Raw genomic sequence first — 72,089 nt, 5'->3', positions numbered from 1 at the left:
TTGAATGATGTAATGCTTTATTCATGTATTGTGTGAAGTGGCGATTGTAAGCCATCTATGTATCTCTTTCCCTTATGTATTACATGAGTTGTGTGAAGATTACCTCACTTGCGACATTGCTTTCAATGCGGTTATGCCTCTAAGTCGTGCTTCGACACGTGGGAGATATAGCCGCATCAAGGGGGTTACACTGGCATGGGTGTCGGCCGCTGGCTGTGTGCCGGCGAGAAACCTATTCATTTCGGAGGTTGGTCGTGTTGCCGATGAAAAAACTATTCATTTTGTAGGCTGGCTCTATTGTCGGCCGATGGCTGTGTTGCCGACGAGGACGTGGAGACGGTTGTGTTGCCGGCGTGAACTAGGGCCGCTGGCATGAACTAGGACGTGGTTTATTCTAAAATTTAGGTTTAAAAAGGGAGACGGACAGAATGCGTCCATGCATTGGACGCACGGCCACCGCATCCCAGAAATGGTTCAGACACGACCTCATTGCCCGTCCCAAACGAATAGAATCCGAGTCAAACGGACGTCCGTTTGAGGTCGTGCGCTGGAGTTGCCCTTACTGCCTTTGCTCGGCTGTCTTGTGCCTGGCTGGCAGCCGGTAAAACACACACACACAAAAAAAAAAACAGGTCGGCAGCTATTGGCTGACGCTGTTGGAATTTTATCTATCCCAAGTGGCCGCTGCTTCCTGCCGCCTTGTGCTTGTGCTTGTGCGGCAGTAGGAGTTGTTGTGGTACACACGATGCTTGCCTTGACTGGTCAAAAACATTTGATACGGGCGCCGGGCGACAGCAGTGATGGAAGCAAGCTGCCTCTGTGTCAATCGCCTGTGATGCGGAGATAAGGCTGGGCGCCAAAAGAAGCTAACCGCCAATCCCCCTATGCTGCTGCACAAGCACCCACACTGTTCTGTTCTGCTCAATGCTTACGACGGTGGCATTTGGATTGCAACAGATCCCTGGTCAAAGTGGCAACTTCCAAAGAATCACGCTTCAGTGACAGTCACACCGGACAAGAAGAATGATTGAGATTTTCATCAAAAAATTTGGAGCTAAATTTCTGGCACTGGACGTCAAACAGGCACAAAGATGGCAAAAAGGAACAGATGTCTCAAGTACTTTAGGTTGGTGCAAGCTTATATCAAATGATGCATATACAATTTCAAGTTCCAACATAAACAACATGAAAAAATAACTATCAAGGGTCTATTAAAGCACTTTTGAAGAATCGAGCCCACAGTCTTGGCTCATCCTCTAAAGATCAAATGCAAAAGAAAAAGAAGGCCATAGATTCAATTCACCTAGATAAATAAAACGGATTAATAACAGCAGAAAGAAGAGTTTCTTATGCTCACCACAGCGCCCAAACTGCGTTGGCATCGCCGTCAGCCTGTAGTCCTACCACCTCACTTCAGTTCCTGACTGCAAATTAGCTGGCGTCTCCTACTGAGAACCCACCGGGAAGAGCTTGACTATCGCGGCGATGGGCATGCCTATGAAGCCGATGACAATGCAGGAGAACCACTCCCTGAGCGACAGAGGGGTGGTGTTCGCAAAGTCGCCAAGGAACTGTACTATGATGATCTGGAATACGACCGTGCTGCCGAGCACCGCGACAAACACGTTGTTGTCTAGAATGCCTTTGAATACATTTATCCTCTCCATCTCTCTGGAGCTCACCTCGTTGAACACCTGCATAACGAAAACTTCAGCTCATTTTCGTACACTGTCACCCAGAAAAACTAGTATGGTTCTTTTTTTCATTCAAAATTATTATTTGGTAATGAAGTCGTCAGACTTTGTTGCCTTGGTAAGTGTTCATAGTTTGCCATATTATGATAGTGACAGAGAAGCATTATAGTCCTATTAATAAGGATGCATCCATTGTATTTCTTGTATTTAGTATTTTTGCTGAAACCAGTGCCTGGTTGATAAATAAATGGCATTATTGGAGCGGGGAACAGTGAAATCCTAAAAGACTCTTTCGCAGAAATCAAATGAATGCAATAGAAACTTCGACTTACCTGGCAGAACACAAAGCAATTGAAGATGAGCGTGTTCAGGACTAGATCGGAATTATCACCCTTAAGTTCAAACAACGTCTTTCCTTCGGTCTGCAGATACCAAATTACAAAGAACTGGTAGATTGCCTGTCCCATGATGTTCCTCCACATAATGTTGCTAATGAAGTTTCCTTTCCTTCCAACGGGAGTCCTCTTCATCAGTTCATCGTTTGGAGGTTCTGTGGCCAATGCCAATGCTCCGAGTGTGTCCATGATCATATTGACCCACAGCAACTGAACAGCAGTGAGGGGAGCACTCCCTGAATTGACAAGTAGAAGTATGAAAAACAGTGAAGTGCACCTCACAAAATAAACTATGGAACTAAAAATTTGCTACATTAATATAGTTTCCAGGTGTAGCTTATCTTAATACTGTCTTAAAGGAATATTTGTATCACAATTTATGAGTTAAAAACTTGAAAAAAACATGTAGCAGTTAGTTCCATCAGGAGTTGGTTTATGATAATAATTGGAGCATGAACCAGCACTAAAGGTAACATACAAAATGACTGATTAGAATTCAACTGTAGAATGTTATTTTATTTTTTACAGAATCAAGCTGATGCGGTAAAACCCCTCCCTTTAATCAAATGAACTGATTTAGTGTTCAGTTCTTGAAGGTTATTCAATTTTTACAGAAATCAGCCTATGTTCTTTCTTTACAGGTTATTGCCAGCTTAAATGAGCGCATCAAAGTTTCAGGTATACCTGTCAAGCAGGCTGACGAGAAGTTCACAACGAGGGCAACCACGTTGACTGTCAGTTGAAACTGCACAAACTTCTGAATGTTGATGTACACAGATCGACCCCATTTGGCAACTGTGACTATGGTGGAGAAGTTGTCATCAAGAATGATGACATCGGCACTCTCTTTCGCAACCTTCAAACAGATAGCAAAATGAGGCATACTGGAACTAAATAAGGAATGGCTTGAGTGGACAAGTAATTGACTGTGCAAATCATGATGTACAAGGCCTTATAGATGCTGCAGTGGCATAATGATAGATCATAAACATGCTGACACACTACTAGGTAGTAGTAATTACATTGGAAGACACTCGATGAGTCATAGCTAGGCATGTCAAAGAATTTTATAGTATTTTATATATTAAATTGACATGACTATTTTTCCCCATACAAGAGATAATATTAATAATTTTTGCTCTGTGAAAATACCTCAGTTCCAGCAATGCCCATCGCAAGTCCAATATCAGCCTCATGAAGTGCAGGTGCATCATTTGTCCCGTCACCAGTCACCGCAACAACTTCTTCATGTGTAGTCCGGAGATTCTTCACTAAGGTGTGCTTGTCAAGTGGTGAAGACCTAGCCATTACCTGATATGATACATATAACAACAGTATGTTGACAAATGAAATCCAGAAATGATAGGCAAGATAAATGGCAACAGCAGTAAACATACCTGTATCTTTGGTATCAATTTGAACATTTCTTCTGCACTCTTAGTTCTAAAATCTGGGCCTTCAATGGCAAGACCACCTTCAGTCAGAATGCCACATTCCCGGGCAATTGCCTTTGCTGTGTTAATGTTGTCGCCTGTGACCATCCTGACAGTAATACCGGCTGACCTGCAGATGGCGACGGATTCCTTCACACCCGGGCGCACTGGGTCTTTAATCCCAACAATGCCAATGCATGTGTACCCCTCTTCAGGAATCGCATCATTAGCTGAGAACCCTTGTGCAACTTCAATGTAAGCAAGGCACAGAGTGCGAAGTGCCTCATTTGCAAAGCTCTCGATCGTGGCATTCAAGTGAGCAATAGTTGCACTGTCAAGGGGGACGGCATTGCCTTGATCATTCAGGTACTTGCTGCAAGATGCCAATATGATCTCTGATGCACCTTTGCAGTGAGCACGGAATGCGCCCCCTGGCAGCTGGATGACCACTCCCATTCTCTTCTTCGCTGAGTTAAATGGCTCGACTTTGAGGAGGGTGGTTGCTTTTCGCACTGCCTGGAAATCTCCACCGAGTGACAGGCCAAGCTCTAGAATTGCTGTCTCTGTTGGTGTGCCCAGTATTTCGCGTTTGCCATCCTGGTTGATGACAACATCGCCACCAGTGTTGTTAAATATGGACTGCGAGAGCATTGTCATGACAGAATCCGGTAGCTCAGAGAATAAGCTCTTGGTGTTTGAAGATTTATCCACTTCTTTAATTTTGCCACAGATGCAAGCCTTGACGACAGTCATGTGATTCGTTGTGAGTGTGCCAGTCTTGTCGCTGCAAATGGAGGTTGCTGAGCCCATGGTCTCACAGGCTGCCAGGTGTCGGACAAGTGCCTTGTCATTCATCATCTTCTTCATGGCAAAAGCAAGGCTCAAGGTCACGGCGAGCGGTAAGCCTTCAGGAACTGCTACGACAACAATGGTAACAGCAATAGCAAAGAACTCAAGCAGCTCCAGTGCATCATCTCCACTCCAACTCAAGTACGAGCCATCCATGATCTTGCGTCGGAACAGGCTTTCAGTGAGCACTGCAAATGTGACAACAGCAAAGACGAGGCCTATTTTGCCAATGATGGTTGCAACGCCGTTCAGCTTGACCTGCAATGGCGTCTCATCATCCCCTCCTTCACTGAGGGTGGCCATGAGTTTACCCCATTGAGTCCTCATGCCGACTGTTGTCACAAGCATCTTGCAAGAACCATCCTGCACTTTAGTTCCTGACAAAAGGAATGGGTTCTCGGCATTGACAGCAACTGGTTCACTCTCCCCAGTCAGGCTTGATTCATTAATCAGCAATGAGAATCCTGATACGAACAAACCGTCAGCTGGTACTTGATCACCAATGGAAAGGTGCACAATGTCACCAACGAGAAGCTCGTATATCGAGAGCTTCTGCCGGTACCCACTCCGGGTGACCTGCACCGTGATCTTCTTCTTCTCCTTGTCAAGGTCCTTGAACTGCAGGGATTGCCGGTAGTCGCTTGTCGCAGTGACAAACACAACCAGAAGAATACTAGCCACGATGCCGAGGCCATCATGCGCGCCCTTGGGCCACCCCTCGGTGGCAATGCCGACGACAAGCGAGAAGAAGGCACATGCAGCAAGGATCATGAGTGTCATGTCCTGGAGCGCCTCCCAGACAAAGACCCAGAAGCTGCGGGCCTCCGTCTCGGCGAATTTGTTGATGCCAAAGATCTCCTGCCGGGATGCAAGCTTGTCCTTGGATGTGCTGACGCCATCCGACTCTGAGGTAGACACCTTTGATAAGAGGCCCTCAGTGCCGCCATGTGCTTTCAACTTCTTGATGTCGTGGCTCTCGACAACAGAGCTCAGTTCCTCAGCACAGATGCCATAGCCTGCTGCCTTGACAGCAGCAGGGACTGTGTACTCGCTCTGGGGAGCGAGGCCTGTGAAATTGTGTTGGTGGTAAGATTGACTGGTTGAAATCCAGAAGGAAAGGGATAATTATTGTACGCTCTGGTATCATCATACCATGGATGAACTGAAGCGCAGCCTTTGAAACAAGCACAGCAACACGCAGCTTCTCCTGAAATAGGTATTAGTGTGGAGTCAGTCTCAAGAATAACAACTGTTCTCAGATTGCTTGAAGCTGAACATGGCATACAGATGTACTCCCTCCGTTTCTAATTATAAGATGTTTTAGATATTGCAATATGGACTACATACGGATTAAAATGAGTGAATAAACACACTAAAACGCTTCTAGATGCATGCGAATCTGAGAAAATAGATAGAGAAAAGCTAAAACATTTTATATCTAGGAACGGAGGGAGTAGTAAAAAGCACCAGAGAGAAATGACAGTTGCAGCAGCTATAACTAGAATCCACTTGTTTATTGAAGGGCAACTTTGTTGGTTTATAACTTTATATTCACAGGAGTTGCAGCAGCAAAAAAACAACTCCACCAGATCTTCTATATCTAAATAGCTAGCCCCACTAACATATTTCTCTCAACATGCAAGCATGCCACATCATCAAGCAACATGCATGGCAAAAGGCCCACCACAACATGCATTCATGCATATGAAAATGTCCACCTCAACATGTAAACATATATTAGATATTTTACAATACATTAATCAAACACAATAAAGCATATGGATTTGCAATTTTAGTTTTCGTAGTATCACCATTCACGTTCCATAGAAATCACATATCATCGAAATGTATTGCAAATATTCCCGCAACAACGTGCGGAGTATCATCTACTCCCTTCGTTCCTAAATATTTGTCTTTCTAGACATTTTAAATGACTACTACATACGGATGTATGTAGACATATTTTAGAGTGTAGATTCACTCATTTTGCTTCGTATGTAGTCACTTGTTGAAATGCCTAGAAAGACAAGTATTTAGGAACGGAGGGAGTAGTATTTAAAAAGACGACAACCCGTGGTCAGACCATCAGAGAAGACCAAAAATATAGGATTGTGTTCTTCTAGAATAAAATAATCCATAATGGAGATTCCCTTTTTTAACAAAAAAAGATCCGCTAGAAGCATCCACGTCACGCAATGCTGCGTTTTTCACAAGGCTCTAGGCCTACTTCATTCATCTGATAATTGTTCTAGCAAATGGCAAAAATCAACTATGGCAAGTTTGATACACTACATAGAAATCCAAAAGTATATAGTGCAGGAAAAGTAGTAACTTTTGGTTATATTTTACTACATACGGTATCTTGATTTTCTTAACAACAAGGCCTATTCTGAAACTTTTGACATACGTGCATTAATGACAGTGATATAATTTCACTCTAAACAACACAGAATAATAATTACAGACTCGCTCCAAACAGATGCGTCGAACAACTATAGGTGCATTGCAGATCAAGATCTGTGTATATTATTTGCCATTGCCCTCTCAGATGTCTAGTGTCATGGCCTAACTAATGTTTGCTTTTTGGGACGAACCTCTGCATCACAATTTTCTGATAAGAAGGTATATGCTCTACTACCAACTATGGCATGTGCAGCCTGCGCTTTCTATGCGTGCCAACCAAAGGTTGGGGGAAACGCCTGACAATGGCAGGCGCGAGCGACCGCGACAGAAAACAATACATGAGAGATGCAAAAGGGCGAATTAAATTGATTCTCTTCTAGAGTTCTTGGTTCTCCAACCAAAAATTAATTCTCCGTTCCAGAGTTCTTGGTTCTCCCTTTCGCAAATAAAAAGAAAGAGTTCTTGGTTCTCCGGCGAAATTACTACCGTAGATGGAAATCGAGGACGGGGAGGCGTATGTATGTGCGTGCGTGCGTACCTGGTTGGTCCGCTTCATGGCGGCGGCCTCGGAGCGCTTGCCGAGGTTGGCGGTGAAGCGGAAGCGGCGCTTGGGGTTCTTGACGACGCCGACGACCTTGCGCCATCGGCCCAGCGCCTCGTGGGACGAGTGCTTGGGCTTGACGCCCCCGAAGTTCTCGTTGAGGTAGCTCTCCATGGCGGGCGTCCCTGCTTGCTCTCCCTGTCAAACCAACCAAGGAAGCCCTCTCCGATCTCCCACCACCACCACCAGCTCCGCCGTGCCTATATATTAGCACGCGGCTCTTCGCACCGGCATTTTCCGGGAAGGAAGCGCGTGGGGGGCCGTCGTTGACGCGTCGTGGGTACGTGGGTCCGACTCCGATGCGATACTTTCATGGAAGTGGCGGTATTCTGTCCTTGGGGGTGGCCGATTTCATGGAAGGTGGCGAGATTTTTAGGTAGGAGCGGTGGTGGATCCGAGCGAGGGAGGAAGAGGGGAGGCGCGACGTGTGGGAGCGAGCGAGGGGAAGGGAATTAAGCGGGTGCTTTGCTCTGGTTTGGGGAAAGGAGCGTGGATTCAGGGGTCAAACGGAACGGGTCTCCGGGCCGATGAACGCTGCATGTCTGTCTCTCTGCGTCTGGCCCATGATTGTTGCGGGAAATTTACGGTGGGTTCGGCGAGTGGGACGGGAAAGCAGGGGAGACGGGGACAGTGCTGTCCACGCGCATGCTCTTCAAGTTCTGCTTTTCACCAAACAATTTAACAATTTCTTTTTTTTTGTTTGCGAGAAAATTTAACAACTCCTTGATTGTATTTTTTCTAGAAGCGTCCAGTCTATTTATCAAACATCGTGACAGTACAAAGAACATGAGATTAAAAAAAATCAAATCCATGTTCGTAAACTACCTGACAAGGGCAACAAGCGCTGGAGCGAGCCACAGAGCATAGATAGTGAGGAAGTAGTCGTGTCAAGACCCCAAAGGACCACACGAGAGCAACAACCGTCGTCGATGAAGAAAAGCATAGATCGAATGGGTCCAACCCGTGGACACATGAACGCAGACGAACGAAGATCGACAAGGATGAGTATGCAGATGAAATGGCGATAATGCAGGCGGTCCTTGGAGACCCGGAGCGTGCAGAAAGAGCATTTTCTTCAATTTCAAGGGATTGATCAATGGTCACCGAGTGTTGAATCGGAACAGGGCACAAGGGCATTTCATGTTAATGGGCGACTACTTTACCCATATGCCCTATTTGCACACAATTTTCGCCGACCCTTTCAGATTCGGGGAAATGTGTTTGATGGTCTTTGCAATGGTGTCCAGGCCTACCATGCTAATTCATCTTGAAGAAGGATGTCATAGGAAGAACCGGATTCTCTGGTGCACGGTTGCACTGCGGATGCTTGCATATGCCATGGCCACAAATTCATCGGTCGAGTACCTCCGGAAGTCTAAGAGCGTGTACGAAGACTCAATGGTCAGATTTGCTATTGCAGTCAGAGTGTCTGGACCTTGGTACTTGAGAGAACCAATTGTTACAGACACCGAAAGGCTCATGACACTCTCGGAAATAAGAGGATGGTCATCGGATCTCTTGATTGCATGCACTTCAGATGGAAGAACTGCCCATATGCTCTACAATGGCAACATCAGGGCCATGTTAAGAAGCTCACCATCATTCTTGAAGCTGTTGCATCACAGGACCTCTGGATTTGGCAATCTTTCTTTGGCATGTCTGTTTCTCGCAATGACATCAATATATTGCAGCGGTCTCCATTGTTTGCTAGGTTGACAGAAGGACAAACTCCTCCGTGCAAATATATTGTCAATGGGCATGACTAATACGTGGCTAGTACCTGGTTGACAGTATCTACCCTCTATGGGTGACTTTCGTCGAGACCATCTCTGTGTTAGTCGGTCAGGAAAAAGCTCACTTTGCCAAAGGACGAGAAGAAGCTAGAAATGATGTGGATAGGGCATTTCGAGTACCCCAAGTCTGTTTTGCAGTTGTTTGAGGAACTGCAAAAATATGGGATCCAGAGACCTTGTAGGAGGTGATGACATGTCGTGTTACCATGCACAACATGATCATGGAGGATGAGGGTGAAGATCCTATCGAGGGTCTGGAATTTGAGAACATGGGTGATCTTATCCAACTTCCACGTCAGAATTCAATCATATTTGATAGGTTTGTCCAATTAAATCAACAAATTCGGCATCGAGCAACTCATGAGCAGCTTAAGTTTTGGCGTTCAAGATGCCATGAGTGCGCGGGCTGGGACGGAAAAGGAGCGGAGACTCAAACAGTGCCTTCGGTGGCGTTTGTGGTCGCACAACACATGTGTTTTAGTTCCAAGTAAAAAAAACAAACTGGGGGTATCCTCAAAGTGGACCTTTAAATCGCCCGTATACATCTGGATTGCATTGTTCCGACGCAGTTTGCCATCCAACAGCGCCCCGCATCGGTCCATGGACCAATCCCCTTGTTCGTTTTCCCGAAAAAACGGAAGCAAGCTAAAGGGGCTTTGTGGGAGTATGGACCGTCATCACGTGGGACTCCGACACCCCAACCCACCAAAAACCACACATGGACCCCACGTCTCCATTTGTTCCCTCCTTCTCGACATCTTCTTCCTCCCTTGCCGACGTCGCCACTCTATCGCCCTAGCCCCCCGATAATCCATTTCCGGACCTCCACCGCCTCCGTCACTCCACTAGATAGCCACGCCACTGGTCCACACCTCTCGTTCGTCCACCGCAGGTACCATCCGCCCCTATGGGGGGTCACTATGCCTGACAAGTGTTTGGTAAAATGGCGGTGATAATATTTTTGTCCCTTCTGTGAAGCAATGGATTCGGGCATGGAGTACATGTACGAGCACTGTGTTGAGTTGTCCCACATGGAGAATTATGCGGATGAAAGGGCGATGATGCAGGCGGTCATTGTAGGCGCTAACGTAAGGAAGAGCATGCTCTTACTTTCAAGGGATCGACCAAGGTTCATCGAGTGCTGAATCGTAAGGCATTTGACAATGTGGACGACTACTTTGTCCCCAATGCCCTATTCGCGGACAATTTTTGTCAGCGCTTTCGGGCAAATAAATGTCTTCGATCACCTCTACAATTGCACCCTGTCCTACGATGGCTACTTCATCTTGAACAAGGATGTCGTAGAAAGGATTGGGTTCTTTGATTACTATAAGTGCACGACTGCATTTCAGATACTTGCATATGGCACGGCCGTAGATTCGTAGGACAAGTACCTCCAGATGTATGAGAGTACATGCAGAGACGCCATGGTTAGATTTGCTACTGCAATGGTCGAGGTGTTTGACCTTAGTACTTGAGGGAACCAACTGTCACAGACATCAAGAGTCTCTGGGCAATGCCCGAAGAAAGAGGGTGGCCAGATTTGCTCAGATATCATGTGATTCCATGCACTGAAAATGAAAGAACTGCCCCAAAGCTTTTTTTGGCATGCTCCGGTCTCATAATGACATCAATGTGCTGCAGTAGGCTACATTGTTTGCTAGGTTGACTGAAAAGTAAGCTCCTCCTTGCAACTATACTATCAATAGAAATCATTACAACGCATGGGCCACTATCTAGTTGACGGTATCTATCCTCCGTGGGCTACCTTCGTGATGACCGTCTCTGGGTCAGTTGGTCAGAAAGATCTCAGTTTGCCCAAAGGTAAGAAGGAACTAGAAACAATGTGGAGAGGGCATTTGAAGTGCTCCAAGCATGTTTAGGTGCTCGTGGATCCGCAAAACATTGAGATCCGAAGACCTTATGGGAGGTGATGACATGTTATATGATCATGCGCAACATGACCGTGGAGAATGAGGGTGAAGATGTTCCTAGAGTCTAGATGTTGCTAGAGTCTGAAATTTGAGTACATGAATGATCCTATACAATTTCTAGATCAGAATCCAGCCACGTTTGATGAGTTTGTTCAAATGCAGCAACAAATTCAACATCGAGCTACTCATGAGCAGCTGGAGGAATATTTGATTGAGCATCTGTGGGCGCTTAAAGGGGACGATTAGAACATATGTACGAGTTGAATTCAAGTTGACTATTTATTTTAAATTTTAGTCGGATTGTAATATTTGAATTAGAACTATTGGCGCATTTGAATATTTTCACTAATCAAATATTTTATATGCTATTATTTTGAGCTCGTGGACTTAGAAAAAATAGAGACGGACATTTAGGGGACAATTCGAACATATGTGCGACTTGAGTTTAAGTTGGACTATATATTTGAAAACTTAGTTAGATTGTAAAATTAGAGTTAGAATTACTGTCGCATTTGAATATTTTCACTAATCAAAGATTTGATACACTATTATTTTGAGCTCGCAGACTTATTTTTTTTTAGGAACAGACGTCTAGGAGACAAAGTTGGATGACCATCTCCCATAACACTGTACGCGGACCAGTCCAGACCAATCCATAAACAAATACAGTGTGTGTCGGAGATGCCCTAATTCCTAGCCTGAGAATGATGGCATAAACTTGTGAAGAATTTGTTTGATTTGCAACTTTGTGATACTTTCAAACGTACTAGACTCCGTCTGAACTTTCGGCATGCAAATTTTTACCCAATTCGTTGAGCTTTTCTGTCGACATATTTTGACTTGGAGAAATTATTATTACTCCCTCTGATCCAAATTAATTGATGCATGCTTACTACAACTTTGTAAAACCTAAATTATTATTATGTAAATTATCTCCATCTCGTGACCTGCTATCCTCTTGCGTCGCCCCCTCGAGGGCGACAATGGAGGCCTCAACCTCCGACGACAGCGACCCCCTCCCTCCGTAGCCGTCGGTGGTCGGCATCGGGCAAAGCCCGTTCGTGTGACTGCGGCGACTGAGGGCCTCTCCTCCCTCTCCCGAATCCACGGGCAGCATGGGCGCGGCCCTCCGGCCGGCGCTTGGTGTGCTGGTGGTGGGCTTCGATCAAAGGTAGGAGAGTGTGGCCGGACATGGCTAGTGGTGGCAGTGACGTTCATCCTAGATCCCGAGGCGGTGACGCTCGGTGAAGCTCAGGCGGTCCTTGACAGCATGGTGTGGTGGTGCCATGTCCAAGCGGAGTTGTACCAACGATCTTGTGGCTTTGGCTCCGGCTGGTTCGGATCATCGACTATGACGAGCAGGACCGGGATCCTTCTCGGCAATCTCGCGGTTTGGAGAGTTGGGGTGGCAGCCCGTCCTTAGGCTCCAGTAGTGGCGTTCGCCAACAATGGCCGGGATGTCAGGGATTCCGCGGTGGCAGTGCTGCTGTGGGTAGTCGTCGGATCTGTGCAGCAAGATCTGGGGCTTTGAAAGTGGTCTTAATCAGTGCACACGATGTCGGTTGGAATCTCGTGGGGCAGATCCGGGTGAAGACCTTGTCTTCAGCCGGTGGTCGGAGCCAGTGATGGCGACACCCTTGGCGTCGTTTCCTTCTTGAAGGCATCATCGAGGTGAAGCTCCCACTTCCTTGCTCTACCTCCAGGGGAAACCCATGACCAGTTCATCGGACTATGGCAGCGCTCATGTGTTGTTCCTCCCGTGGGGACATCATTCTTGGAGGTGTTCCTCAGCTTGAGGGACCAGTGGACGGTTTCATCGGTGGAACGACGTTGCTTGTGACGCCTAACATGGAGTCCCGGCGGCGTGACGTCACAGGGTCTCGATGATGAATGCGTGGTGATTGACGCACATAGGGAGGTGGCATTGTTTGGCATCATGGCGACGTCGACAACAGGCCTGGCAAGGTCAATACATTGATACTAGTTCTGAAGAGGGATCAAGGGAAGATGGTGGCGGCGGCCTGTGAAGTGTGCGCATGTGGTGCCCCTAAGAGTACACTGGACCGATTTGTGCTCTCGACCCACTGTTGAACGGCTTGGTTGGGGCCTCGGTTTTGATGTTCGGTGTTGGTGCAAGGTTAGGGCAGGCGACCCTAGTCATGTGCACCCCCTTTATCACTTCATAGGAGTAGCAACTGTTATTGTCAAAGAAGGTGACTTCAGATTTATCGATATATTCTATGTAAGGTCTATGTGAATAATTGATAAAATGGTTGTGTGCATCGCCCTGATGAACAGGCCGAGGGTCATCCTCCTTTTAGAATAAATGTAAATTTATTTGCACTGCATCTCATAAGAACTTCCCCATTAGGGCATTTCCAAGGCGGACCGGCAAACCGCCCGCATGCGTCCGGACCGCGCTGTCTGGACCATGGAAGCCATCCAACGCAGTCTTGTATTGGTCCGCGGCACAGTTCAGACGTGTTTTCTCCCGTAAATCGGAGACAAAAGTGAGGGAGCTTTGCGGGAGTCCGGACACCAGACACGTGGGATTCTGACACCCCTGGCCCACCCAAAACCCTTCCCGAACCCCATGCTTCCATCCTCCCCACTTTCTCTTTTGCCTTCGTCGCCGCTCCACCACCCCGGTCGCCACGCCACACCCCTGCCGGAACTCTACGTCCTCATCACCTCCAACGCTCTAGCAGGGCTCCACCCTGCTACTGCTCCGTGACCCCTATCCTCTGATGGCTCTGCCATGTACCATCCGCTACAGTTATACTCACCATGCTCGGCAACTATTGGATGAATCGCCGGAGCTAAAAGCAGTTTCCTTTCTTCTTTCTAGCAATGTATTCCGATTTGTAGTACATATACGAGCACTATGTTGAGTCGTCGGACGGTTCGTCGGACGAGGAGGAGTACTCTGATGGGATGGCGATGATGCAGGCGGTCCTTGAAGACGCGGAAAGTGCGGAGGAACATGTTCTCAATTTCAAGGGCTCGATCAAGGGTCATCGAGTGCTCAACCGCAACAGTGTGCATGGCCATTTGACATTGATGACCGACTACTTTGTCCCGGATGCACTGTTGCTGACCATTTCGCCGCGTTCTCGAATGCGCAAGACTATTTTCGATCATTTGTACCTGTTGGGGAATGTAGTAATTTCAAAAAAATTCCTAGGCACGCGCAAGATCATGGTGATGCATAGCAACGAGAGGGGAGAGTGTTGTCCACGTACCCTCATAGACCGAAAGCGGAAGCGTTAGCACAACGCGGTTGATGTAGTCGTACGTCTTCAAGATCCGACCGATCAAGTACCGAACGCACGGCACCTCCGAGTTCTGCACACGTTCAGCCTGATGACGTCCCTCGAACTCCGATCCAGTCGAGTGTTGAGGGAGAGTTTAGTCAGCATGACAGCGTGGTGACGATGATGATGTTCTACCAACGCAGGGCTTCGCCTAAGCACCGCTACAGTATTATCGAGGTGGACTATGATGGAGGGGGTACCGCACACGGCTAAAAGACCAACTGATCAATTGTTGTGTCTCTAGGGTGCCCCCCGGCCCCCGTATATAAAGGAGCAAGGGGGTGCGGCCGGCCAGGAGAGGGGGCGCGCCAGGAGGAGTCCTACTCCCACCGGGAGTAGGACTCCCCCCTTTCCTAGTTGGATTAGGACTTGGGAGGGGGAAAGAGAAGGGAGAGAGGAAGGAAGGGGGGCGCCACCCCCCTCTCCTTGTCCTATTCAGACTAGGGGAGGGGCGTGCGACCCAGCCGTGGCCGCCACTCCTCTTCACCGTAAAGGCCCACTAAGGCCCATTAACCTCCCGAGGGGTTCTGGTAACCTCCCGGTACTCCGGAAAAATCCCAATTTCACCCGGAACACTTCCGATATCCAAACATAGGCTTCCAATATATCAATATTCATGTCTCCACCATTTCGAGACTCCTCGTCATGTCTGTGATCACATCCGGGACTCCGAACAACCTTCGGTACATCAAAACATATAAACTCATACTATAACTGTCATCGAAATGTTAAGCGTGCGGACCCTACGGGTTCGAGAACTATGTAGACATGACCGAGACACGTCTCCGGTCAATAACCAATAGCGGAACCTGGATGCTCATATTGGCTCCCACATATTCTACGAAGATCTTTATCGGTCAGACCGCATAACTACATACGTTGTTCCCTTTGTCATCGGTATGTTACTTGCCCGAGATTCGATCGTCGGTATCTCAATACCTAGTTCAATCTCGTTATCGGTAAGTCTCTTTACTCGTTTTGTAATAGATCATTCCGCAACTAACTCATTAGTTGTAATGCTTGCAAGGCTTAAGTGATGTGCATTACCGAGAGGGCCCGGAGATACCTCTCCGACAATCGGAGTGACAAATCCTAATCTCGAAATACGCCAACCCAACAAGTACCTTCGAAGACACCTGTAGAGCACCTTTATAATCATCCAGTTACGTTGTGATGTTTGGTAGCACACAAAGTGTTCCTCCGGTAAACGGGAATTGCATAATCTCATAGTCATAGGAACATGTATAAGTCATGAAGAAAGCAATAGCAACAAACTAAACGATCAAGTGCTATGCTAACGGAATGGGTCAAGTCAATCACATCATTCTCCTAATGATGTGATTCTGTTAATCAAATGATAACTCATGTCTATGGTTAGGAAACATAACCATCTTTGATCAACGAGCTAGTCAAGTAGAGGCATACTAGTGACACTCTGTTTGTCTATATATTCACACATGTATTATGTTTCCGGTTAATACAATTCTAGCATGAATAATAAACATTTATCATGATATAAGGAAATAAATAATAACTTTATTATTGCCTCTAGGGCATATTTCCTTCAGTCTCCCACTTGCACTAGAGTCAATAATCTAGTTCACACCGCCATGTGATTTAATACCAATAGTTCACATCACCATGTGATTAACACCCATAGTTCACATGGACATGTGACCAACACCCAAAGGGTTTACTAGAGTCAATAATCTAGTTCACATCGCTATGTGATTAACACCCAAAGAGTACTAAGGTGTGATCATGTTTTGCTTGTGAGAGAAGTTTAGTCAACGGGTCTGCCACATTCATATCCGTAAGTATTTTGCAAATTTCTATGTCAACAATGCTCTGCACGGAGCTACTCTAACTAATTGCTCCCACTTTCAATATGTATCCAGATTGAGATTTAGAGTCATCTGGATCAGTGTCAAAATTTGCATCAATGTAACCCTTTACGACGAACCTTTTTGTCACCTCCATAATCGAGAAACATATCCTTATTCCACTAAGGATAATTTTGACCGCTGTCCAGTGATCTACTCCTAGATCACTATTGTACTCCCTTGCCAAATCAGTGGTAGGGCATACAATAGATCTAGTATACAGCATGGCATACTTTATAGAACCTATGACTGAGGCATAGGGAATGACTATGGCTTTGAGTCTTACGCAGTTTCACACCTTGTAACACAGGCAAGAACTCTTTCTTTGACTGTTCCATTTTGAACTATTTCAAAATCTTGTCAAGGTATGTACTCATTGAAAAACTTATCAAGCGTCTTGATCTATCTCTATAGATGTTGATGCTCAATATGTAAGCAGCTTCACCGAAGTCTTTCTTTGAAAAACTCCTTTCAAACACTCCTTTATGCTTTGCAGAATAATTCTACATTATCTCCGATCAACAATATGCCATTCACACATACTTATCAGAAATGTTGTAGTGCTCCCACTCACTTTCTTGTAAATACAGGCTTCACTGCAAGTCTGTATAAAACTATATGCTTTGATCAACTTATCAAAGCGTATATTCCAACTCCGAGATGCTTGCACCAGTCCATAGATGGATCGCTGGAGCTTGCATATTTTGTTAGCACCTTTAGGATTGACAAAACTTTCTTGTTGCATCATATACAACTCTTCTTTAATAAATCCATTAAGGAATGTAGTTTTGTTTATCCATTTGCCAGATTTCATAAAATGTGGCAATTGCTAACATGATTCGGACAGACTTAAGCATGGATACGAGTGAGAAACTCCCATCGTAGTCAACACCTTGAACTTGTCGAAAACCTTTTTTGACAATTCTTAGCTTTGTAGATAGTAACACTACTATCAGCGTCCGTCTTCCTCTTGAAGATCCATTTAATATCAATGGCTCACCGATCTTTGAGCAAGTCAATCAAAGTCCATACTTTGTTCTTATACATGGATCTCATCTCATATTTCATGGCCTCAAGCCATTTCGCGGAATCTGGGCTCATCATCGCTTCCTCATAGTTCGTAGGTTCGTCATGGTCAAGTAACATGACCTCCAGAACAGGATTACCGTACCACTCTGGTGCGGATCTCACTCTGGTTTACCTACGAGGTTTGGTAGTAACTTGATCTGAAGTTACATGATCATCATCATTAACTTCTTCACTAATTGGTGTAGTAGTCACAGGAACAGATTTCTGTGATGAACTACTTTCCAATAAGGGAGAAGGTACAGTTACCTCATCAAGTTCTACTTTCCTCCCACTCACTTCTTTCGAGAGAAACTCATTCTCTAGAAAGGATCCATTCTTAGCAATGAATATCTTGCCTTCGGATCTGTGATAGAAGGTGTACCCAACATTTTCTTTTGGGTATCCTATGAAGACGCACTTCTCCGATTTGGGTTTGAGCTTATCAGGTTGAAACTTTTTCACATAAGCATTGCAACCTCAAACTTTAAGAAACGATAGCTTAGGTTTCTTGTCAAACCATAGTACGTACGGTGTCGTCTCAACGGATTTAGATGGTGCCCTATTTAACGTGAATGTAGCTGTCTCTAATGCATAACCCCAGAACGATAGTGGTAAATTGGTAAGAGACATCATAGATCGCACCATATCTAATAAAGTATGGTTACGACTTTCGGACACACCATTACACTGTGGTGTTCCAGGTGGCGTGAGTAGTGAAACTATTTCACATTGTTTTAACTGAAGGCCAAACTCGTAACTCAAATATTTTACTTCTGCGATCATATCGTAGAAACTTTTATTTTTTGTTACGATGATTCTCCATTTCACTCTGAAATTCTTTGAACTTTTCAAATGTTTCAGACTTGTGTTTCATCAAGTAGATATACTCATATCTGCTCAAATCATCTGTGAAGATCAGAAAATAATGATACCTGCCGCGAGCCTCAATATTCATTGGACCACATACATCAGTATGCATGATTTCTAGAAAATCTGTTGCTCGCTCCATTGTTCTGGAGAACGGAGTCTTAGTCATCTTGCCCATGAGGCATGGTTCGCAAGCATCAACTGATTCATAATCAAGTGATTCCAAAAGCCCATCAGCATGGATTTTCTTCATGCGCTTTACACCAATATAACCTAAACGACAGTGCCACAAATAAGTTGCACTATCATTATTAACTTTGCATCTTTTGGCTTCAATATTATGAAAATGTGTATCACCACGATCGAGATCCAACAAACCATTTTCATTGGGTGTATGACCATAGAAGGTTTTATTCATGTAAACAGAACAACAATTATTCTCTAACTTACATGAATAACCGTATTGCAATAAACATGATCCAATCATATTCATGCTCAACGCAAACACTAAATAACATTTATTTTAGGTTTAACACTAATCCCGAAAGTATAGGGAGTGTGCGATGATGATCATATCAATCTTGGAACCATTTCCAATACACATCGTCACTTCACCCTTAACTAGTCTCTGTTCATTCTGCAACTCCCGTTTCGAGTTACTATTCTTAGCAACTAAACTAGTATCAAATACTGAGGGGTTGCTATAAACACTAGTAAAGTACACATCAATAACATGTATATCAAATATACCTATGTTCACTTTGTCATCCTGCTTATCTGCCAATTACTTGGGGTAGTTCCGCTTCGAGTGACCAGTCCCTTTGCAGTAGAAGCACTCAGTTTCAAGCTTAGGTCCAGACTTGGATTTTTTCATTTGAGCAGCAACTTGCTTGCCGTTCTTATTGAAGTTCCCCTTTCTTCCCTTTGTCCCTTTACTTGAAACTAGTGGGTTTTTACCATCAACACTTCATGCTTTTCTTGATTTCTACCTTCGTTTGATTTCAGCATCACGAAGAGCTTGGGAATCGTTTCCGTTATCCCTTGCATATTATAGTTCGTCACAAAGTTCTACTAACTTAGTGATGGTGACTAGAGAATTCTGTCAATCACTATTTTATCTGGAAGATTAACTCCCACTTGATTCAAGTGATTGTAGTACCCAGACAATCTGAGTGCATGCTCACTGCTTGAGCTATTCTCCTCCATCTTTTAGCTATAGAACTTGTTGGAGACTTCATATCTCTCAACTCGGGTATTTGCTTGAAATATTAACTTCAACTCCTGGAACATCTCATATGGTCCATGACGTTCAAAACGTCTTTGAAGTACCGATTCTAAGACGTTTTAGCATGGTGCACTAAACTATCAAGTAGTCATCGTATTGAGCTAGCCAAACGCTCATAACATCTACATCTGCTCCTGCAATAGGTTTGTCACCTAGCGGTGCATCAAGGACATAATTCTTCTGTGCAGCAATGAGGATAAACCTCAGATCACGGATCCAATCCGCATCATTGCTACTAACATCTTTCAACTTAGTTTTCTCTAGGAACATATAAAAAAATAAAACAGGGGAGCTAAATGCAAGCTATTGATCTACAACATAGATATGCTAATACTACCAGGACTATGTTCGTGATAAATTTAAGTTCAATTAATCATATTACTTAAGAACTCTCATTTAGATAGACGTCTCTCTAATCCTCTAAGTGATCACGTGATCCATATCAACTAAACCATGTCTGATCATCACGTGAGATGGAGTAGTTTCAATGATGAACATCACTATGTTGATCATATCTACTATATGATTCACTTTCGACCTTTCGGTCTCAGTGTTCCGAGGCCATATCTGTTATATGCTAGGCTCGTCAAGTTTAACCTGAGTATTCCGCGTGTGCAACTGTTTTGCACCCGTTGTATTTGAACGTAGAGCCTATCACACCCGATCATCACGTGGTGTCTCAGCACGAAGAACTTTCACAACAGTGCATACTCAGGGAGAACACTTGTACCTTGATAATTAGTGAGAGATCATCTTATAAAGCTACCGTCGAACTAAGCAAAATAAGATGTATAAAAGATAAACATCACATGCAATCAAAATATGTGACATGATATGGCCATCATCATTTTGTGCCTTTGATCTCCATCTCCAAAGCATCGTCATGATTTTCATCGTCACTGGCATGACACCATGATCTCCATCATCTTGATCTATATCAATGTGTCGTCATATGGTCGTCTCGCCAACTATTGCTCTTGCAATTGTTGCTATTGCATAGCGATAAAGTAAAGCAATTATTTGGCGCTTGCATCTTATGCAATAAAGAGACAACCATAAGGCTTCTGCCAGTTGCCGATAACTTCAACAAAACATGATCATCTTATACAACAACTTATATCTCATCACGTCTTGACCATATCACATCACAACATGCCCTGCAAAAACAAGTTAGACGTCCTCTACTTTGTTGTTGCAAGTTTTACGTGGCTGCTATGGACTGAGCAAGAACCGTTCTTACCTACGCATCAAAACTAGAGCGATAGTTTGTCAAGTTAGTGCCGTTTTAACCTTCTCAAGGACCGGGCGTAGCCACACTCGGTTTAACTAAAGTTGGAGAAACTGACACCCACCAGCCACCTGTGTGCAAAGCACGTCGGTAGAACCAGTCTCGCGTAAGCGTACGCGTAATGTCGGTCTGGGCCGCTTCATCCAACAATACCGCCGAACCAAAGTATGACATGCTGATAAGCAGTATGACTTATATCGCCCACAACTCACTTGTGTTCTACTCATGCATATTATATCTACGCATAAAACCAGGCTCGGATGCCACTGTTGGGGAACGTAGTAATTTCAAAAAAATTCCTACGCACACGCAAGATCATGGTGATGCATAGCAACGAGAGGGGAGAGTGTTGTCCACGTACCCTCATAGACCGAAAGCGGAAGCGTTAGCACAACGCGGTTGATGTAGTCGTACGTCTTCAAGATCCGACCGATCAAGTACCGAACGCACGACACCTCCGAGTTCTGCACACGTTCAGCCTGATGACGTCCCTCGAACTCCGATCAAGCCAAGTGTTGAGGGAGAGTTTCGTCAGCACGACGGCGTGGTGACGATGATGATGTTCTACCGACGCAGGGCTTCGCCTAAGCACCGCTACAGTATTATCGAGGTGGACTATGGTGGAGGAGGGCGCCGCACACGGCTAAAAGATCAACTGATCAATTGTTGTGTCTCTAGGGTGCCCCCTGCCCCCGTATATAAAGGAGCAAGGGGGTGCGGCCGGCCAGGAGAGAGGGCGCGCCAGGAGGAGTCCTACTCCCATCGGGAGTAGGACTCCCCCCTTTCCTAGTTGGATTAGGACTTGGGAGGGGGAAAGAGGAGGGAGAGAGCAAGGAAGGGGGGCGCCGCCCCCCTCTCCTTGTCCTATTCGGACTAGGGGGGAGGGGCGTGCGTCCCAGCCCTGGCCGCCTCTCCTCTTCTCCGTAAAGGCCCACTAAGGCCCATTAACCTCCCGGGGGGTTCCGGTAACCTCCCGGTACTCCAGAAAAATCCCGATTTCACCTGGAACACTTCCGATATTCAAACATAGGCTTCCAATATATCAATCTTCATGTCTCGATCATTTCGAGACTCCTCGTCATGTCCGTTATCACATCCGGGACTCCGAACAACCTTCGGTACATCAAAACATATAAACTCATAATATAACTGTCATCTAAACGTTAAGCGTGCGGACCCTACGGGTTCGAGAACTATGTAGACATGAACGAGACACGTCTCCGGTCAATAACCAATAGCGGAACCTGGATGCTCATATTGGATCCCACATATTCTACGAAGATCTTTATCGGTCAGACCGCATAACTACATACGTTGTTCCCTTTGTCATCGGTATGTTACTTGCCCGAGGTTCGATCGTCGGTATCTCAATACCTAGTTCAATCTCGTTACTGGCAAGTCTCTTTACTCGTTCCGTAATACATCATCCGCAACTAACTCATTAGTTGCAATGCTTGCAAGGCTTAAGTGATGTGCATTACCGAGAGGGCCCAGAGATACCTCTCCGACAATCGGAGTGACAAATCCTAATCTCGAAATACGCCAACCCAGCAAGTACCTTCGGAGACACCTGTAGAGCACCTTTATAATCATCCGGTTACGTTGTGACGTTTGGTAGCACACAAAGTGTTCCTCCGATAAACGGGAGTTGCATAATCTCATAGTCATAGGAACATGTATAAGTCATGAAGAAAGCAATAGCAACAAACTAAACGATCAAGTGCTATGCTAACGGAATGGGTCAAGTCAATCACATCATTCTCCTAATGATGTGATCCCGTTAATCAAATGACAACTCACGTCTATGGTTAGGAAACATAACCATCTTTGATTAACGAGCTAGTCAAGTAGAGGCATATTAGTGACACTCTGTTTGTCTATGTATTCATACATATATTATGTTTCCGGTTAATACAATTCTAGCATGAATAATAAACATTTATCATGATATAAGGAAATAAATAATAACTTTATTATTGCCTCTAGGGCATATTTCCTTCAGTACCATGGCGTCCGGTGCTATGGTGTGTGCTTCATCCTGAAGAAAGACGTCGTAGAATCTACTCCTCCGTGACTCCTATCCTCCGATGGCTCTGCCATGTACCATCCGCTACAGTTATACTCACCATGCCCGGCAACTGTTGGATGAATCATCGGAGCTAAAAGCAGTTTCCTTTCTTCTTTCTAGCAATGGATTCCGATTTGTAGTACATATACGAGCACTATGTTGAGTCGTCGGACGAGGAGGAGTACTCTGATGAGACGGCGATGATGCAGGCGGTCCTTGAAGACGCGGAGCGTGCGGAGGAACATGTTCTCAATTTCAAGGGCTCGATCAAGGGTCATCGAGTGCTCAACCGCAACAGCGCGCATGGCCATTTGACATTGATGACCAACTACTTTGTCCCGGATGCACTGTTGCTGACCATTTCGCCGCGTTTTCGAATGCGCAAGACTATTTTCGATCGTCTGTACCATGGCGTCCGGTGCTATGGTGTCTGCTTCATCATGAAGAAAGACGTCGTGGAAACGATTGGCCTGTGGTTACCAAAAGTGCACGGCTGCACCCCGGATGCTTGCATATGGCACGGACGTTGATTCGTGGGACGAGTACCTACAGATGTGTGAGAGCATATGCGGAGATGCCATGGTCAGGTTTGCAACTGCGGACTACTTTTAAAAATTTGAACTAATGTGCGACTATTTGAACGTGTGTACCATTTGTACGCGGCTATTTGATTGTGCGGACTGATTTTTTTTAGAAAAAGCCGGATATATGCGGCTACGGTTGGATGGCGGCCTTCCACATTCGTGTTCGATATGCGGGAAAAAATTTGCAAATTGCCGTTGGAGATGCCTCAAAACTCTTATAAATACTCTTTCCTTCTTTGGTCATAGAACCAAGCAACCTTCCGTGCAAACTCGATTATGACATTGATCTTGCATTCTTCTTATTACTAGCAAGATGCCCACGCGTTGTACGGAAAATTAAGATGTATCTGTATGAGTAGTTTATGTTGTGGGAGAAAAGAATGAACAAGAGAAGCCTTATTTGCAAATGTGGAGAGGAATGTAGGCATCTTTTTGCAAAATTGTCATAGCTTCGTTCCTATCCGCCAGATATAAATCGAACAGCCTATATTGCAAGATGGCAGGCACACCATTATCACCAACTCTATTTTTTTTATAAAAGTATAGATATAGATATAGATAGTGTTTTAGGCATCCAACCTTTGAAAAGAGACCCACTAGTTTCTAGATTCTAGCAACAAAACAAGAAAGTAGTAAGATTCCTCGCTCCTATTCAATTCCCTTGGGGATCTATTATATTTCCAACCAGTATTGACCATGAGGAAGCGGAATTAACTTTTTTTTGCGTCGAGAAGTGGAATTAACTTGACCAAGGACCGTAACAGAAAAGTCCTTAAAATGAAGAATGAGGCAGCCCGGCAGGAATTTAAGGCGAAAATTCAGAAAATATATAGTACCACTCCAGTATATTTCAACGAGCCCTCTGCAAAGTCTGGTCGTGCGAAAACGAGCCCTGCTGATGCGCAACCGCAAGAGAAAGCAACATCCATCTCTTGGAGCACGGAGAGGCTCCATGACATACATACTGCTAGAAACCGCGTAGTCCTTTTGTCCGGTTGATGGTGCCGAAAGTACACCGCGTCTGCTCCGCGGGGAGCTTCGGCCGCCCGGACGTGACCCACACCCGTGCACCACACGCTCCTGGACACGGACAGGTCGAGTTGTTTCCGCACCAGTACCTCCACCAACTCGAGGCGAGCAGAAGCAAGTCCTCCTACGGCGGTGGGTGGACCAGTACAAAAAATGTTCACGCGAATACCCAAAAAACATGAATTCAAAAAACATTCATGAAATTCAAAAAACACTCACGTGAATACAAAAAAGTGTCGTGTAAATAAATGTTCAAGAATTCAAAAAAAATCATGAAATTCAAAAAAGTAATGAATTCACAGAATGTTCGCAAATTCAAAAATGTTCACATGAATACCAAAAATGTTCCGAACAATTTTCTAAACCAGAAACAACTTCTGGAAACTGTGAAATTTATTTCAAAAATGTGAACATTTTTTGAAAAATTTGTCAACATTTCTTGAAATTATGTACAAAATTTAAAATTCCAAAAAAAATTTAAAAAACGTGATTTGCTTTGATAAAAACGCAAACAACCTTTAAAATTTTGAACTTTTTTTAAATATGTGGAAATTTGAAATATAACGGAAGAAAAAGAAAAAAAGAAACACAAAAAATAGAAAAAACAAAAAATAGTAAAACAACAACAACAGTAAAATAAAAGCAGGCCGGAAACTTCTCGAACGTTCCCAAAACTAGCCACTGCCAGTGCCCATAGTTCAATTGAATGGCCTTGCCGACTGCAAGATAACGTAGGCGGTCGGAGCCTTATGACGCGTTTGGTTGCTCGCACCATTTTTTGCCACTTTGCATGTTAGCCTAGTTGAGCATATGCAAGGTAAAAACATCTATACATTGTTTGGCTGCTAGCATACCCTCTAGCCTGGATGCGACGAAACTGAAGGCATGTTGTTTGGTTGCGTGCTTGTTTAGGGGGAAACACAGGCCAGGCTGTTTGCTTACATGCAACACGTGTTGTATGGTGATCTCCCATTCAAGGTAGTCGGGTTACTAACACACTAGAGCAGACAAAACAAACTAGAGACACACATAGATAGCATAAGAACAAGTTTAACATAGTACTCTCTTCGTCTCAAAATAAGTGTCTCAAGTTTAGTACAAAGTTGAGACCCTTATTTTGGGACAAAGGGAGTACAAAAGTGAAACAAGCAATCTTAAACCAAATCAAACACATAGACGGTGGGGAAATCCTTCGTGAAGTCTAGAGGCATAGGCAGACACTCCATCTTCGGGGCAAGGATCACCTTGCAGAAGTGGGTTGATCCTGCCTCATGGTAGTGGTCATAGTTCCTCTGCTTGTTGCTCAGGGGGCTCCTCCATCACCACGTCGTCGTCTAAGGGCGGCACCACCTCCTTGCCCTTCTCTAAGGCTCGCGCCACCTCCTTGCCCTTCTCTAAGGCCAGCAACACTTCCTTGCCATTTTCTCCGGGCTCCACCACCACCTTGCCCTTGTCTCCGGGCGCCACCACATCCTTGCCCTTGCCTCCGGGCACCACTACCTCCTTGCCCTCCGTGTTCTCCGTCTCGATTTGCATTATGAATAACACGAAGTTCAAAAGATGATCAACATTCATTCCTATTGTCCAAAGCCTCTATATTTACCACCCAAAGGCCACCTACTTACCCACCATCGACTCAAACTCTTTTTGTCTCTCACTGTCACTCATCTTCCACATCTCTGCTTTACCACCTCTCCATCACCATGAACCCTATCCCCAACCCCTTCCCCTAGGGCATTGGATGGAGGGCTTTGTTCCTTGGCTACTCGCTCAATGACCGAACCAAGCTCGAGAACAACATGGAAGTGTGCTCTAACTTCACCAGCACCGAGGACATGCACAAGGACGCATACGTGATGGTAAGGAAGGCGACGATGGAGGATTTGAAGATGGTGATTCCTGGCCCACTGATAGGCCCTATGTCAGTCGACATACTATGTTGGGCCATGGATCAGGCCGAGTCCGGCGGTGCTGGTCAGAGAGCAATATGGGCCAAGTACAAGGGGTACATGGCTCGTCAAGACTAGCGGGCCACATCGTTATGTATGAAGACGATGGTGGCGCCGAAGGATGACCATGATGCGGTGCATATGGTGGCCAGGGCGCCGACCCCAAGCGACCATGCAAGACCCATCGTTCTGGACGAAGACAATGATGAGGAGATTGTGGATGGTGTGGTGGATGCGGTGGTGGAAGACAACAAGAAGGATGTGCCCCCCCCCACTGCTCGAAGCGCCTCCAAGGTCGCAAGCGTCTAGGATAGGTGCTTGTAAGGTAGATTTCCCCCACTCCCCAACTCCCATGTACTAAAAAATCCACTGTATGAACCTAGAATCCATCGGTTATGTAACAAATTGAGTGCGCAAATTCGATCCTCCAACCCCCTTTCTATTCAATATTCTCATAACGCTTGAACCGAGTCTGGCAATCCAATCTAAACCGCGGATCGAATGCAGTAACACTCGAGTCGAGGGCTTACTGCCATTGTCGATGTACTGCCGGTGCACTGGTGAATATGGTGATCGACGCCTAGGATCGCCTTGCAGCTCCATCACCACGTTGCTCGTCGTCACCAGTGTCAGAGTGGGAAGAGGGGGAGAGAGTGGTGAGGGAAGGTGAGGATAATTATGCCGCCTCTTTGGGAAAGAACACGACTTCTCGAGAATGCCTCCTCACGTGCAGCCTCCGACGCCCACGTGCCATGAGTTGCATCGCTTAGGATTGGCTTTGAAAAAAGGTCGATTCGGCCATTCTCCTGGAGCCAGGCCCAGAGGTGCTTTAAGATTTGTGCAGACCAACTTATCAATGCGACCCACCCAACAAACAGGACAAATTCTTCCCCCATGGGCTTGATTGGGGTGGATGCGAGCTACCAAACACGTCCTTAGCGCTCGTGGGAGCCCCTATTTGGCACGATACTCGCTGGGAGAAAGGGCACAACTATGTCCCGCTCATTGCGAGCTGGAAGAAGCCCTTGCCCGCATACCGCCTCATAGATGGGCCACGTGGGTTGACGCTCGGGAGGAGTGGCACGCGTGAGTTCGATATCATGCAGATTAGTCTGTTTCCTTTTTTTTGTTCATGTTTTTAAAACATTTACTTACTTAAAAAAATCGTGAATATGACAAAAAAATGGTTAACCCATATTTTGAAAATGTTCAAAAACATATATTTGAATGAAACACGAATCATGCATTTGAAAAACAATACTAAACATGTATTAAAAAATGTACCATGTGTATGAACAAAGTAGACATCAAAACGTATGTTTGAAAAAAAATGTTAATGTAGCGTAAAAATTGTTAACATAGTATTTAAAAATGTCGATATCATTAAAAATCAACCTGTATTAGAAAATTATTTAAACGCATTCTAACAAAAGTTTGAAAACATGTGTTGGAAAAATGTTGAATATGTATTTGAAAAATGTTTTATGTGCATAAAAAATATTTCAGCTGTACGCAAAAACTGTGTAATGTGTATGAAAAAGGTAGACATAAAAACATATATTTTAAAAGATGCTTATTGTGTATTTCATAATGTTTAATGTTTATATACATAAAATTCAAGCGTACATGAAAAGTGCACAGCGTGTATGAAAACAAGTAGACATCAGAACATAAAATACCAAAAAATATTAATCCGCTAAAAAAACAACAAATGTTATTCATATTTTAGAAAAAATGTTAAACATGTATAAAAAAAGTTTCACAAGTACACAGACAGTGTCAGCGTGTATGAAAAAAAGGTAGACATCAGAACCAAAAAATATAAAAAATTGTTACTCATGTATTTAGAAATGTTAAAACATGAGTATTTTTTCAGATATATAGATTATGTACATTGTGTGTAAAAATTAGACATGTGTTGGAAAAAAGAAAAACCTACAACAACTTTAGAAAACCATGGGTAACAATAAAAATCATAGAAAATCAACAAAAAACGAGAAAGAAACACAAAAAGTTGAATAGAAAATCCCAATGAAAACTGGAAAAACACCGAAGAAAAGAGTTAGACATGAAAAAATTAAAGAAAAAATACAAATCATTACAACCGATATATAGCTCTTGCACTGGGAGGAGGTGCAACGCGCAACCCCCCACTACCCCAGAGCAATGCTCGATACGTAATACTCCCTCCGTTTCTAAATATTTGTCTTTCTAGACATTTCAAATAACTACTACATACGGATGTATGTAGACATATTTTAGAGTGTAGATTCACTCATTTTGCTCCGTATGTAGTCACTTGTTGAAATGTCTAGAAAAATAAGTATTTAGGAACGGAGGGAGTATATTTTATTTCTTCAACATGCAGTTCTACCTTGGGGGTTAGGATTGGACACTAGGGTAGGTAGGGGGCCACCCCCTAAAATTCAGGGGGGAGAGATAATTACGGGCGGCACTATGTCTCGCTTCACGCAAGACGTAGGGAACTCTCGCGTGAAGGCATGCGTAAGATTGGCCGGCCCAGGCGCACGGGAGCCACAGGCCTACAACCTTGTTTTTATTCTTCGCATTTTTTGCTTTCTTATTTCACTTTGTTTATACTTTCAAATATTCTAAAGAAATATATTACAAAAAAAACATTACATGATTTTTCAAAAGCATATTAACCAAGCGTTTGAAAAATGTAAATGTGTATATAGAAAAGGTTTCTCATGTTTTAGAAAAATGTTAATCAACCATTTGAAAATTTTTAAGTGTCTATAAAAAATATTGATCGTGTATTAAAAAATTGATCTCGTATTTAAAAACATTAAACATGTATTAGAAATAATGTGTTAGGTATATACCAAAAATATATAAGAAAAATTGTGCAAACAGAGAGAAAATGAAAATCCCGATTAAAAATGAGAAAGAAACAAACAAAAGAAAATAAAAAAATAAAAAATGAAAACCGAGAAAGAAGCAAAGAAAAAGAAACAAAAACAATGGAAAAGGAAGAAAAAAAATGAAAACATAGAAAGAAATGAAGAAAGCTGGCGGGAAAAACAAAAAAAGCAGAAAAATCAGTAGAAAAAACTGGCTCTTTTACCTTAAGTAAGTATGTTGACCCCTGTCGTTTTACCACGAACACCATGATGACTCAGTGGCTAGCATTGCTACCAATCATTTAGGAGACCTGGGTTCGATCCCTCGGTGCTAATGGCCGGGCATCTCGCATGAAGCGGCATATAGCTGGCCATCTCGCATGAAGCGGCATATACTACCTCCGTCTCATTTTACAAGTCCTACACGTATACCTAAGTTGTCAATTTTATCATCTTAATATAAACGCGTATATCTAGGTTGTCAATTTTATCACCTTAATATAAACTATACAACACAAAAATTATAGAGTTTGAAAATAAAACATCTGAAGTTTATATTGATATATTTCTTTGTAATATATGACTTATATTAGGTTGGTCAAATTGACGACCTAAGGGCACGCGCACGCCCTGTAAACTGAGAGAGAGGTAGTAGCTCCCGTGGATAATTAATTGGAACAATTACCTAGGTGTAGGACTTTCGCTTCTCCACCGCGGCCTTACGGGCCAAACCATGTGAGGGGCGCCCTGTTTTTTCAATTATGTATTTTCCTTTTTTTAAAAATATTTTAGGCTTTCAAAAAATTATTCGAATTCAAAAAATGTTCATGTTGAAAACAACATGTTTAAGTAATCATTAAATGTTCTGGTATTAAAAGAATTGTTATTTAAAAATGTTTGCATGTTCACTAAAATGTTCATGATTTTGAAAATATATATTTCGGGGATAAAAAAATGTTCAAGTTTTTGCAAAATTTTCATAAAATTTTAAAGTGTTATTCAAGTATTTATTTTCCTTTTAAAAAAATATTTCAGGCTTTAAAATTTTTATTCAAATTCAAAAAATGTTCATTTTGAAAACAACATGTTTAAGTAATCATTAAATATTCTGTTATTCAATAAAAATTGTTATTTAAAAAATGTTTGCATGTTCACTAAAATGTTCATGATTTTGGAAATATATATTTGGGGGATAAAAAATGTTCATGTTTTTGTGAAATTTTCATAAAATTGTAAAGTGTTCAGCAATTCAAAAAATGTCCATGAAGGTTGAATTTTTTAAAAAAATGCCAAAAAAATGTCCATGCATTAGAAAAGAATTTCATCAGTTAGAAATTATTTATCAACTTCAGAAAATGATCGTCAAAAGATTTCTTTTTCATGAATTTCAAATTGTCCCCCAGTTCCCAAAAAATGATCGTGATTCAAAATATGTTTGCAGATTCGAAAAAATGTTCACTATTTCTAAAATGTTCACTAATTTGAAGAAAATATTTGTGAATTAAAAAATCTTCACAATTTAAATACAATTTATGAATTTTAAAATTGTTCATTGTTTTCAAAAAATGTTCGCAATTTAAAGAAATTCATGAATTTTAGAAAAGTTCACAATTCAAAAAAACTTAATAAATTTAAAAAAATGTTCACAAAATTAAAAAATATTCATGATTAATTAAAATGCTCACGATTTGAAAAAAATAATGAAAAATGTAAAAGATAAGAAATTTTAAAGATAAAAGGAAAAACAAGCATGAAAAAACTATAAGAGGGAAGAAAAAGAAAAAGGAAACACCAAAATGAAAAAAAGGAGAGGAAAGATGTAAAATGAAAAATGCAGAAAGAACACACAAAGAAATAAAAGGCCGGTTTGGGAAGGTTCTAGAACCTTCCTAGAAATGGAAAGAGCTAATGGGTTGGACTAAATATATGTAGCGGTTGCGTGCCGCGGGGGAAGGGGGGGGGGTACGCGCTCGGTCGCGAAGTCGCGATCTATGCACCAAATAGGGTTGGCCAGCGCTCGTAGCAGGCGATACATATCAACTGTGTCGAAATCCCTGGTTAAGAATCCTTCTGCGGAAGTTTGTTTTAACTTTTAAGCTGTTTCACGGCGATAAGTGGTGCATCTCACATCACTTGTCGTCAGCAAAGAGTTTGATGCATCTTATAAAAAGCAAGGAGTTTTATGGGTTATCCACGTGTTTGGGAGGATAGGAGATCACCCTAGGGTGCTCTTTTCGTGAGTCCATTTTCTCTAACCAAATGTCTTGTGAACCGCGCCTAAACTATGAAGCATTTTCTCTATTGTGCTCCTCACATCGGGAACTTCAAAAATAGATCTCATGTTGAGGTTTAATGATTTTATTGACCCAACTTGTACCCCTCCCCTCCATTGTGGTACACCTATACTCTCCAGTGTAGTATACTTGTACTCCCCACAGTAGAGTATTTGTGCTCCCGGTGTGTAGTGCATTTTGTGCACGCAACACACCACACTCCATTGAACAAACCTTTGATGTTTCACGCAGCACATATGTACAACACCATGCAACATTCCTTTGACACGACGCACAACAACTTGTTCAACATCACACAACACAGCTTGTGGAGCACACCTATACTGCCCCAAACATCCCACCTATGTTCTACCATGTAGTACAAATACATATTTTAGGCAACACACATGAACCAGGGAAAAAACGGAGAAAAACAATTGTAGCCTCGCTCCTCATGTCGCATCTCTATCTGGTTAGGCTTGCTCGTGCTCCTCGAGCAGTGCCCCCATAGGGCACTCCCTGATTAGTTGCTCCCAAAACACTTGGGAGCCGGACCCGACCGGACAACAATTTCAAGTTTCAACCATATGTCCGTGCAATGAGTCCTATGCGTTCGTGTTTACTATTGCGGACAAACGCGGCAGGAGCAATCAAAAAGCACCCGGTGAAGGTAATTGGGTCAGCCATGTACACGGGCACTCCCTATTTTGGCAAGGTTCTAGAAGATTCTACTCCGATCCCCCCTTCAGTGTTTCCTCTACTATTCTTTTTTTCTTCTCAATGTATATTTTTTTCTTCTTTTTTCCCTTTTAATTTTATTTTATGTAAACTTGTGAATATATTATTGGATCGATTGGATCCTACTTCTTTCTCAGTGCCGATGCGGACGGTTTTGATGGAGTTGACAATGGATAGTTGCCACTTGGGTGCTCCTTTTAATTTCAACCAGCAATGCATGATAACGAAGCTCCTCTTTTCTACCTTCAAAAATAAGTTGCACGCACGGGAGGGCTAGAAAGGAAATATTGTCAACAACTTGCACATCTGGCCAAATGACCAACGCATAGAGTATATCTTCCAAACTTGCACATCCGGCCAAATGACCAACGCATACAGTATATCTGGCCAACAAGTTGCATGTCCGTCCAAATGACCAACACATGTAGCAACTTACTTGCTCGGTGATTAGCGCACCACTTGGCCAACAATCGATTAGTTGTTTCAACTGGCTGCAATATATGCTTATGGACTCTTGGATGGTGTACAATCGATGGTTGAGCGACTTCGTCCCATGATTTCGGATGAGTTTGTTGTGGTACGACTTGAAATTCTTGTGCTCATGGAACCAAGTATGAATATTGGCCCAAAAATGTTGCACCCTTTTGCTCCATGCCATGAATCGGATCAAATGCTAGTGGCCAACCACGCATCTCACGGTAATTCGTCCTCATTCATGTTGAAACTTTCTCCTCTACCACTCTTCTTTGGATTGACTGGCCATTCCTCTTGATCATGGTCTTCATTACTGTCCTACTCCGGCTTGGTGGGTATACGTGCCTGACTATTGGGTGTACGTGCGTGACTGGGTGTACGTGTCGGACCGGCTCTACGTGCCTGATTGTTGGGTGTGCACCTCCAACTCCGAGTCATCCAATTGCCGATCCTCGTGGCAGCCCCCGGCTCCATCGTGGACCATCTCAAACATTTGTTGTTCGCATCGTCATACAATGTCTCGCCCTATTAAGACACACCAACGAATAGAGAGGAGAACTGAGCTAATCTACGCTCGACATCCGCGACCGGACAAGCTACAGCGATGCCGACTCGGCAAAATGGATTAGCGCCGCGTTGACGTTGACACAATACGACACGTGCATGGTGGAGGAGGCCATGGGCTGCCGGTCGAACTGCTTGACGACATAGAAATAGGGAGGCTGACGGCAGCGGCAACTCACGTCCCAGACCTCGCTCGGCTCTTGCGCCCTCTCCCAGGCCCCGCCCGCCGTCCTTCTATTTGCCGCCCGCCCCGTCCTTTCCCTTGACTTCTAGCCAGGATCTTCCAAGCGGCCACCTTTTTCGGATCCTTCGCCTCCACTATCTCTAACAACTTTTCATACGGGGTCCATGCGGCGGCGGCGAAAATGATGAAGATTGGGGTAAAGAGCCGTGGGATGGTAGCTGAGAGGGCGAAGAGGGGGAGGAGGATTGTTGCCGCGGAAACAATGAGGACCGCTAAAATGCGTGGGCTTCACCTCGATTTTGGATGAACTAGGGGTGTTAGAGTCCTATGTGAAGGGTATCCGAATTCCTGCAAAGTCCCCTCGAGACACCTCGGTCCAAAAGTTTACGTCGATTTGAGGGTCCGCGTTCGAGATGCCCTCGCTCGTTCTATGGCCCTGTTTGGATCCTAGAGTTAGTGTTAGTTTGAGTTATTTTGGGCTCAAATAGCACAAAAGGATCCAAACAGGTGGGTTAGATTCGGTTAGTTGCCTCTAACCCATGTAAAAAAGTATCCTGGTGGAAAGGTGCTAGTGGCCCTAGTTTTCCCAGGGCCCACACAAAAAATAACTAAAAAAATCGCCCCCACACCAGATCCCTTCCTCCCTCACCAGATCCCACCCTCCCTCCCGCACCCTCTCGCGCGACTTTCCTCTCGTTCCCCACCGTGCCGCCGGCCCGGGCGCCGCGCTGCCCGCCCAAGCCGCGACCTCCTCCGGCCACCGCTCGTCCTCCTCCGGTCGCCGCTCGCCCTCCCCCGTCCGAAGCTCGCCCCGCTCCCGGTCGTCTCTCTCTCTCTCTCTCTCTCTCTCTCTCTCTCTCGTGCGCGGAGGCGGCGCATCTACCAGGGATCCAGCGAGAGGTGAGTCCGTCCGTTCCTTCTGTACTCGTGCTCTCCCTCCTCGTACGCGTCCGTCTGTGCAGCAAGTCAGCAAGAGTAGTCCATAGCTAGATTTATTGGCGGAACTTCTTGTTAGTTAGCTAGTGAGCAGCGGCGTGGCTGGATCTTTCTGATTAGTTAGCTAGTGAGCAACAAGTCAGCAAGAGTAGTCCATAGCTAGATTTGTTGGCGGAACTTCTGATTAGTTCAGAGCTAGATTTTTTACTGTTTTATGTTAACAACACTGGCAGTGATGGTTAAAAGAAAACCAATGATGCATTTTACATAAGAAAGAGAGTCGAATGTGAAGAACATTAACTGAATCAGAGTGTGAAGCTAATGAACTGACATTTTGAGAGTCGAATGTGAAGCTAATGAACCAACAGTAACTGGATCAGAACACCCTGTTCAGCCTCCTCTCTTGTTGCAGATGTTCTTGTGCAAATTAGAGCATTAAGAAACGAAGAGCTGATCTATATAGTGTGATCAACTCAATACTTCATCACTAAATAATATTTTGGTACAATTTCATTTTTGTTATGCACTAGCTGTTATAAATAATCAAAGTTAGAAATGTATCTCATAAATTAACATGGACAAGATTACTTATTCCAGAGAAGAGCACGACTGCGTGTGCGTTGTTGAGTTTGGCTTGCTTGTAGTACTTCCTGGATGCGCTACTGATTCTTCTCTTCTGGTGCAGGTAGTATAGCTTGGAGCAGAGCACCCGCGATGGACGGAGACGGCTTTGACATGTGGGGTTCGCAGCCGTCGGCAAGCGGCCCCGCTACCCATGCTGGTCTTGACCTCAACTCGCAAGCGCCGGCGTCGGAGGGGTTCCCGGGGCCTGGGCTCTACGGAGCCTTCCTCCAGAGCGACGATGATGAGCTTCTCCCTGGGCGCGTCAGAGGCTCCGGGCTCCCTCCCCATCGCCCACCCTACGCCCGGCGACTGAACTTCGGCGGCACCTCGTCGGCAGCAACCGGTCGCGGAGGAGGAAACGGTGGCGTGTTCCTCGACGGGTCATCGTCGGGGGCAGGCGGCGGTGTTCGGCAGCGCGCCAACTCGGCCGCCACGACCCCCAGCCGCCATAACCAACGCAGCAGGACGGCGTTCAGTGGCGGTGACGTTCGGTAGCGCGCCAACTCGGCCGCCGCGGCACCTAGCCGCCAGGCACTGAGGAGTGCCGTCCGTGTGCAAGCATCAGGCTCCGGCGGTCCCTTCGCCAATGGTGATGAAGAATTGGATGATGTTGTGGTGGATAAGAGTAAGAGGATTCCATACTTGAACAGACACAATGAAACCAGTTGTAATGTGCTTGCCGTTTGTGATTTCGACATGAGATTTACATTTGTGATGTCGGGATGGCTTGGGTCAGCACATGACATGAGAGTTTTCCAAGATGCCATAACTACTCATCATCAGAAAATTCCACATCCACCACCAGGTTTGCTACTTGAACTGTCTTCCAACATTTTTTATCCGATTACACTTGTGCATCTAAGTCTCATTGTGTGCTTTCCACAATATGTAGGGAAGTATTGTGTGATTGATGCGGGCTACCCAAACCGGCTGAGCTACCTTTCACCATACAGATGCATAAGATATCATGTGGAACAATGGCAAAACGGCCCGCCGCCACAAGGTATGAAAGAAACCTTCAACCATGCACATGCCAAAGTTAGGAATGTCGTTGAGCGATCCTTTGGAGTGTTGAAGATGAAATTTAGGATTTTATTGAACATGCCAAAATTTCCAGAGGACAAGCAAAGTAGAATTATTGTTGCTTGTATGGCTCTTCACAATTTCATTCGAGAGAGCAGAATTACGGATAGGGAATTTGATGCATGTGATGCGGATGAAAATTATAACCCAATGCCTAGTTCTTCTGCATCCGCATGGCCAGAAGACGAACCTCTTGTTGAAGATATCGACATGAATGACTTCCGTGATGAGTTAGCTCATGCTTTGTTTCATGGAGTGTAATTTTTTGTGTGAAGCTTGATTGACGATTTATATATTTAAGTGGGACATCTTATTTGTATGGACAAAATAAAATTTATCATGTTTTGGATCCTTGATTTATAAAGATCATTTATTTATGTCAACTGTGAACGGGAGGAGGCCACATAAGAGCCGGCCACACCAAATCCGGCAGGAAAAAGAGTCTGAAGGAGTCAAATGATTGAGAAAGTATATTTATTGTCAACCTAACCCTATCATCTAAACACCTTATTGGTTAAAGTTAGTTCAAAGTTAGAATCTAACTTTAACATATAGTAACCGAGTTAGAGTATTCAAACAGGGCCTATGCGGCGGAGAAGCGGGCCGCACTAGCGACGCAGCTGGCAACGTTATCGTCCTTATTACGAAAGTTAGCGGTAACAGTCCCCCGTACAACAAATGCAGCTCCCCCGTCAAGGCCCACTGTTGCTAATAAACTCCGGCAAGTGGGCGGCATCTCCGGCGGCCGTACCGAGAAAAACCCGAGGTCCTGTTCGCCAGTTTACGCGGCAGCTCGTCCCGTGGAGGCCGGTAGGTCAGTGAGGTCAGGTCAGCCATCACGCCGCGCACTGCCATCCAGGCCGGGTCCGCAAGCCCCAAAGCCCAGTCCGCCGGGTCCTCGTCCCCGCGCTGCACCGTCTTTTCGCCCTGCGCCAACTGCTGTGGCGCCGAGAGAGCGACACCGCACACGCCCCGCCCTACCACCTAGTAGTAGGCGGCAGGGCCGTGCAGGCTGGCGGCGACGCGGCACCTCTCTCCCTCCATGGCGAGCAATACGGGATGGCACTACCGTTCGGGCCGGGCGCTGGGCCCCCGCCTTATCGCCTCGTCCCGGATTCCTCCGGTACTGGAACGGGCCCGGGGCCCGCCCGAAAAGACGAACCTCGCCGCGCAGGCACAAAATCGCTCCTCGCCCCCACCCAAATCACCACGGAATCTCCCCTCCGCCTGCGCCCCCTGCCTTCTCCACCGCTATCTTCATTCACCGAAAGAAATACACGAGCGTTTTGGCCTTGGCGTTTGCCGAAATCGACTTTGATTAGGCCAACTCCACCGCGCGGCCCAAACGGACGTTCAGATTGGCTGGATTTTGTCTCTTTAGGGCGCTGATGGATTCGTCCGTGTTCGGCTTTGTCAGATGAGTCGTGCGTGCGCCCACCGCGTGGCCGCACCCCAAATCGTGTCCGGGATGGATGTGAATAAAAAAAATATAAAAACTAGAATGAAATAACTAAAAAAAGTAAATAAACACATTTAAAAATATATAAAACATATATAGGGGTCGGCCACAAAACGGCCCAGTTTCCACGGCCACTTAAAAGGCCTACTTTCATAATTAACATATAAAAACAAAATAAAAAACGCCTCCCGCGCGCTCCTGCCGCGCCCGTCGGTGCTGTGGCCGTTGCCGTCTTCACTGGCCACCGGTGTCGTCATCGTCGCTGACGAGGTCGATGTAGGCCGGCGGCGTCCACAGGTGGGCCGGCGGTGCGTGGTAGACGGGGGCGGGCTGGACGGCCGGAGGTGCCTGCACCACCTCCTCCCGTGGCGACGCCTCCCGCTCCGGTGACCGTGGCAGAGCGGGCACCAGTTCACGCCCACGTCGGCGGCCATCTCCGGAGCAGTGCAGGACCAACCCTACCCCTGGCCCAGCAGCTGCTAGAACGCGGCCGGCGGGTCCTCCTCCATCGCCTCCTCCGCGACGGCCGCCATCTACAGCTCCGGGAAGGCGACGTCCCCGACGACAGAGAGGGCCATGGTCTCCTCCAGGCCGTCCCACTACCGCTCGTCATGCGTGTTCATGGAGTCGTCCATGACATGCTGCAGGAGACGGGCCTCCTCCTCCGCTATCATGCGAGGAGGGGGAGGTGGTGACGGAGACGGGGAAGGCGACGGCATGGGCTTGACACCGCGCACCCGCCTACGCCCGCGCTCCTGGGGAGCAGGCGCTGCGCGCTCCTGTCGTGGCCGCCGCGGCCCCGTTGAGGTGCCGGCGAATAACGACGCGCGCCTGGTGTCGTGCTCGTCATGAAACCAGGTGTCCCAGAGCCCGGAGTCGGGAGCGTACCTGGGGTCATAGAAGAGGTCGTCGGGGAGGAGGCGGCGGCGACGCTCGATCTCCGTGTCGCGCGCACGGCCGCTCGTCGGGACCGGCGGGATCGGGACCCGGTCGGCGGAGAGATGACAGTTATTAGGGAGATGGACGTCGCTCCAGGGGAGCGGCGTCCTCGTCTCCCAATAACGGCGGCACACCGACGCACGGATGTAATGCCGGTCGTGCTCACTGGCGGACGTGGGCGCGATAGAGAAGGCGGGCGGCGCGGGGGCCCGGCGTGGTGGCGATGGCGACGCGGGCTCGCGGCGGCGTTCAGACGAGGAACCAGCCTCGCGGTCGTGTTTGCCTTTGCGGCCCATGGCTGCGGGCGGCCGGCCGGCGAGGTGTTGGCTAGGGTTTGGGACTGGGGCTGTCGGGTTTCGAGGAGGCCGCGGAATGGCGTGGGACAGTGTGGACGACGACCCGTCCACGCTTCCCACTTAAAGAAGGACGGCGACCGTCCGACGTGCGGATGACAGATGGGGCCGCCCGTTCGTGTGCATTGATGTGGACGGGTGGGAGGTAGGTGGCCGCCTGTCACGCGGCCCCGACGCGGACGAGGGGCGCGTCCGTTTGATGTCCGTCGCGACCCAAATCTGACGTAAGTTTGCGCTCGAAATGGGTCGGCCCGGACACAAAACAAACAAGATGAGTCCGGGCCGTCGCGCGCTGAGCCGTCTCCTTTGTCCATTTTATCCAAACGGACGGGGCCGGACATGATAGGATCGCACGGTGGAGTTGGCCATAGTTCGTACTAGTTGGCGGGAAAAAAAATGAATTCAAAGGAATATGCAATGCGGGCGATGACGACGACGACGGCTAATTACCATTGTTGTTAATTAATGCTCGATTGATGCCCACCCATCCAACGCAAGCGAGTTGGATTAGATAGATATTAGCGTCGGGTGGGTTGTGGTTGGGGTTGGGCTTGAGCAAGCAACAGCGCACCAACCATATCAAAAGCTAAGCATCACGCCGATCATCACGTCTGCTCCGGTGGCCCCCCCCACACACCCACTTACCCCACGGCTAAGCTAAGCTAAGCTAAGCATCCCGTCCCAAATAATAAAAACGGCTCGTGTTAGACCAAGCCTATCTTTTTCCTAATCAAATACGAGTAGTACGTACGTACCCCGTGCAACTTGATGTTACAAAATGAGATTTCTCGGAGATAGTGGCTGGATAATAAACCCAGTAAAGTAGTCTGGTAGGTGCAGTGGAGCAGCGCGACACGCCGCTGCCTGCGAATGTCTTGTCACGCCCGAGCAGATGACAAGATGATCGCGTAGTACGAGTCACCGCCGGGGCCAGTTCGGTACGCGTACGCTCGGCTCGGCTCCTAGATGGGAGCTAGGTCAACTTCGTTATCCGCGCTACACGATACTCCATGTCCATGGTGATAGGATGGGCCATGCACGACGTGGACAACCGACCGCCACGCGTTATACTCATCCATAGGAGTAGACCAGAGCGGCAGTAATTTCTTCTCTCTCTTTTACTTTTTTCTGGTGCTAGAACCGGGCGAGCGCGCGGCGGAGCACCTGGGCGAGGAGGCTGGGGGCGCTGAGGTGGGGGAGGTGGCCCTCCGTCGGCAGGGGCTCGATGGTGGTGCGCCCGCCGAGGTGGGCCCTGAGGTAGGCGGCGACGTTGGCCGGCACGGAGACGTCGCGGGTGGTCTGCACCACCACGCACGGCGCCTGCACCATGCCCAGCACGCCGCGGAGGTCCGTCTTGAACACGCTCTGGCAGACGTGCAGCGAGATGTCCGGCCGCATGTTGAACAGCGTCCGGCTGAACTCCTGCACCGCCGCCGGCACGTCCGCGCCCACCGCCAGCGGCGCGTACCCCTTGGCCCACGCCTCGTAGTTGGCCGACATCGCCTGGAACACCTGCTGGATCTCCTCCAGCTCGAACCCGCCGTGGTAGTCGCTGTCGTTCAAGAACCTGCTCGATCGATCGATCGATTGATTGATTACTCCGGTCGGTTAGTTCGCCGCGCGTCGCGTGCAACGGTGCAAGGAAACGAAAAACTATAATTGACCACCCACCTAGGCGAGGCGCCGATGAGGACGAGCTTGGCGAAGAGGTCGGGGCGGCGGATGGAGGCGAGGATGCCGATCATGGCGGAGACGGAGTGGCCGACGAAGGCGCAGCGCGGGATGCGGAGCGCGTCGAGGATGGCGAGCAGGTCGTCCACGTAAGCGTCCAGGTTGTTGTAGCGGCGGAAGTCGAAGTGGTCCGGGTTGACGCTGCCGGCGCAGACGAGGTCGTAGAGCACCACGCGGTGCTCGCGGATGAGGTACGGCAGCACGCGGCTCCACGCCGACTGGTCCGTGCCGAAGCCGTGCGACAGCACCACCACGCGCTCGCCGGTGCCCACCACCCGCACGTTCAGGATCTGCAGCAGCTTCGCCCCGCTCGGCGCGCCCCCCACCATCGCCTCGCCGGAGCTGGACGCCGGGGCCGGGCTGCTACCTCCGCTGCCGCCGCTGCTGGGGCTGAGGGGATGCGTGGACCGGAGCATGAGACGACTGCCTTGGGGCCTGGGTCGCACGGGCGGTGCCGCTCCTTATATACTACTGGCTGGCTGGCTAGCTAGCTAGCAAGCAGCGGAGGCCATGGCGTTCTTGGCTACCTCTCTCTCCCCTCCTCTGCTTTATTCCCCTCGCTTGCTCTGCTCCCCTCTGGATTTCTTTCCTGGTCTGGTTTGGTGTGGTGTGGGCGACGAGAGAGTTTTGTTTTGTTTCCGTTTTGGAGGTGTAGAATAGTGTGATGATGTGCCCAATTATCCACGCCGCACCGGATAAAAAGGAGAGGCACCTAATAATTCTAGCCGCTAGGTTTTGTTTTTTATTGATTTGGTTTTTTGTGCGCGTGACAGGCCCAGAGATGTCAATATGTCATTGTTACAAAATTACTTTGACCCGCTCTGTGGTGCCTAACATCACTGTCTTCTTTATTAGCTGCATATGGGGCAATCGTACAGTTTTGTAACACTGTAATTTTTTGGTACGGTACTAGATTAAGGGGAGTGGCGAGTATATTTTATTTTACCTTTTTTACTAGCTACTATGTTTTATTTTACCTATTAGTAATGCTAGCGCTTGTATTTTCTTTCTTCTCCAATTATAATTGTGGAAATGAAGGTACTTTTTAGCAGGGGTTGTAACCTCATTTTAAGTACAGAAAAAAAATCTTTAGTAAATCGATTTAATTCAGTTTTATTATTTAATTTAACCACAATAAAGTTCCTAAATTAGGCTTTGCACCATGATTACTGCCAAAAATACCAAATTGTATGTTTGAAATTTCCAATTTTAATATAAGCTAAATATAGTGCATTTTCAAATGACTTGGTACCTCCTCCCCCCCCCCACCCCCACGAGAAGGCCTTGACCATATGTTAAAATTCTCCAACCCTTGCAAGACCATCCTTATAAAAGCAGAAAATAACACACATGTTCTTGTGTATATCAACTTTGTCTTCCTTCTACACTTGTCGCCAGTGCGCTGTGAGCAATGCTCGATGCCGCATCTGGATTTGTGAAAGACAATCAAAGATAAGGTAGTGTTGTTGACGCAACGCCAGAGCAATTGCTTGTCGGGGCTAGAAGAAATCAGCGACAATGAACTGGACATTAGATCGCTCTCGCAGAGAAGAAGGTGGCAAAGGGGCTAGACAACAATTCATATCCGACCATATTGAATCGGTAAGGCCTTACGTCACCACCTTCACAATGAAGGTGAAGTTGGTCATGCATCACCAGACGTTAAAGGCCAGAAGATAAAAACAAGAACTATCACATCCACTCCGCGAGGACATCGTTCAAGACCATTTGGACGAAACTTAGAAAAAAAATAGGAACCAAGATTTTGCCTTGACTGAAGTTCCGACTCTCTACCAACATCAACCAGCACCCTCGGGACGAGGACATGATGGGAAGATGTTATTCCATGGCACTAATGATGTCATCGCCTCGCCACCAACGTCGAGCCACCTAAACTGAGTCCCACCTAGAGTTAGGGTGACCAAATACGACCAATCCCAAACTAGGGCTTCCCCCACCTCACATGTACCGGAAGGCACCCGGGGGCATGTGAAACCAGCGGTGCGGATTTACACGTTAGATCTAACGAGCGGGCCTTGAACGTCAGATATACTACAATCAAACTAGCTAGTTTGTATATTTTGGCTGTGTGCGGATTGTTAGTGCAAAATATATGGTTCCTTGTTGCAAACCTCAAAGGTCATGGTACAGTGAGATAATAAAATGAGCCCGTAGACTGAAAAAACATCTTGTGTCGTTCTCGCGAGCGGCGTTGGGCTAACCCTAGCCTCCAACCCACGGTCGCTTCCTCCAACCTCTCTTTCCCTCCCCGTCACGGGGCGAAGCCCGGTTGGCGTCAACGGCGCCAGGTTCCTCTTCCTCTCTTGGCATGTGGCAGCACCGCGAGATGTGGCGGCATAGCGGGGGCGTGGTGCTGGTGCGGGGTGGGGTGGGGTGGCGGCTGGGCTCTCGGTCGGGCGGTGGTGCGGGCGGGCGACCATCCCGTGGTGGTTGCATGGTGGGAGGCCAAGGCGTGGCGTCGGGTTGGGGGCTAGGGCATGGGCGGCACTGAGGGCGCAGATCCAGCGCGGATTTGGCCCTGCAGGGGCGACCACGACCACCGGCCGGGGGCGAGGCACTCGGCAGCCTCCTCTAGATTCCTAAAGGTGTGGATCCGTTGGGTTGTGGAAAGGGTCTTGGGCTGGGGCAAGTTCATCTTCACGTGATCCTTTCAGCCCATCGCGCGGTGGATGCGCCCATTGGTGAGGTAATCGCGGTGGCTTAGGCGGCCACGGTTGATGTTCGATAGCGGGGCACGGGTGGTGGTAGCTCCTCCCTTCTCCTAGATCTAGGCCAGCAGCGCGGACGGCTCGCACGATGAAGAAGGCAAGGAACTGGGGGGTCTGATCTCGCCGCGTGTGTCCTGGAGGCCTCATGGTGGCACGGTAGAACTGCCGATCGAAAGCTCCGTGCTTTGTCGCCGATGACAGCGACGCGCACGAGTGCCGCTCTCATCCTGAAGATGTCGTCGAGGTGCTCTTCTCCGAGTCAAGGTTCCAGGTGAGAACTCTTGTCTGTTTGGACTTGGCAGCTTTGACACTTGGCGTTGTTTTCCCTCCTAGGGGTGTTGTCATGCAGCTTAGGTGTTTTAGGGCGTTGTCGTGAAGCTTAGATGTTTTAGGGCATTGTGTGGCTTTGTACTCAGTCCATCCCGACTCTCTTTCGGTAGCCTAGTCGTGTCCTTGGTGATACGCTTATTCTAGGATCAACATTGTTTGAGGGCTACCCTGTTCTGCCATGTACTCTGGTTGATGGTTGCTTTATATATAAGAGGATCTCCAACAGGCACGCTAAAAGTTTTTTACAATGCCGAACTACTCAGTTGCTTCAGCAGGCGCCCAAAAAGCGCCAGTGTGCCGCTTCAGCAGGTGCGGTAAAATAGAGCACGACGCACAAACAACACATACAAGATGATCTCAAACATCCAAAATATGCAAATTTCACACAGACAAGATGATCTCAAACATCAATGAGAAACATAGCACAATTCAAAAAATGCAAAGTTCCCACAAACAAGATGATCACAACCAAGTTTATGACAAACAAGTTCACACAAACAAATTAAACATCAACAATCATTCCCCATCTTCTCCTCCTCATTTGCCTCCTCTTCTTCGTCCGTTTCTTCTTCTGATTCTCCATCCTCTTGTTTGTTCTCTCCTTCATTGGAAACTCGGGACGGTGTTTGCACTATCAACAAAGGCATCACGCGAAGGCATGTGAGGCACACCGGAAACTCCCATGCCACCCATGCCTCCCGTAGGTGCTCCCATGCCTCCCATGATAGACACAAAACTCATGTCTCTCATGGTAGCTCCCATAGAAGCTCCCATGCCTTCGATGCCATCCATGGAAGCTCCCATGCCTCCCATAGGTGCTTTCATGCCACCCATGGAAGCTCCCATGCCTCCCATGCACATCATTCTTTTTTGCATCAAGATTTGATCACGGCAAAGGTTGATGCACTCCTTTTGCCTCTCATCGAAGTTGGATGTGTCCATGAAGAACAAGTACTTCTACCATTCCAATAATCTTGCTTGCTCCTCCATGGCCAATTTGTTCTCCTTCAATGCCACTTTTCTCTCCTTGGCCGCCACCCTCCTATCCTCGGCCGCTGGATCTTGGCTCCTTGCCACCCTCCTCTCCTTGTTTGCTTCCTTTCTTGCCTTCATAATAGCCTCCATAGCACTCTTTATCTCTTCTTCTTCTTCTTCTTCTTCTTCTTCTTCTTCTTCTTCTTCTTCTTCTTCTTCTTCTTCTTCTTCTTCTTCTTCTTTTGCTAGTTTCTCTCCCTTTGGTCTTTTTGGCTTGGAGTAGGCAACTGAGTTCCGTGTAGGGCTCCTCTTGCCGCCATCACTTGAAGCCTCATTGTCATCATCATCCAAATCAATAGTTGCATTGTGTTTGTCTTCATGTTTTTGTCCATTTCTCTTCATCCGTCAACACCTCGTAGCAATGGGGCAACACAAATGCTCTCCCTTTCTTCACCTTGCATTTCTTGGTCTTCTTCTCTTCTCCTCGTAACAATTTTTGTGCAATATTGAGCTACAAACAAAAGAACAAGTTATCACTAGAAACACAAAAGATGAAGCATGAACATAGAAGAAATGATGAGCATGGGATGCATGGCAGGCATGGGAAATGGCACTCACCCTATCTCTATCATTAGTGCCACTTGGGTTTATCTTGTCCACCGCCGTCATTGCCGCCACCCACTTTTGACAATCTTTGTTGATCGTCGACCACCGGGAGCGAAGAGATCTTACGGTGTGCTCTATTCCACTCTTGTTGTGTGTGTCAAAGAACTCCTTCATCTGAAGCCAATATGTATCTCTAGTTTGGTCCGTTCCAACGGTGGCATCCATAGACGCATTTAACCATGTGCTGCTGTAACGCCCCAAGACCGGAGCTTCAGTTGCCTTCCAGGGTTTCCGGGTTTCGTCATGTGTTTTGTTTGGTCCGCTGCATTTCATCTTTGCATCATGTGCATTGCATCATGTCATTTTTTTCTTAACTCAACTAAATAAACCGTATGGATCGTCGATCCATTTAAACCGAGGGAATTCACATGGTGATTCTCTTTACAACTTATCCTCTCGATATTTAGAGAGCTATAGTAATTATTCCAATTATGTGGAATTACCTTAACACATTGCAAAAATCCCAATGCCATTTATTATTTCAACTATTGGCCTCTAACTTTGCCACATGTCCTTTCATCATTTTTCAGAGCTCCACCTAATTTCTCAACATTTTTGGGCACTTCGAAAAACCTATCCTAGTTCAAACCTTTTGAATTAAATTCAAAGGAATTTGAATTTAATCTTTCAAACTTGACTTTTTTCTATTTTCCCGGACTGTGCTCATTTTTCTGAGTCCATGAAAATTATCCCCGTGCCCAAATTCTTCCTCTAACCTTCTCTTCTCTCTTTTCCTTTCTCCTATTTTATTGTCTCTGTTTTTGTTAAGAGTAGAATCAAGAGAGGGAGAGAAGGGAGCCCAGCAGGCCATTTGGGCCCAGCTGCATCTAACCTAGCCCAGGTCGGCCCATCCTTCCTCGCAGCCCACCTAAACCTACTTCCTAACCCTAGGCCCAACGAACCAACCTCCCTCTCCTCACGATCTCCTCTTCCCTCGCGCCGCCAGAGAGACCCGCAGCCCGATCCCCATCTCCCTCGCGCGTGCTCCTCTTCTCGCTCACTGGCCGCAGCCACTCCTCCCTCGATCCCTCTCCTCCTCTCGCTAGTCTCCTGCCGCCGCCACACCCTCTCGCTCGCGCCCGATCCCCCCCGGCAGCCATGTCCAGCGCCGGCCCTGCCGCCGAGCGACGCCCGCTCTTCGGTCCGGCATCCCGCGCTGTCCCCGTTGCCATCGTCCATCCTGTCACCGGAGCCCGGCGCCTCTACCTCGCCTCTGCTCCCGCATGCTTCGCCTCCCCATGCTCCAGTTGCACCGACGTCCGGGGCTCCAAGTCCTCCACCTCCGTTGTTCGTCCCAAGGTCCGGCGAGGTCACGGCCGGACCCAACTCCAGTGCCCCGTCCCCATTGGTGTTGACCTCCACCGCAGGGGCAGCGTGGTCGCTGCCCTGCTTCTGTGTTGTTTGCTAGGTCCCACAGGAGGCCGCGCGAGCCCGCGTTGACCACGTCGGAGTGGGTCCTTTTTGCCTGCAGCTGCCGCCATGGAACCGAGCTTAGAGCTCCGCTGCTGCCTTGGTGCTGCTATGCCCAACTCCTCCTTGACAGTTGCCTCGTCTCTGGCCCTGCCCGTTGGAGCCATGCCTCCCGGTGCCTGCCGCCAAGCGATGCCCGCTCTTCGGTCCGGCATCCCGCGCTGTCCCCGTCGCCATCGTCCATCCTGTCACCGGAGCCCGGCGCCTCTACCTCGCCTCTGCTCCCGCATGCTTCGCCTCCCCGTGCTCCAGTTGCACCGACGTCCTGGGCTCCAAGTGTTGGGTTTCATAGTAATTTCAAAAATTTTCCTATGCTCACGCAAGATCATGTGATGCATAGCAACGAGATGGGAGAGTGTTGTCTATGTACCCACGCAGACCGACTGCGGAAGCGTTGACGCAACGTAGAGGAAGTAGTCGTACGTCTTCACGATCCAACCGATCAAGCACCGAAACTACGGCACCTCCGAGTTCGAGCACACGTTCAGCTCGATGACAATCCCCGGACTCCGATCCAGCAAAGTGTCGGGGAAGAGTTTCGTCAGCACCACGGCGTGGTGACGATCTTGATGCACTACAGCAGCAGGGCTTCGCCTAAACTCCGCTACAGTATTATCGAGGACTATGGCGGCTGGGGGCACTGCACACGGCTAAGGAATAGATCACGTGGATCAACTTGTGTGTTTCTGGGGTGCCTCTGCCTCAGTATATAAAGGACTAGAGGGGGGAGGCTAGCCGGCCAAGCTTGGCGCGCCAGGAGAGTCCTACTCCCTCTGGGAGTAGGATTCCCCCCCAATCCTAGTTGGAATAGGATTCGCGGAGGGGGAAAAGAGAGAGAGGGGGCCGGCCACCTCTCCTAGTCCTAATAGGACTAGGGGAAGGGGGGAGGCGCACATCCACCTTGGGCTGCCCCTTTCTCCTTTCCACTAAAGCCCACCAAGGCCCATATAACTCCCGGGGGGTTCCGGTAACCTCCCGGTAATCCGGTAAAATCCCGATTTCACCCGGAACACTTTCGATATCCAAACATAGGCTTCCAATATATCAATCTTTACGTCTCGACCATTTCGAGACTCCTCGTCATGTCCGTGATCACATCCGGGACTCCGAACAACCTTCGGTACATCAAAATGCATAAACTCATAATATAACTGTCATCGTAACCTTAAGCGTGCGGACCCTACGGGTTCGAGAACAATGTAGACATGACCGAGACATGTCTCCGGTCAATAACCAATAGCGGGACCTGGATGCCCATATTGGTTCCTACATATTCTACGAAGATCTTTATCGGTCAGACCTCATAACAACATACGTTGTTCCCTTTGTCATCGGTATGTTACTTTCCCGAGATTCGATCGTCGGTATCCAATACCTAGTTCAATCTCGTTACCGGCAAGTCTCTTTACTCGTTCCGTAATACATCATCTCACAACTAACATATTAGTTGTAATGCTTGCAAGGCTTATGTGATGTGCATTACCGAGAGGGCCCAGAGATACCTCTCCGACAATCGGAGTGACAAAACCTAATCTCGAAATACGCTAACCCAACATGTACCTTTGGAGACACCTGTAGTACTCCTTTATAATCACCCAGTTACGTTGTGACGTTTGGTAGTACCCAAAGTGTTCCTCCGGTAAACAGGAGTTGCATAATCTCATAGTTATAGGAACATGTATAAGTCATGAAGAAAGCAATAGCAACATACTAAACGATCGGGTGCTAAGCTAATGGAATGGGTCATGTCAATCAGATCATTCAACTAATGATGTGACCTCATTAATCAAATAACAACACTTTGTTCATGGTCAGGAAACATAACCATCTTTGATTAACGAGCTAGTCAAGTAGAGGCATACTAGTGACACTAAGTTTGTCTATGTATTCACACATGTATTATGTTTCCGGTTAATACAATTCTAGCATGAATAATAAACATTTATCATGACATAAGGAAATAAATAATAACTTTATTATTGCCTCTAGGGCATATTTCCTTCAGTCTCCCACTTGCACTAGAGTCAATAATCTAGTTCACATTGCTATGTGATTAACACCAATAGTTCACATCTTTATGTGATTGGTTCACATCTCCATGTGACTAACACCCAAAGGGTTTACTAGATTCAATAATCTAGTTCACATCGCTATGTGATTAACACCCAAAGAGTGATCATGTTTTGCTTGTGAGAGAAATTTAGTCAACGGGCCTGCCAAATTCAGATCCGTATGTATTTTGCAAAATTCTATGTCTACAATGCTCTGCACGGAGCTACTCTAGCTAATTGCTCCCACTTTCAATATGTATCCAGATTGAGACTTAGAATCATCTAGATCAGTGTCAAAAAAACTTGCATCGACGTAACCCTTTACGACGAACCTTTTTGTCACGTCCATAATCGAGAAACATATCCTTATTTCACTAAGGATAATTTTGACCGCTGTCCAGTGATCTACTCCTAGATCACTATTGTACTCCCTTGCCAAATCAGTGGTAGGGCATACAATAGATCTGGTATACAGCATGGCATACTTTATAGAACCTATGACTGAGGCATAGGGAATGACTTTCATTTTCTATCTTCTGCCGTGGTCGGGCTTTGAGTCTTACTCAACTTCACACCTTGTAACATAGGCAAGAAACCTTTTCTTTGACTGTTCCATTTTGAACTACTTCAAAATCTTGTCAAGGTATGTACTCATTGAAAAAACTTATCAAGCGTCTTGATCTATCTCTATAAATCTTGAAGCTCAATATGTAAGCAGCTTCACCGAAGTCTTTCTTTGAAAAACTCCTTTCAAACACTCCTTTATGCTTTACAGAATAATTCTACATTATTTCCGATCAACAATATGTCATTCACATATACTTATCAGAAATGCTGTAGTGCTCCCACTCACTTTCTTGTAAATACAGGCTTCACCGCAAGTCTGTATAAAACTATATGCTTTAATCAACTCATCAAAGCATATATTCCAACTCCGAGATGCTTGCACCAGTCCACAGATGGATCGCTGGAGCTTGCACATTTTGTTAGCACCTTTCGGATTGACAAAACCTTCTGGTTGCATCATATACAACTCTTCTTTAATAAATCCATTAAGGAATGCAGTTTTGTTTATCCATTTGCCAGATTTCATAAAATACGGCAATTACTAACATGATTCGGACAGACTTAAGTATAGATATGAGTGAGAAAATCTCATCGTAGTCAATACCTTGAACTTGTCAAAAAACCTTTTGCGACAATTCTAGCTTTGTAGATAGTAACACTACTATCAGCGTCCGTCTTCCTCTTGAAGATCCATTTATTTTCTATGGCTTCCCGATCATTGGGCAAGTCAACCAAACTCCATACTTTGTTCTCATACATGGATCCCATCTCAGATTTCATGGCTTCAAGCCACTTTGCGGAATCTGGGCTCACCATCGCTTCTTCATAGTTCGTAGGTTCATCATGATCTAATAACATGACTTCCAGAACAGGATTACCGTACCACTCTGGTGCGGATCTTACTCTGGTTGATCTACGAGGTTCAGTAGTATCTTGTTCTGAAGTTTCATGATCATCATCATTAGCTTCCTCACTGACTGGTGTAGGTGTCGCAGAAACAGTTTTCTGTGATGTACTACTTTCCAATAAGGGAGCAGGTACAGTTACCTCGTCAAGTTCTACTTTCCTCGCACTCACTTCTTTCGAGAGAAACTCCTTCTCTAAAAAGTTTCCGAATTTAGCAACAAAAGTCTTGCCTTCGGATCTGTGATAGAAGGTGTACCCAATAGTCTCCTTTGGGTATCCTATGAAGACATATTTATCCGATTTGGGTTTGAGCTTATAAGGATGAAACTTTTTCATATAAGCATCACAACCCCAAACTTTAAGAAACGACAACTTTGGTTTCTTGCCAAACCACAGTTCAGATTGTGTCGTCTCAACGGACTTAGATGGTGCCCTATTTAACGTGAATGCAGCTGTCTCTAATGCATAACCCCAAAACGATAGTGGTAGATCGGTAAGAGACATCATAGATCGCACTATATCTAATAAAGTACGGTTATGACGTTCGGACACACCATTACGCTGTGGTGTTCCGAGTGGTGTGAGTTGCGAAACTATTCCACAATTTTTCAAATGTACACCAAACTCGTAACTCAAATATTCTCCTCCATGATCAGATCGTAGAAACTTTATTTTCTTGTTACGATGATTTTCAACTTCACTCTGAAATTCCTTGAACTTTTCAAATGTTTCAGACTTATGTTTCATTAAGTAGATATACTCATATCTGCTCAAATCATCTGTGAAGATCATAAAATAATGATACTTGTCGCGAGCCTCAATATTCATTGGACCACATACATCAATATGTATGATTTCCAACAAATCTGTTGCTCGCTCCATTGTTCCGAAGAACAGAGTCTTAGTCATCTGCCCATGAGGCATGGTTCGTAAGCATCAACTGATTCATAATCAAGTGATTCCAAAAACCCATCAGCATGGAGTTTCTTCATGCGCTTTACACCAATATGACCTAAACGGCAGTGCCACAAAATAAGTTGCACCATCATTATTAACTTTGCATCTTTTGGTTTCAATATTATGATTATGTGTATCACTACGATCGAGATCCAACGAACTATTTTCATTGGGTGTGTAACCATATAAGGTTTTATTCATATAAACAGAACAACAATTTATTCTCTTACTTAAATGAATAACCGTATTACAATAAACATGATCAAATCATATTCATGCTCAACGCAAACACCAAATAACACTTATTTAGGTTCAACACTAATCTCGAAATTATAGGGAGTGTGCGATGATGATCATATCAATCTTGGAACCACTTCCAACACACATCGTCACTTCACCCTTAACTAGTCTCTGTTTATTCTGCAACTCCCGTTTCGAGTTACTAATCTTAGCAACTGAACTAGTATCAAATACTGAGGGTTTGCTATAAACACTAGTAAAGTACACATCAATAACATGTATATCAAATAGACTTATGTTCACTTTGCCATCCTTCTTATCCACCAATCACTTGGGGTAGTTCCGCTTCCAGTGACCAGTCCCTTTGCAGTAGAAGCACTTAGTCTCAGGCTTAGGACCAGACTTGGGCTTCTTCACTTGAGCAGCAACTTGCTTGTTGTTCTTCTTGAAGTTCCCCTTCTTCCCTCTGCCCTTTTCTTGAAACTAGTGATCTTGTCAACCATCAACACTTGATGTTTTTCTTGATTTCTATCTTTGTCAATTTTCGCATTACGAAGAGCTTGGGAATCGTTTCCGTTATCCCTTGCATATCATAGTTCATCACAAAGTTCTACTAACTTGGTGATGGTGACTAGAGAATTCTGTCAATCACTATCTTATCTGGAAGATAAACTCCCACTTGATTCAAGCGATTGTTGTACTCAGACAATCTGGGCACATGCTCACTAGTTGAGCGATTCTCCTTCATCTTTTAGCTATAGAACTTGTTGGAGACTTCATATCTCCCAACTCGGGTATTTGCTTGAAATATTAACTTCAACTCCTAGAACATCTCATATGCTCCATGACGTTCAAAACGTCTTTGAAGTCCCGATTCTAAGCAGTTAAGCATGGTGCACTAAACTATCAAGTAGTCATCATTTTGAGCTAGCCAAATGTTCATAACGTCTGTATCTGCTCCTGCAATAGGTCTGTCACCTAGCGGTGCATCAAGGACATAATTCTTCTATGGAGCAATGAGGATAAACCTCAGATCACGGATCCAATCCGCATCATTGCTACTAACATCTTTCAACACATTTTTTCTCTAGGAACATATCAAAATAAACATATGAAAGCAACAACGCAAGCTATTGATCTACAACATAATTTGCAAAATACTACCAGGACTAAGTTCATGATAAATTTAAGTTCAATTAATTAGATTACTTAAGAACTCCCACTTAGATAGACATCCCTCTAATCCTCTAAGTGATCACGTGATCCAAATCAACTAAACCATAACCGATCATCACGTGAGATGGAGTAGTCTTCAATGGTGAACATCGTTATGTTGATCATATCTACTATATGATTCACGCTCGACCTTTTGGTCTCCGTGTTCTGAGGCCATATCTGTATATGCTTGGCTCGTCAAGTATAACCTGAGTATTCCGCGTGTGCAACTGTTTTGCACCCGTTGTATTTGAACGTAGAACCTATCACACCCGATCATCACGTGGTGTCTCAGCACGAAGAACTTTCGCAAAGGTGCATACTCAGGGAGAACACTTCTTGATAATTTAGTGAGAGATCATCTTATAATGCTACCGTCAATCAAAGCAAGATAAGATGCATAAAAAGGATAAACATCACATGCAATCAATATAAGTGATATGATATGGCCATCATCATCTTGTGCTTGTGATCTCCATCTCCGAAGCACCGTCGTGACCACCATCGTCACCGGCGTGACACCTTGATCTCCATCGTAGCATCGTTGTCGTCTCGCCAAGCTTATGCTTCCACGACTATCACTACCGCTTAGTAATAAAGTAAAGCATTACATCGCAATTTCATTGCATACAATAAAACGACAACCATAAGGCTCCTGCCAGTTGCCGATAACTCGGTTACAAAACATGATCATCTCATACAACAAAAATCATCATCATGTCTTGACCATATCACATCACAACATGCCCTGCAAAAACAAGTTAGACGTCCTCTACTTTGTTGTTGCAAGTTTTACGTGGCTGCTACGGGCTTAAGCAAGAACCAATCTCACCTACGCATCAAAACCACAACGATAGTTTGTCAAATAGACTCCGTTTTAACCTTTGCAAGGACCGGGCGTAGCCATACTTGGTTCAACTAAAGTTGGAGAGACAGTCGCCCGCAAGCCACCTATGTGCAAAGCACGTCGGGGGAACCGGTCTCGCGTAAGCGTACGCGTAATGTTGGTCCGGGTAGTCTCGTCCAACAATGCCGCCAAACCAAAGTATGACATGCTGGTAGGCAGTATGACTTATATCGCCCACAACTCACTTGTGTTCTACTCGTGCATATACCATCAACATAAATAACCTGGCTCTGATATCACTGTTGGGTTTCGTAGTAATTTCAAAAAAATTCCTACGCTCACACAAGATCATGTGATGCATAGCAACGAGATGGGAGAGTGTTGTCTACGTACCCACGCAGACCGACTGCGGAAGCGTTGACGCAACATAGAGGAAGTAGTCGTACGTCTTCACGATCCAACCGATCAAGCACCGAAACTACGGCACCTCCGAGTTCGAGCACACGTTCAGCTCGATGACGATCCCCAGACTCCGATCCAGCAAAGTGTTGGGGAAGAGTTCCGTCAGCACGATGGCGTGGTGACGATCTTGATGCACTACAGCAGCAGGGCTTCGCCTAAACTCCGCTACAGTATTATCGAGGACTATGGTGGCTGGGGGCACCGCACACGGCTAAGGAATAGATCACGTGGATCAACTTGTGTGTTTCTGGGGTGCCTCTGCCTTAGTATATAAAGGACTAGAGGGGGGAGGCTAGCCGGCCAAGCTTGGCGCGCCAGGAGAGTCCTACTCCCTCTGGGAGTAGGATTCCCCCCCAATCCTAGTTGGAATAGGATTCACGGAGGGGGAAAAGAGAGAGAGGGGGCCGGCCACCTCTCCTAGTCCTAATAGGACTAGGGGAAGGGGGAGGCGCACAGCCACCTTGGGCTGCCCCTTTCTCCTTTCCACTAAAGCCCACCAAGGCCCATATAGCTCCCGGGGGGTTCCGGTAACCTCCCGGTAATCCGGTAAAATCCCGATTTCACCCGGAACACTTCTGATATCCAAACATAGGCTTCCAATATATCAATCTTTACGTCTCGACCATTTCGAGACTCCTCGTCATGTCCGTGATCACATCCGGGACTCTGAACAACCTTCGGTACATCAAAATGCATAAACTCATAATATAACTGTCATCGTAACCTTAAGCGTGCGGACCCTACGGGTTCGAGAACAATGTAGACATGACCGAGACATGTCTCCGGTCAATAACCAATAGCGGGACCTGGATGCCCATATTGGTTCCTACATATTCTACGAAGATCTTTATCGGTCAGACCTCATAACAACATACGTTGTTCCCTTTGTCATCGGTATGTTACTTGCCCGAGATTCGGTCGTCGGTATCCAATACCTAGTTCAATCTCGTTACCGGCAAGTCTCTTTACTCGTTCCGTAATACATCATCTCACAACTAACATATTAGTTGTAATGCTTGCAAGGCTTATGTGATGTGCATTACCGAGAGGGCCCAGAGATACCTCTCCGACAATCGGAGTGACAAAACCTAATCTCGAAATACGCCAACCCAACATGTACCTTTGGAGACACCTGTAGTACTCCTTTATAATCACCCAGTTACGTTGTGACGTTTGGTAGTACCCAAAGTGTTCCTCCGGTAAACGGGAGTTGCATAATCTCATAGTTATAGGAACATGTATAAGTCATGAAGAAAGCAATAGCAACATACTAAACGATCGGGTGCTAAGCTAATGGAATGGGTCATGTCAATCAGATCATTCAACTAATGATGTGACCTCATTAATCAAATAGCAACACTTTGTTCATGGTCAGGAAACATAACCATCTTTGATTAACGAGCTAGTCAAGTAGAGGCATACTAGTGACACTAAGTTTGTCTATGTATTCACACATGTATTATGTTTCCGGTTAATACAATTCTAGCATGAATAATAAACATTTATCATGAAATAAGGAAATAAATAATAACTTTATTATTGCCTCTAGGGCATATTTCCTTCACCAAGTCCTCCACGTCCATTGTTCGCCCCAAGGTCTGGCGAGGTCACGGCCGGACCCAACTCCGGTGCCCCGTCCCCATTGGTGCTGACCTCCACCGCAGGGGCAGCGTGGTCGCTGCCCTGCTTCTGTGTTGTTTGCTAGGTCCCGCAGGAGGCCGCGCGAGCCCGTGTTGACCACGTCGGTGTGGGTCCTTTTTGCCTGCAGCTGCCGCCATGGAACCGAGCTTAGAGCTGTACTGCTGCCTTGGTGCTGCTATGCCCAACTCCTCCTTAACATTTGCCTCGTCTCCGGCCCTGCCAGTTGGAGCCATGCCTCCCGGTGCCCGCAGCCGCGTCGCCGGTCTTCTATCTCGACCCGGCATCTTTCCCTTGTGGCATCTATTTAGGTGCAACGCCACAAGTTTTGCCTCTGTGTACCCGGGTGATGTTGGCAGTGGAGTACCTCGACGCCCGACGCCTAAAACGATCACCGAACCGGAAATAACGCCAAGTACTAGGTCAACGAGGACCGCTAAGTTCGTCTTCCGCCGTCTCCGAAATCGCCAAGTACCACGACGATACGTGAACGACCACCGCCGACCCCAAGTTACTCGGATTCGTCAAGTACCTCTACGAAAACATTGTACGACTACTTCCGTGGCTAAAAACCCGTGTACAACTACCATCGCCGTGTACGACTACCTCCACGACGAACGTCCCGAGAACGTCTACTTCCTTTACTTTGCACCGAACGAGAACCGTCCCTTTTGCATGCTTCAAAGGTATAACCCCGAGTCGACGCCCGTGAAAGCATGAATGCATGTTGGATGAGATGCACCCTTTGTCTGCACCGTGTCCGTATTGTCACTCGTTTTCCATGCCACTAACCCGTGGGACACCCGGAATCCGGGATCATCCCACCATCTCTTGCACGCTCCCGTCACTTTTCCTTTTGCACCGGTATCCCCGTGGACTACCTGATAACCGATATGTTACCGTGGCATCATTTTTGTTACCGTTGCCGTGGCACCCCTTTTCTTTGCACCACGGTGACAGATGCTTCTTTTTGCTCTTGTCAACTTTAATAAAAATTGCATAAACTTGAACATGTCATCCGCATCATGTTAACAACTTTAAGATGGTTAAAATTTGTTGTTGCTTTAAAAATTGCTAATGCATATGGGGACTTACCAGATTTGTTGTTTATTATATCCGGCCCCATTTAAATTGTTTAGATGATATAGTTTTGTTATGCTTCACCTCTTGCCATGTTTAAACAACATTTAATATTGTTGGGTACCTAACCGAGAGTGAACTAAATAATTGATGTGGTGTTTGGTCAATATGCAACGGAGTTGCATATTGAGCTCCACTTAATTTGTAGGATTGCTTGTGCACTTTGCCATGCCATGCCGCTTTAATCCGGACATGCATCATACTTGTTTGTGCATCATGCCATGATTCTGTGTTGGTTGTTTACTATATTGTTTGCTTCTTTCCGGTGTGCTTCTTCGGGTTGTTTCCGATAACGTGGTGTTTGTGAGGAACCGTTCGACTACGTCTATTTGTCTGCTTCATGGACTCGTTCTTCTTCCTTGCGGGATCTCGGGCAAGATGACCATACCCTCAAAATCACTTCTATCTTTGCTTGCTTAGTTGCTCGCTCTTTTGCTATGCCTATGCTGTGATACCTACCACTTGCTTATCATGCCTCCCATATTGTTGCACCAAGCCTCTAACCCACCTTGTCCTAGCAAACCGTTGATTGGCTATGTTACCGCTTTGCTCAGCCCCTCTTATAGCGTTGTTAGTTGCAGGTGAAGATTGAAGTTTTGTTCCTTGTTGGAACATGGAGATGTTGTTCCTAGTTGGAATATGTTTACTTGTTGGGATATCACAATATATCTTATTTAATTAATGCATCTATATACTTGGTAAAGGGTGGAAGGCTCGGCCTTATGCCTGGTGTTTTGTTCCACTCTTGCCGCCCTAGTTTCCGTCATATCGGTGTTATGTTCCCGTATTTTGCGTTCCTTACGCGGTTGGGTTATAATGGGAACCCCTTAACAGTTCGCCTTGAATAAAACTCCTCCAGCAAGGCCCAACATTGGTTTTACCATTTGCCACCTAGCCTTTTCTTTCCCTTGAGTCGGCCGGCTCAAGGGTCATCTTTATTTTAACCCCCCCGGGCCAGTGCTTCTCTAAGTGTTGGTCCAACTGAGCGATGTCCGAGGCTACCAGGGGCAACTCTGGGCTGGCTTACTCGACGTCTGGCTCATCCGGTGTGCCCTGAGAATAAGATATGTGCAGCTCCTATCGGGATTTGTCTGCACATCTGGGTGGCTTTGCTGGTCTTGTTTTACCATTGTCGAAATGTCTTGTAACCGGGATTCCGAGTCTGATCGGGTCTTCCCGCTAGAAGGTCTATTCCTTCGTTGACCGTGAGAGCTTGTCATGGGCTAAGTTGGGACACCCCTGCAGGGATTTGAACTTTCGAAAGCCGTGCCCGCGGTTATGGGCAGATGGGAATTTTTTAATGTCCGGTTGTAGAAAACCTGAAGTTGACCTTAATTAAAATACATCAACCGCGTGTGTTACCATGATAGTCTCTTTCCGGCGGTGTACGGGGAGTGAACATGGTGTTGGAGTTATGCTTGACGTAGGTTGTTCTAGGATCACTTCTTGATCATAGTTTCTCGACCGTGCTTTGCCTTCTCTTCTCGCTCTCATTTGCGTATGTTAGCCACCATATATGCTAGTCGCTTGCTGCATCTCCACCCCATACCTTTTACCTTACCCATAAGCTTAAATAGTCTTGATCGCGAGGGTGCAAGATTGCTGAGTCCCCGTGGCTCACAGATACTTCCAAAACCAGCTTGCATGTGCCGATGAGACCATGCAGTTAACGCAACCAAGCTCAGGAGGAGCTCGATGAAGATCTTGTCCTTTGTGGTGTTTCGTTCTAGTTGATCAGTAGTGGAGCCCAGTTAGGGTCGATCGGGGACCTTGTCGCATTTGGGGTTCTTCTTTTATTTTGGTTCCGTAGTCGGACCTTGATTGTATTTGGATGATGTAATGCTTTATTCATGTAATTGTGTGAAGTGGCGATTGTAAGCCAACTATGTAACTTCTTCCCCTATTTTATTACATGGGTTGTGTGAAGATTACCTCACTTGCGACATTGCTTTCAATGCGGTTATGCCTCTAAGTCATGCTTCGACACGTGGGAGATATAGCCGCATCGAGGGCATTACAAGTTGGTAATCAGAGCCTTCCCCGACCTTAGGAGCCCCTTTGCTTGATCGTTATTAGCAGCCGAGTTGTGTCTAGAAAAATGTTTTGAGTCATTTAGGAATTATATATCGGAGAGTTTAGGAATTCTTTTTACTCCCCAGTCTCCTCATCGCTCTGGTAAGGCATCCTGACGTAGAGTTTTGACTCTTCTCTTCTCAAATTTCACTAAAAAAAAATTTAGGATCACGCGGGTATCTTGGAATCGTTCCGATGGTTTTGTGACGAGAAAATTGTCTTGGCGCCTCCTGTCAGGGGTTTTGTGGAAGTGTCCCTGGGAGTTGAGCTCTGAGGTGTTGTCGTCACAATTTTATCGTTGCAGTTCTGGAATACCTGAGTTTAGTTCGCCGACATCGAAAATCTCTTTTATGCAGTTGTTGGTGAGATAACCTCGACGCCACCCAATACTGGGGCGGGAGTTCGGGAGTATTGCCATAACTTGTATAACGGATGCTTTTCGAAGGTTGAGGTAGATGATTTTCGAAGGTTTCTTGGTTATGTGTTGAAGGATGGATACAGCTGGATGTAGGATTTGCTAGTTTGGGTGAGATATTATGCTTCCCCTGTATCCCCAACACCTGATTGCATAACCGGAAAGTTTTTGGGAGTTTATAAGTGGGAATTCAAATAGCTCTTAGGATATCTTTCCAACAGATATATGATACGAAATTGGGGTTCGACGTCTAGTGGTCCGCCTATCCATGGTTGGTTTTACAGTGGTCTCGTTGTGTCTTAAAGAGTCCTTGGCTATGCCGACTCTGAAGGAAATATGCCCTAGAGGCAATAATAAAGTTATTATTTATTTCCTTATAATCATGATAAATGTTTATTATTCATGCTAGAATTGTATTAACCGGAAACATAATACATGTGTGAATACATAGACAAACAAAGTGTCACTAGTATGCCTCTACTTGACTAGCTCGTTAATAAAAGATGGTTACGTTTCCTAACCATGAACAATGAGTTGTTATTTGATTAACGGGATCACATCATTAAGAGAATGATCTGATTGACATGACCCAATCCATTAGCTTAGCACCCGATCGTTTAGTATGTTGCTATTGCTTTCTTCATGACTTATACATGTTCCTATGACTATGAGATTATGCAACTCCCGTTTGCCGGAGGAACACTTTGGGTGCTACCAAACGTCACAACATAACTGGGTGATTATAAAGGAGCATTACAGGTGTCTCCAAAGGTAGATGTTGGGTTGGCGTATTTCGAGATTAGGATTTGTCACTCCGATTGTTGGAGAGGTATCTCTGGGCCCTCTCGGTAATGCACATCACTTAAGCCTTGCAAGCATTGCAACTAAATGAGTTAGTTGCGGGATGATGTATTACAGAACGAGTAAAGAGACTTGCCGGTAACGAGATTGAACTAGGTATTGGAATACCGACGATCGAATCTCGGGCAAGTAACATACCGATGACAAAGGGAACAACGTATGTTGTTATGCGGTCTGACCGATAAAGATCTTTGTAGAATATGTAGGAGCCAATATGGGCATCCAGGTCCCGCTATTAGTTATTGACCGGAGACGTGTCTCGGTCATGTCTACATTGTTCTCGAACCCGTAGGGTCTGCATGCTTAAGGTTACGATGACAGTTATACTATGAGTTTATGCATTTTGATATACCGAAGGTTGTTCGGAGTCCCGGATGTGATCACGGACATGACGAGGAGTCTCGAAATGGTCGAGACATAAAGATTGATATATTGGAAGCCTATGTTTGGATATCGGAAGTGTTCCGGGTGAAATCGGGATTTTACCGGAGTACCGGGAGGTTACTGGAACCCCCCGGGAACCATATGGACCTTGATGGGCCTTAGTGGAAAGGAGAAAGGGGCAGCCCAAGGTGGCCGCGCGCCTCCCCCCTTCCCCTAGTCCTATTAGGACTAGGAGAGGTGGCCGGCCCCCCTCTCTCTCTTTCCCCCCCTCAAGGAGTCCTATTCCAACTAGGATTGGGGGGGGGGAATCCTACTCCCAGAGGGAGTAGGACTCTCCTGGCGCACCTCCTATGGCCGGCCAGCCTCCCCCCTCTAGTCCTTTATATACTGAGGCAGAGGCACCCCAGAAACACACAAGTTGATCCACGTGATCTATTCCTTAGCCGTGTGCGGTGCCCCCAGCCACCATAGTCCTCAATAATACTGTAGCGGAGTTTAGGCGAAGCCCTGCTGCTGTAGTACATCAAGATCGTCACCACGCCGTCGTGCTGACGGAACTCTTCCCCGATGCTTTGCTGGATCGGAGTCCGGGGATCGTCATCGAGCTAAACGTGTGCTCGAACTCGGAGGTGCCGTAGTTTCGGTGCTTGATCGGTTGGATCATGAAGACGTACGACTACTTCCTCTACGTTGTGTCAACGCTTCCGCAGTCGGTCTGCGTGGGTACGTAGACAACACTCTCCCCTCTCGTTGCTATGCATCACATGATCTTGCGTGTGCGTAGGAATTTTTTTGAAATTACTACGAAACCCAACAGTGGCATCCGAGCCTAGGTTTTTTTATGTTGATGTTATATGCACGAGTAGAACACAAGTGAGTTGTGGGCGATACAAGTCATACTGCCTACCAGCATGTCATACTTTGGTTCAGCGGCATTGTTGGACGAGACGACCCGGACCAACCTTACACGTACGCTTACGCGAGACCGGTTCCCCCGACGAGCTTTGCACATAGGTGGCTTGCGGGCGACTGTCTCTCCAACTTTAGTTGAACCGAGTATGGCTACGCCCGGTCCTTGCGAAGGTTAAAACGGAGTCTATTTGACAAACTATCATTGTGGTTTTGATGCGTAGGTGAGATTGGTTCTTGCTTAAGCCCGTAGCAGCCATGTAAAACTTGCAACAACAAAGTAGAGGACGTCTAACTTGTTTTTGCAGGGCATGTTGTGATGTGATATGGTCAAGACATGATGCTGAATTTTATTGTATGAGATGATCATGTTTTGTAACCGAGTTATCGGCAACTGGCAGGAGCCTTATGGTTGTTATTTTATTGTATGCAATGAAATCGCGATGTAATGCTTTACTTTATTACTAAGCGGTAATGATAGTCGTGGAAGCATAAGCTTGGCGAGACGACAACGATGCTACGATGGAGATCTAGGTGTCATGCCTGTAACGATGGTGATCACGACGGTGCTTCGGAGATGGAGATCACAAGCACAAGATGATGATGGCCATATCATATCACTTATATTGATTGCATGTGATGTTTATCCTTTTTATGCATCTTATCTTGCTTTGATTGACGGTAGCATTATAAGATGATCTCTCACTAAATTATCAAGAAGTGTTCCCCCTGAGTATGCACCGTTGCGAAAGTTCTTCGTGCTGAGACACCACGTGATGATCGGGTGTGATAGGTTCTACGTTCAAATACAACGGGTGCAAAACAGTTGCACATGCGGAATACTCAGGTTATACTTGACGAGCCAAGCATATACAGATATGGCCTCGGAACACAGAGACCGGAAGGTCGAGCGTGAATCATATAGTAGATATGATCAACATAACGATGTTCACCATTGAAAACTACTCCATCTCACGTGATGATCGGTTATGGTTTAGTTGATTTGGATCACGTAATCACTTAGAAGATTAGAGGGATGTCTATCTAAGTGGGAGTTCTTTAATTAATTTGATTAACTGAACTTAAATTTATCATGAAACTTAGTACCTGATTAGTATCTTGCTTGTTTATGTTTGATTATAGATAGATGGCTCGTGCTGTTGTTCCGTTGAATTTTAATGCGTTCCTTGAGAAAGCAAAGTTGAAAGATGATGGTAGCAATTAGACGGACTGGGTCCGTAACTTGAGGATTATCCTCATTGCTGCACAGAAGAATTACGTCCTGGAAGCACCGCTGGGTGCCAGGCCTGCTGCAGGAGCAACGCCGGATGTTATGAACGTCTGGCAGAGCAAAGCTGATGACTACTCGATAGTTCAGTGTGCCATGCTTTACGGCTTAGAATCGGGACTTCAACAACGTTTTGAACGTCATGGAGCATATGAGATGTTCCAGGAGTTGAAGTTAATATTTCAAGCAAATGCCCGGATTGAGAGATATGAAGTCTCCAATAAGTTCTATAGCTGCAAGATGGAGGAGAACAGTTCTGTCAGTGAGCATATACTCAAAATGTCTGGGTATAATAATCACTTGATTCAATTGGGAGTTAATCTTCCAGATGATTGCGTCATTGACAGAATTCTTCAATCACTGCCACCAAGCTACAAGAGCTTCGTGATGAACTATAATATGCAAGGGATGAACAAGACTATTCCTGAGCTCTTCGCGATGCTGAAAGCTGCGGAGGTAGAAATCAAGAAGGAGCATCATGTGTTGATGGTCAACAGGACCACTAGTTTCAAGAAAAAGGGCAAAGGGAAGAAGGGGAACTTCAAAAAGAACGACAAGCAAGTTGCTACTCAAGAGAAGAAACCCAAAACTGGACCTAAGCCTGAAACTGAGTGCTTCTATTGCAAGCAGACTGGTCACTGGAAGCGGAACTGCCCCAAGTATTTGGCGGATAAGAAGGATGGCAAGGTGAACAAAGGTATATGTGATATACATGTTATTGATGTGTACCTTACTAATGCTCGCAGTAGCACCTGGGTATTTGATACTGGTTCTGTTGCTAATATTTGCAACTCGAAACAGGGACTACGGATCAAGCGAAGACTGGTTAAGGACGAGGTGACGATGCGCGTGGGAAACGGTTCCAAAGTCGATGTGATCGCAGTCGGCACGCTACCTCTACATCTACCTTCGGGATTAGTATTAGACCTAAATAATTTTTATTTGGTGCCAGCGTTAAGCATGAACATTATATCTGGATCTTGTTTGATACGAGACGGTTATTCATTTAAATCAGAGAATAATGGTTGTTCTATTTATATGAGTAATATCTTTTATGGTCATGCACCCTTGAAGAGTGGTCTATTCTTGTTGAATCTCAATAGTAGTAACACACATATTCATAATGTTGAAGCCAAAAGATGCAGAGTTGATAATGAAAGTGCAACTTATTTGTGGCACTGCCGTTTAGGTCATATCGGTGTAAAGCGCATGAAGAAACTCCATTCTGATGGACTTTTGGAACCACTTGATTATGAATCACTTGGTACTTGCGAACCGTGCCTCATGGGCAAGATGACCAAAACGCCGTTCTCCAGAACTATGGAGAGAGCAACAGATTTGTTGGAAATCATACATACAGATGTATGTGGTCCGATGAATATTGAGGCTCGTGGCGGATATCGTTATTTTCTCACCTTCACAGATGACTTAAGCAGATATGGGTATATCTACTTAATGAAACACAAGTCTGAAACATTTGAAAAGTTCAAAGAATTTCAGAGTGAAGTTGAAAATCATCTTAACAAGAAAATAAAGTTTCTACGATCTGATCGTGGAGGAGAATATTTGAGTAACGAGTTTGGTGTACATTTGAAACAATGCGGAATAGTTTCGCAACTCACGCCACCCGGAACACCTCAGCGTAATGGTGTGTTCGAACATCATAATCGTACTTTACTGGATATGGTGCGATCTATGATGTCTCTTACTGATTTACCGCTATCGTTTTGGGGATACGCTCTAGAGACGGCCGCATTCATGTTAAATAGGGCACCATCAAAATCCGTTGAGACGACGCCTCATGAACTGTGGTTTGGCAAGAAACCAAAGTTGTCGTTTCTGAAAGTTTGGGGCTGCGATGCTTATGTGAAAAAGCTTCAACCTGATAAGCTCGAACCCAAATCGGAGAAATGTGTCTTCATAGGATATCCAAAGGAAACTATTGGATACACCTTCTATCACAGATCCGAAGGCAAGAATTTTGTTGCTAAATTCGGAAACTTTCTAGAGAAGGAGTTTCTCTCGAAAGAAGTGAGTGGGAGGAAAGTAGAACTTGACGAGGTAACTGTACCTACTCCCTTATTGGAAAGTAGTACATCACAGAAAACTGTTTCTATGACACCTACACCTGTTAGTGAGGAAGCTAATGATGATGATCATGAAACTTCAGAACAAGATACTACTGAACCTCGTAGATCAACCAGAGTAAGATCCGCACCAGAGTGGTACGGTAATTCCGTTCTGGAAGTCATGCTACTAGATCATGATGAACCTACGAACTATGAAGAAGCGATGGTGAGCCCAGATTCCGCAAAGTGGCTTGAAGCCATGAAATCTGAGATGTGATCCATGTATGAGAACAAAGTATGGACTTTGGTTGACTTGCCCGATGATCGGCAAGAAATTGAGAATAAATGGATCTTCAAGAAGAAGACTGACGCTGACGGAAATATTACTGTCTACAAAGCTCGACTTGTCGCGAAAGGTTTTCGGCAAGTTCAAGGGATTGACTACGATGAGACCTTCTCACCCGTAGCGATGCTTAAGTCTGTCCGAATCATGTTAGCAATTGCCGCATTTTATGATTATGAAATTTGGCAGATGGATGTCAAAACTGCATTCCTGAATGGATTTCTGGAAGAAGAGTTGTATATGATGCAACCAGAAGGTTTTATCGATCCAAAGGGAGCTAACAAAGTGTGCAAGCTCCAGCGATCCATTTATGGACTGGTGCAAGCCTCTCGGAGTTGGAATAAACGTTTTGATAGTGTGATCAAAGCATTTGGTTTTATACAGACTTTTGGAGAAGCCTGTATTTACAAGAAAGTGAGTGGGAGCTCTGTAGCATTTCTGATATTATATGTGGATGACATATTGTTGATTGGAAATGATATAGAATTTCTGGATAGCAAAAAAGGATACTTGAATAAGAGTTTTTCAATGAAAGACCTCGGTGAAGCTGCTTACATATTAGGCATTAAGATCTATAGAGATAGATCAAGACGCTTAATTGGACTTTCACAAACAACATACCTTGACAAAATTTTGAAAAAGTTCAAAATGGATCAAGCAAAGAAAGGATTATTGCCTGTGTTACAAGGTGTGAAATTGAGTAAGACTCAATGCCCAACCACTGCAGAAGATAGAGAGAATATGAAAGATGTTCCCTATGCATCAGCGATAGGATCTATCATGTATGCAATGTTGTGTACCAGACCTGATGTGTGCCTTGCTATAAGTCTAGCAGGGAGGTACCAAAGTAATCCAGGAGTGGATCACTGGACAACGGTCAAGAACATCCTGAAATACCTGAAAAGGACTAAGGATATGCTTCTTGTATATGGAGGTGACAAAGAGCTCGTCGTAAAAGGTTACGTTGATGCAAGCTTTGACACTGATCCGGACGATTCTAAATCGCAAACCGGATACGTGTTTACATTAAACAGTGGAGTTGTCAGTTGGTGCAGTTCTAAACAAAGCGTTGTAGCGGGATCTACATGTGAAGCGGAGTACATAGCTGCTTCGGAAGCAGCGAACAAATGAGTCTGGATGAAGGAGTTCATATCCGATCTAGGTGTCATACCTAGTGCATCGGGTCCAATGAAAATCTTTTGTGACAATACTGGTGCAATTGCCTTGGCAAAGGAATCCAGATTTCACAAGAGAACCAAGCACATCAAGAGACGCTTCAATTCCATCCGGGATCTAGTCCAGGTGGGAGACATAGAGATTTGCAAGATACATACGGATCTGAATGTTGCAGACCCATTGACTAAACCTCTTCCACGAGCAAAACATGATCAGCACCAAGGCTCCATGGGTGTTAGAATCATTACAGTGTAATCTAGATTATTGACTCTAGTGCAAGTGGGAGACTGAAGGAAATATGCCCTAGAGGCAATAATAAAGTTATTATTTATTTCCTTATAATCATGATAAATGTTTATTATTCATGCTAGAATTGTATTAACCGGAAACATAATACATGTGTGAATACATAGACAAACAAAGTGTCACTAGTATGCCTCTACTTGACTAGCTCATTAATCAAAGATGGTTATGTTTCCTAACCATGAACAATGAGTTGTTATTTGATTAACGGGATCAGATCATTAAGAGAATGATCTGATTGACATGACCCATTCCATTAGCTTAGCACCCGATCGTTTAGTATGTTGCTATTGCTTTCTTCATGACTTATACATGTTCCTATAACTATGAGATTATGCAATTCCCGTTTACCGGAGGAACACTTTGGGTACTACCAAACGTCACAACGTAACTGGGTGATTGTAAAGGAGTACTACAGGTGTCTCCAAAGGTACATGTTGGGTTGGCGTATTTCGAGATTAGGTTTTGTCACTCCGATTGTCGGAGAGGTATCTCTGGGCCCTCTCGGTAATGCACATTACATAAGCCTTGCAAGCATTACAACTAATATGTTAGTTGTGAGATGATGTATTACGGAACGAGTAAAGAGACTTGCCGGTAACGAGATTGAACTAGGTATTGGATACCGACGATCGAATCTCGGGCAAGTAACATACCGATGACAAAGGGAACAACGTATGTTATTATGCGGTCTGACCGATAAAGATCTTCGTAGAATATGTAGGAGCCAATATGGGCATCCAGGTCCCGCTATTGGTTATTGACCGGAGAAATGTCTCGGTCATGTCTACATTGTTCTCGAACCCGTAGGGTCTGCACGCTTAAGGTTACGATGACAGTTATATTATGAGTTTATGCATTTTGATATACCGAAGGTTGTTCAGAGTCCCGGATGTGATCACGAACATGACGAGGAGTCTCGAAATGGTCGAGACATAAAGATTGATATATTGGAAGCCTATGTTTGGATATCGGAAGTGTTCCGGGTGAAATCAGGATTTTACCGGAGTACCGGGAGGTTACCGGAACCCCCCGGGAACCATATGGGCCTTGATGGGCCTTAGTGGAAAGGAGAAAGGGGCAGCCCAAGGTGGCCGCGCGCCTCCCCCCTTACCCTAGTCCTATTAGGACTAGGAGAGGTGGCCGGCCCCCCTCTCTCTCTTTCCCCCCCTCAAGGAGTCCTATTCCAACTAGGATTGGGGGGGGGGGGGAATCCTACTCCCAGAGGGAGTAGGACTCTCCTGGCGCGCCTACTATGGCCGGCCAGCCTCCCCCCTCTAGTCCTTTATATACTGAGGCAGAGGCACCCCAGAAACACACAAGTTCATCCACGTGATCTATTCCTTAGCTGTGTGCGGTGCCCCCAGCCACCATAGTCCTCAATAATACTGTAGCGGAGTTTAGGCGAAGCCCTGCTGCTGTAGTACATCAAGATCGTCACCACGCTGTCGTGCTGACGGAACTCTTCCCCGACGCTTTGCTGGATCGGAGTCCGGGGATCGTCATCGAGCTGAACGTGTGCTCGAACTCGGAGGTGTCGTAGTTTCGGTGCTTGATCGGTTGGATCATGAAGACGTATGACTACTTCCTCTACGTTGTGTCAACGCTTCCGCAGTCGGTCTGCGTGGGTACGTAGACAACACTCTCCCCTCTCGTTGCTATGCATCACATGATCTTGCGTGTGAGTAGGAATTTTTTTGAAATTACTACAAAACCCAACAGACTCGGGGACGCTTCGTATGTCATGTGCACTGCCTTGTACATGATGGTGTTGTACGATCGAGCCCGTGTAGGCCCCACCATGAAAACTTCGGACGAAATCTCTATCATATGTTTGTTCTGGCTTATTCCGCAAGCCAATCCTTGTTTTGTTTTGAGTTGTGGTATTCGAGTTGCTTTGAAGTCAAATGTTGATTCCATACCTTTTCCAAGTGGTGTTCTCATATTCCTATGTGAATACTAATCCTTCTCGATCATCGAGTTTGTCATTTCAATTTCTTTAACCGGTGTGTTTTCTCTTCAAGTGGATCCGATCATTTCAACATCAGTAAGATCAATGATCAGTTCTTCTCAACGGTGTTCGTTTCATCCATCCCAAGTTGCCTTTGTTTTTTCCCGCCCTCCCTCCCTTGTTTTTCTTCAACGACTCAGATTTCTTAATCAAGTATCCCTTTTATTGATGAGAAACCTCTCCATTCTTTTCCATCAGTATTCTTATCCGGTGATTTTCATGAAGATGCTAACGGAGCTTCTAGTTCATCATTCTTCGTTCTCTTTTATCCGATGAATTCAATTCAAACTTTGCCAATTATATCCTTTCCTCGTTGCAAATACCTTCTCATGCCGGTGCATCTCATATTCAGTCATTTCTTGCTATTCAATTGTTCCGGAGTGCTCAAGATGTCTCGAAGATTCGTGTTTTCCACTCTGCATTCATTCAAGATCTTTCGAGAATGTTATCTTATTCAAGTCTTTTAATTCAACCGGTGCTAATTTTTTTTCAAGTAATCATTCCAACGGTGTTTATTTTGAGTGGGACCTAACCCACGGGTCTTTTCCCAAGATCTTACCTGACTCTTCTAAATTTTTCCGGAGTTATTCTCAAATTCTTTTCTAAAGTTTGACGTAAGAATGGATTATCATCAATCAAATGTCTTTTTCCAAGATCTTTCAAATTCTTTTCATTGTTGGATCAACCTTTCTATTCGTCATCCCGGAGTTTTTCAATGATTTTGGTGGTGTTGTTCTCGTCATTCTCGGATTTGAAGACCAAAGAGGAGTTCCTCTTAAATCCTTACCCGTTCTTCCAAAGACCCATGGTTCTAATTTGTTGCCATCCTCTCATAATTGTTTTCGATTGTGAGAATTCTTTTCACCTATCCGGAGTAATTCAAGAGTCTTCTCAGTTTGATATCCGGAGTCCATCAATTCAGGTTTATTCATTCTCAACTGTCAGTTATCATTCTACAATCTTGCCGGCGCATCAATCAAATATCCTCTAATCAGTTCTTGATCTCTTCGTTCTGATGTATCTAAATCCCCTCAAGCTTCTTCGTTCATTTGCTAATTCTTTCCGGTGTTTCTTCATATTTTAACCGTTCTTTTTCAATTCTTATGGTGGTTCATTCAAGATCTCTCTTCCTTGGTTAGCATATCAATCCATTCGTGTTTTCAATCCTACCGATGGCTTGTTGAAGACCGTCTCAAGTTTGTGCTATATCTCGCTTAATCCTTTCTACGGGAATAAGTAGTGTGATAAATCCGTTGATTATCATCAATTTAATTGGTGAAGGATAAGCATAATGTAATTCTTATTCTTGTTTCATCCTAATGATTAATTCTTATTCCGGAGGCCCTTGAAACTCTCGGTTTCATTTGTTTCATCTTCGCTTTTTCCCGGAGTGCCAACCTCTTTCAATTATATTGTCACGGAGATCTCTATCTAAATCATTGCGAGGCTTAAATCTTATTTTTTTCATCATTCAATTAGTTTGGATCATCCTTTTGTTACCGGAGTTTTTTTTCATGGAGGCTATACATGATGGTTCATCAAAGAAATAATTCCTTCTCCAAGTGTTCATTGAGATTCTTTTCAAAGGAGCTCAAGCTTTCTTCATCTTGCTATCCGGAGTGCAATTCTTTCTTCCATATTATTGGAGGTGGTATTATGTCATTCTTGATAATTGAGTTCATGTTTTCATGATTCACATGTTGTCAAGAATGAGATATTTTAAATCCATCAATCTCGTCATTGGAGTTATCTTGAGTTATATTTCACCTAAAGCCTTCCCTAAGGATTGTTGCTATAATGGTGCTCATATATGATCCAAGTTCTTCATCTACCCTCCCGGTGAAATAAGCTTCTCGTCCCCTTTGTTCATGCCAATCCAATTCTTCTTCCCGTGAGTGGCAGGTTGTCACCTCATAATTTTTGAGATGCATTCCATAAGACCATATCAAGATTATTCTTTTCGTTGTTGGTTTTCCAACAACTCTGTTCTAGCATTTGTTGTAAGCGTGCTCCCTCGAGATCTTGTTTCCCTTCGTTCATCCCATTCCATTCTTACTTTTGTTCTGGAGGCTTTGTGATGTTGCTCTCTTCAACCCATCTTTCCGTTTTGTCAGGATCGTGTTCTTTTCTTGGTTTATCCATTTAACCGGAGTGTTGTGTCCTTTTTCCTCAAGTTCTTTTCGCCTTATCAAGTCTTGCATCTTTTCTCAACCGGAGTGCTGTTCGAATTTGGTCTTCCTTGACCCCCTTCCTTAACCGGCGTGTTTTCAATATATATCTTCCCTTCAACCTCAAGGTTTTCGCAATGTTCATTGTCCCTCTTTTCTAACGGAGTGTTTTCGACCTTGTTCACCTTCGTTGTATTCTTTTCTTGAATTTGTGTAACCTTTTCAAGGTTCTTTGGTTTCACTCGTTTGTCAAAGAAGCAACTTAGTCTTACCTCTTCTCTTTCTCTTCCGTTGTTCCTCCGGTGCCATTCTAGATCTCGGGACGAGATCCTCTCGTAGTGGTGGAGTGTTGTAACGCCCCAAGACCGGAGCTTCAGTTGCCTTCCAGGGTTTCCGGGTTTCCTCGTGTGTTTTGTTTGGTCCGCTGCATTTCATCTTTGCATCATGTGCATTGCATCATGTCATTTCTTTTCTTAACTCAACTAAATAAACCGTATGGATCGTCGATCCATTTAAACCGAGGGAATTCACATGGTGCTTCTCTTTACAACTTATCCTCTCGATATTTAGAGAGCTATAGTAATTATTCCAATTATGTGGAATTACCTTAACACACTTGCAAAAATCCCAATGCCTTTTATTATTTCAACTCTTGGCCTCTAACTTTGCCACATGTCCTTTCATCATTTTCCGGAGCTCCACCTAATTTCTCAACATTTTTGGGTACTTCGAAAAACCTATCCTAGTTCAAACCTTTTGAATTAAATTCAAAGGAATTTGAATTTAATCTTTCAAACTTGACCTTTTTCTATTTTCCCGGACCATGCTCATTTTTCTGAGTCCGTGAAAATTATCCCCGTGCCCAAATTCTTCCTCTAACCTTCTCTTCTCTCTTTTCCTTTCTCCTATTTTATTGTCTCTGTTTTTGTTAAGAGTAGAATCAAGAGAGGGGGAGAAGGGAGCCCAGCAGGCCATTTGGGCCCAGCTGCATCTAACCTAGCCCAGGCCGGCCCATCCTTCCCCGCAGCCCACCTAAACCTACTTCCTAACCCTAGGCCCAACGAACCAACCTCCCTCTCCTCACGATCTCCTCTTCCCTTGCGCCGCCAGAGAGACCCGCAGCCCGATCCCCATCTCCCTCGCGTATGCTCCTCTTCTCGCTCACTGGCCGCAGCCACTCCTCCCTCGATCCCTCTCCTCCTCTCGCTAGTCTTCTGCCGCCGCCACACCCTCTCGC

The 72,089-nt window shown here is 45.6% G+C and overlaps 2 protein-coding genes across 4 annotated transcripts; both read right to left on the bottom strand.

Moving 5' to 3' along the window:
* Positions 1-368: 368 nt before the first annotated feature.
* On the bottom strand, positions 369-7,872 carry LOC123084995 (calcium-transporting ATPase 10, plasma membrane-type). 3 transcript variants are annotated; one of them, XR_006439516.1, is made up of 8 exons: positions 7,313-7,872; positions 5,524-5,578; positions 3,487-5,438; positions 3,242-3,400; positions 2,774-2,945; positions 2,027-2,325; positions 1,358-1,694; positions 369-977 (listed from the first exon to the last, which is right to left on the bottom strand). XR_006439516.1 is itself a non-coding variant. In XM_044506546.1 (7 exons), the coding sequence occupies exons 1-7, from the start codon at positions 7,487-7,489 to the stop codon at positions 1,446-1,448; spliced, it is 3,063 nt and encodes a 1,020-aa protein (XP_044362481.1). In that variant the 5' UTR covers positions 7,490-7,872; the 3' UTR covers positions 1,093-1,445. The 3 variants fall into 3 exon arrangements, 1 of the variants encoding a protein (XP_044362481.1); XR_006439517.1 differs by having other exon boundaries at positions 369-961; XM_044506546.1 differs by lacking the exon at positions 369-977 and having other exon boundaries at positions 1,093-1,694.
* A 31,742-nt stretch (positions 7,873-39,614) lies between these two features.
* On the bottom strand, positions 39,615-41,352 carry LOC123084994 (strigolactone esterase D14). Its single transcript, XM_044506545.1, has 2 exons — positions 40,600-41,352; positions 39,615-40,495 (listed from the first exon to the last, which is right to left on the bottom strand). Exons 1-2 carry the CDS (start codon positions 41,073-41,075, stop codon positions 40,063-40,065), a joined length of 909 nt encoding a protein of 302 aa, XP_044362480.1. The 5' UTR covers positions 41,076-41,352; the 3' UTR covers positions 39,615-40,062.
* Positions 41,353-72,089: the final 30,737 nt, after the last annotated feature.

This window comes from Triticum aestivum, chromosome 4A, assembly GCF_018294505.1.
Source record: "Triticum aestivum cultivar Chinese Spring chromosome 4A, IWGSC CS RefSeq v2.1, whole genome shotgun sequence".
Lineage (NCBI taxonomy): Eukaryota > Viridiplantae > Streptophyta > Magnoliopsida > Poales > Poaceae > Triticum > Triticum aestivum.
This window is presented reverse-complemented; position numbering and strand designations above follow the sequence as displayed.

Coding starts and splice junctions, on each gene's coding strand:
- LOC123084995 (XM_044506546.1), bottom strand. CDS start 7,489: ATGGAGAGCTACCTCAACGAGAACTTCGGGGGCGTCAAGCCCAAGCAC. Junction 5,439..5,523: donor TGCGCTTCAGTTCATCCATG/GTATGATGATAC, acceptor ACAATTTCACAG/GCCTCGCTCCCCAGAGCGAG. Junction 2,946..3,241: donor TGGGCATTGCTGGAACTGAG/GTATTTTCACAG, acceptor ATCTGTTTGAAG/GTTGCGAAAGAGAGTGCCGA.
- LOC123084994 (XM_044506545.1), bottom strand. CDS start 41,075: ATGCTCCGGTCCACGCATCCCCTCAGCCCCAGCAGCGGCGGCAGCGGA. Junction 40,496..40,599: donor CTCATCGGCGCCTCGCCTAG/GTGGGTGGTCAA, acceptor TCGATCGAGCAG/GTTCTTGAACGACAGCGACT.